The sequence below is a fragment of the Diplotaxodon limnothrissa genome, linkage group LG9 (assembly GCF_057381915.1).
Source record: "Diplotaxodon limnothrissa isolate DT_005_m linkage group LG9, D_limnothrissa_male_GT1.1, whole genome shotgun sequence".
NCBI classification, from domain to species: Eukaryota; Metazoa; Chordata; class Actinopteri; order Cichliformes; family Cichlidae; genus Diplotaxodon; species Diplotaxodon limnothrissa.
Window position 1 is genome coordinate 8,656,643 of NC_140604.1, and position 51,184 is coordinate 8,707,826.

General features: G+C 41.4%; 1 protein-coding gene across 2 annotated transcripts; it reads left to right on the forward strand.

Annotated features, from left to right (window-relative positions):
* Positions 1-19,668: 19,668 nt before the first annotated feature.
* mkxa (mohawk homeobox a) lies at positions 19,669-45,357 on the forward strand. 2 transcript variants are annotated; one of them, XM_085361928.1, is made up of 7 exons: positions 19,669-19,745; positions 20,909-21,180; positions 23,320-23,479; positions 26,153-26,306; positions 30,064-30,447; positions 44,962-44,995; positions 45,099-45,357. In XM_085361928.1, exons 2-7 carry the CDS (start codon positions 21,005-21,007, stop codon positions 45,316-45,318), a joined length of 1,128 nt encoding a protein of 375 aa, XP_085218054.1. In that variant the 5' UTR covers positions 19,669-19,745; positions 20,909-21,004; the 3' UTR covers positions 45,319-45,357. The 2 variants fall into 2 exon arrangements, with proteins under 2 accessions (XP_085218054.1, XP_085218052.1); XM_085361926.1 differs by lacking the exon at positions 19,669-19,745 and having other exon boundaries at positions 20,977-21,180; positions 45,111-45,357.
* Positions 45,358-51,184: the final 5,827 nt, after the last annotated feature.

The following is a 51,184-nucleotide window of genomic DNA, read 5'->3' on the forward strand; positions in this document are numbered from 1 at the left end:
TATATATATATATATATATATATATTTGCTTTTGCTTGATTTGCTGTTACAGTGTATGTGGTTCCACACTAGCCATAAGTGGTTTGCTGGACTCAGCAGTGGGTGTTCTGAACACGTTATGTCCAATTTGCAAAAGTCATTAAGCTGGATGCCTTTTGTAGTTAAAGCAGCGACAAAAACTGGACAAGCCCTCTTTTTTTCTGCTCTCAGTGTGCGTGTGTGTCTATATTTGACATTCTAGTGTGAGAAAATGGGTGTATGTATGTGCAAATTCAAGAAATGCCACCCTTTTTAATCTGTCTCTATGTTTGCCCTTATTAATGTACCAGTTAAGAGTTGCAACACTACTCCATAATGTATTTTTGGACTTTTAAAGAGCTTAATTACCAAAGGCCACATAACTGCACCAGCATTACATTTGTTCTTAATCTCAGACATGGAAACACAACACAGGCAGCCTCATTGTTCAGTGTGACCACGGTCTTAACCAGTCTGGACGGGGAAGGCTGATACTTACCTGAGTGACCCCGAGGAAACATTACAGTGAGGGAGCTTGTCAATCTCCAGCACTAAGTGTGCACGGCAATGCTGTGGTTCATGATATACAGACAGCTGCTAGCAAGAATGTGTTAAAATAATATTTCTAATAGTTCTGACTGAGCTGGAGAGGGTTTATCGATTTATTGGTGCAGGGCTCTGTTTTTAATTTACAGCCCTGTGTAAAATTCTGGTCTGCCTCTTGTATTATTGCAACTGTATTTCAAAGAGTTTTTCTGTGCATTTGAGAAGCTCTAAAAACATGTGCAGTGTATAGTTTCAAATAAGCAAAAGTTTCTTCTGCTATGGCCCAGTTCCTAAGATTCATGAGGGAAATTAGGCACTGAAAAGAATGTATTTCACACTGGAAAACACATTAGTGACCCGTCCTTGTCTGTTGGTGAGTCTGTCTTAACCACACAAAAAATGTTCTCTAATTTATTTACTTTGCTCTCCAAATATTAAAGATTGTAAGTAAATGAGTTTAAATGTTAGCTTTTTTATTTTTGGTGAATGTGCTGGATCAGATCAGATCTTGTTTAAGAAAAGTATTTCAGGTGCTCTCACAATTAACATAAGACGCAAGTTAGACTGAGATGAGTTTATTTGACGACCCCTCTTGGTGTCTTGCAGTTTCATATGGACGTGCTTTATTTTGTGTTGTATGCAGAATCAGTGTGCTTTCACCCTGTGCTTTACATCGCTTCCATGGGACTGGGGATTGTTTGCTGAAACCATAAATCCTTGTAGACAGCTTCAGCCAGCTATTTGTACTAAAGAGGCTCTTTCATAAGAAAAGCTTTGTGAAGTAAATTGATGAAAATTACAAAATGCGACTGGTAATTATTGGTAATTTTCAACTGAAAGCATTCCAAAGCGCAGCCTTTGCCAGGTCCTGGTATGTAGTATTTTAAGGCTTTTACTAATCTAAATGAGAAAAACGTTTGCACTTTTGTTGCCATGAGTGCACTTCTTACCCGGCAGAGTGAAATCATGTTGCTCAGTGGTTGTGGAAGTGTGCAGCTTGGGTGTTTGGGGGGGGGGGTTTCAAATAAATCCAAGTCGCACATCACAGGTTTACTTCTGCAGTTTCTTCTGGGTTTGTGTCAAACATGCTTCTCGTGGGTGCAGTGAGCAGATGAGACGGGCACTCTGTTGCTCAACATGTTTTCGGCATCCACGGAACCTAATGTCGCCTTAAGCCGTCACGCTTCTTGTTGTGTTCTTCAGATTAAGAATTCGAAATATCTGCCCTGAAAGTTAAAAATTTGAATGGTTCCCTGCTTTTCCTCTTCCTCTTTAGAGACACAGAAAAAGCAGTTCAACAGTCTCTGGCTCACTGGAGACTACAGGGAATGTTATTTACCTTGACTTCCCTTACCCGCTTCCCCTCGGCAAAACATTGCTGCCTGTTTGTGCTTTTTGCTTCTTCAGTGGAGTCTGCAACACTGAAATGGAGGAATGGCCTGTTGGGGGATGCTGGTGAAGCTGTAAGGTCTGCTAGACCTGGCACAGGAGAATTTGAACCTCAGATCCCACAGCCAGGCACCATCCAGCAGAGCACGCTTAACACCATGACACCTCCATTGGTGACAGAATGTGCATACACGTGCAACAATATGTGCAGCCCTCCCAGACTGCATGCCTGCTCCTCCCACACCTCACCTCAGGAGGGGGAGAATGGTCCACATGTCCCTTCTTGGAAGTCAGGACTCACTGGAGCTCTCTGAAGTGCAAAAAGCTCGCGGTTCAGTTTTTAAATGTGGAACGAGTGTTCATGTTGCCACAGTCAGGGAGTAGCTAACAAGTGGAGTATTATATTCCTCGAGATCCCAGCTGGGAGAGAGAGCAAGCAAGAACAAAGGGCAGTAAAGAGAGATATGATGTCTTATCCTAGCTGTGCACTTCAGGAGACTTTATTTGGTGAAATCTGAGTAACGTGAGGTTGGCAAAAACGCTGCCTCTGGCACCTCTCAGGCATCCTCTCTTCTCACAGGACAGACTTGTTTAGTGAGCGTCATGTGGATGTATGTTTGCTTTTAGAGGTCTTTTGGATGCTATTTAAAAATCACATAAAACTGGAGGGCAAATGTTTTGCACACACTCCTCGACACTGATGAGACTGCTCTTTGACTTTTTCCACAAAATAATGTGGTTATAAGTAGAAGAAGAACAGCAGTTTCTCAGATTTTAACTGGACATGTGCTGTAAGTTCACAGCCTTTTCGTGCTCATACCCATAGGCTGGCTCACTTTATCTTTCGTGTTTTCCTTTCACGGTTTGTCTTTGCCCTGAAAATCCTGGAAATGCCTTGTCTCTGCTTCTTTGCAAACCACACTGATGTGTAGAGCGGTCTTAAATTTGCATGTAAAACATAGAAAGGTCGGAAGGTGTTTCTAATGCATGCTTTGACCTGGGAGAAAAACTGGTTTTAAGTTGAACTTCCATCTGGAATTAAACGTGCTGTAAAAATGAAGCTTTGCTTGCTCAATTGAATTTTGAATAAGAGGCAGACAATGAGCAGGTGGAGATTAGCCAGAAGTAGAGTAAGACTGACTGCTTCTTGGATCATGTCCTTTGGACAGTGACAGTCTAGATATTGTCCCCTGTGCTGCTCCCGGTCAACATGGATGTGACATTGCAGCAGCGAAATGAGGGGAACAAACACACCACTTAAGCCTGCTGCTACACAGTTTGTTAAAGTCATTTTTTTTCAAAGTCCACCAGAGAGCACAGCTTTTATATGTGGACCTTAAAAGTGCATCAGACTTCTAAGCAATGTATTCATTGGGGCTTCATTATGTTCAGGAGCTGGCAGTGTTTAAGTGCTTAGCCGAGGGATGTAATGTTGCCATTGGTTCGTTATCTATATAAACAAGCCTATGTGGAAGAACTGGAAGTGTGTCACTGGAAACCTCAGTGGTACACCATTGTAATTTTACCACACAGCACACATTGTACAAATTTAGATTCATCCATTGAATCCATCCATTTACTTTTATTTTGATTCAGCCCCACAGCTGCCCACAAACATAATGTAGTGATTTGACTGCAGATACAAGAAAAAAAACATGCCACTCTGTGGTACTCCATATATCCAGTTTGTTCCTTTTTGCTTAGCTCCACATAATAATACCTCTTTGAACATACGAAAACATTTTAAATGTTCAATTTTATATTAGCAAAAAATAAACTTCCAAACTTAGAGATTTCTGGAGAGCTCAAAACTTTGTTCTGCAATAAGACCTAACGAGATCCATTATACAAGCCACTAATAGTCGGATATAATCTGACCTTTGGAGCGGCGGAAAGGCTGTCGAGTGTTGTGGTTCATGCTCAGGTTTTTAATGTCGAGCCTACCCTGCACGACTTTCATGTGAACAAACTTGCAGAAGCATGTGCGCATGCAGCTGTAACCCCTTTGCTGAGCCACGGTTTGGAAGTGGGATATACACGCATGCACACTGAATGCACACAGGGGGACACGTGCCAGTGCAGTTGGAGACAGTCGTTGCACAGCCACCGCTCTGCAGGCCCCTCTGGTCAGTGGGGGTGTGCAGTGATTCCTGCTGACACGGAAACATTAGGAGGAAGTTATTTATATAGGCACTGGATGTTTTAGTGCAGGGGTGTCAAACTCAAATACACAGTGGGCCAAAATTCAAAACTGGAACAATGTTGCAGGCTAACATTAATATTTATTGAAAAAAAATCTTTCTCCAGATATAAGAATCAATCTTTTCTTATTGACTCAAACAAGTTTTGCTGAAAAACTGAATATGGAACAAGCAAGGCTTAATACTAAACGATATATATATAGATATTAGCTGTATAATACCAGTAGGCCAGCTCTAGTAGTAATTTGGTATGGCTTCGCGGGCCAAATGTAATTACACTGCGGGCCAAATGTGGCCCACGGGCCAGAGTTTGACACCTATGTTTTAGTGGGGTTTTTTTCAAAGATGCAAAGATGTTTTTCCAAAGGTGTATAAGTTCACTAAATAGGTGTAGTAGTCCAGTGGAATTTTTTCCAAAGATGTAATAGTCACCTGGATATGGTTGACTTAATGCTTTTCTACTGTTTCGATTCACTTTGGAGAAACTCTGCTTAGGAAATGGGATTTTATGGGTATCACACATTAAGATGTGGTGGGGAAAATGGGAGACATCACTTTGACTTGATTTAACAGCAGATGCTGTCAGTTTATTGCCTTCTAATCATTACACAAGCAGCAACTTCCAAAATGTCAACCCATCCATCCCCATCTCTCACTCATCCAAAAGTCCGCCTTCTCAATTCAAACTGGCCTTTCACAAATGTTAGGAATCACTGTGTTCATCCCTAACACAGTTCATCCCTAAGGATAGACTTTAAAGTTCTGATGCTGGCCTATAAAGCTCTGAATGGTTTAGGACCAAAATACATCAATGACCTCCTGACCCAGTATGAACCTTCCAGATCCCTCAGGTCATCTGGATCCGGTCTTTTATCAGTTCCCAGAGTCAGAACCAGACACGGAGAAGCTGCATTCAGCTTTTATGCTCCTTATATCTGGAACAAACTCCCAGAAAGCCTCAGATCAGCTGAAACACTCAGTTTATTTAAATCCAGGTTGAAGACTCACCTGTTCTCAGCTGCATTTGAATAAAGCACCAAATCCACACTTTAAGCTTAAATTTCAAAACTTACATTTAACTACTGATTTTATCTACTGTTCTGATTTTATCTGTTTTGATTTTATATACTGTTGTTTGTTGTTTGTTTGTTAATTAGTTAGTTAGTTTATTTGCTTGTTTTAATCAATTTTAAATCATGCTTTTTATTTGTTCTTGTTTCTAATGTCTCTGTAAAGCACTTTGAATCACCTTGTTGTTGAATTGTGCTATACAAATAAACTTGCCTTGCCTTGCCTAACTCCCCTATAGTGGTTCTCAAACATTGTAAAATGAGTGCTAAACACACCTCTGTGGAGCACCGCATAAACAAAATGTTTAGTTTAGGCCACTCAGGTCAAACCTCTGTGGCAAACATCTTGTCTTGCAGGTAAAGTGGACGCCCGCCTCAAATGGAGATCTTTTATAGGACGTGAGTTGGTAAGAGTAGGAGTTTGAATTTCTAGAAATGGTCAACCAATCAAACTAATTAAGTGATGTGTGGAGTTACTTGTAAATTCTGTATGTGTGAATATGATAGGTTTCCTTTATATTTCATTACTGACAAATAATTGATAATGGTGGGATTATGTGTGAAAGTTAATCTTCGTTGTTTTTCCTTCCCTCTGGAAGGATTATGTGATAGGCCAGCAATTAAAGCAGGCAAACACTTCCACAACCATCATGAGCAACATGATTGGTTCTGATGACGAGGACTGTGTGCACAACGTCTGACTACTGTGCATGGCCAGCAGGAATTATTCACTTATAGACACTGATCACAGCAGCAGGGTTATTAAATTCAGCTTGAATTGTTTAATTGCCATAAAAGAAAATATCTGCAAAAGCCCAAAATACAGTTTGACAGTAGTCAAATTAGCATTTGTGAAATATTGGTAAACATGACAAATAGCGTGATCTTTTTAGCTATTTTAGCTTTGTTTTTGATCATTAGAGGAAGAAATCCTTTGGGCTGCTACTGTTTCATAATATTTTCACTTCACACACATTAAAGCTGCTTTGTTGGCACGTTGTGTTATGGTTTAACACTAAGTAAATGTTCTGTTGTTCTGTTATAATACAGAACTGACGTGCTCATTATGTTCAGTCTCTACTAATGATACTTTAATGATCCACATCTACTGCTTCTGAAAGCTGCTTAAGGCAGTATGCAGTTTCATCCACAGCACATTCAAATGGCACATCCCCTATTTTTGCAAGTGTTCAGATTATTTTACAGCCAGTATTGTAACAAGAGAATATATTTTAAAAAAGCAAGTTTGCCTTTCATTAAGTACGAATGTCTACTGTTACTTCACATCTTCCCTGCTATAACGTTTGTACTAATACTGTTTATGTTCATGGAAATCTTTTGTCTTGTGGTTCACTGAAACTGTTGACTAAAGTGCTTAAGATACATTGTTACAAATATCAATACCGTAAGTCTTTTTAAATATGTTCTTCTGAGAAGGGTTTCAAATAAAATGCTTTACCTCGATCGATCAGGGTGTATTTGTTTGCTTTCTTGTTTCCATTGTCGCAGGGAGCTTTGATCCTGAACTTCTACCTTACATCATTCACCTCATCTGGAGCTCGAGCAACCATTTTTGGAAGCCCTCCTCGCTCTCTGACCATCTCCACAAAAATAAATCTGACTTTCTCACATTAGTTCTTTCTCCAAATTCATACGTATGTAAGAGTAAAACTCTTTGGAGTTACCTTCTCTCCACTAAGTTACTAAAAGAGACCTCGAGGTCAAAACAACATCTGCTTGCTTCTGAACACATCGTCTGTGAAGGTTCTCAGTCATCCAGGTCATCGTAGTCAAAGGAGCTTGAACTGAAGAAGCTTCTCGGATGAGAGGTGAAACATCTTCAAGCAACTTAAAGAAGTCCAGACGCTTTTCTTTGCAAGCTCCTTTGACTTCTGAACACATCCAACCACCAAAACCTGCAACAAAGCACTGAAACAGAATAACTCACTGTTGGTCGTATGGCGTCAATGTGGAATACAGGACATCTTGAGAAATGTTCTGGATAAGTACCCTAAAACAGTCTGAACACATAAATTCAAGTGCTGTTAGCACAAGTGGATAAGAAATGTTTATAACAGTTAGGAACACAATAGAGTGTTTTTTCTCCACGTCAGCAACCAGCAGAGTACCAGAATTTAAATCATAATTTTCCACTGTTTACTTACAGTATTTTCAGATTTTGTAGGGCTTTTATTATAAATAGTAAAATACATTTTATAAACAAGCTCATTATTTTTCTCAGTAAAAACTAGAATGTTGTAGATTTTTGGCTAGTTAGGATCATCTCTTTACCAAAGCAGTTGCATTGGCCTGAAATCAGCAGCAGCTATAAAACAATCTAATGAAGGATTTTTGTGAAAAACACTGAGCTTTTTCCCAAAAGTAGTATTTGTTTGTTTTGTCTGCCTTCGTTGCTGAGTTTATTTTAAAGGTTATTTCCATAATAATAATCCAGTACTCGCCCCCCCCCCCCTACACAATGCAGTAGTAGTAGATCCTTCCTTCGTCTGATCCTCCTGTTTTCTGTTCCTGTTTCTTATAAACAGCCCATGTCAGGCTCAACAGTCTTGCAGTAAAAGACTGCTGGCTTCTACTGCCTCTCGCTGCCTCTCACTTGTTTCTCAGTTTCTTCTGCTCCCGCTGTCCTGGTCCCAGTTAGCTTAAATGCAAAGCACTCAACCACAAAGGGCTGCCAAAAGTTCTCACGGGGCTTCCATCATTAATATCAGCCACGTGCAAAAATTAAAAATTAGCAAAAGGCTGAAAATGTGTGGTTGAAAATTGTCATTGCCATTTAAAGATTAAGCACTCCCAGCTGTTTGTGGGGGTCACTGGAAGAGCACAGATGAAGGAGGAGTGGATGAGTGAGTTTATTACGCTGAAGAAGCGACTTCCTCCCAAAAACACAAAAAGTAGGAGCTGGAGGCAGCCACTGTCTCTAAAACAGTCAGAGCAAATAAATTCTAAGTGATTAATGGATCTTTAATTCCATGTAGTGAGATTTGTGGCTTCAGCAACATGAGCAAATGTCAAAACTCATTCTTAAGAAATGTTTAAGCGAATATCATTTAATTTTTTAAGCAAACAAAGAGGAAAATCTGTTTTCTTCTTTTGCAGCAACTTAGTGGCAACTCTGCTCACATGGATGTTTTATTTCATTAAGTTTCCATCAGCTCTCTTTCTTTTAGAAAAACAAGTTGTATAAATCTACTATTAACCAGTGATTCCACAGGATACCTCACAGACATATGTCAGACATCAGGGATTGTCTGAATTCAATCTCTCTACTGTAGCAATACGGTCAACCTCACAACCCAACTACAGAAGTTACAGACACTTTCTTTTTTGTGAAAGTTTTCCTGAATTCTCTGAAGATTTGCAAATAGCTCGGCAGAATGGTGGTGTGGTGGTTGGACCAGTTGCCTCCTGGCAATAAGGTCCTGAGTTCGACTCAACCATCTTCCCTGTTTTTGTGTGGAGTTTTCATGTTCTCCGTGGCATGTCTTTGGGGACTCCCACAGTCCAGAAACATACAGTTAATTAGCAATCCTAAGTTGCCTGTCTCTCTGTGTTAGCCCTGCAACATACTGGCAACCTGTCCAGGGTGTACCCTGCCACTCATCCTGTAGCAGCTAGAATAGGCTTCCCCTGATGTCCTTGAACTGGATAGGCCAAAGAAGATGGATGGTTGGCTGGTTTGTGAATGAAGGCCTTGATGTTAAACCTTGTGGAGCACAGTAGTTTCAGGAGCCTGGCCCTCAGCCTCATCGGTCATAAAGCCACAGCAGAATGTATTAGTTGAGCCACAAAGCCTGTGGGAAAGAAACTGCCACTTTCTTTGGCTTGCTGTCCAAAACAGCGACATTATTCAAGGGAAATGAGAGGTTACGCCTCCACACCTCAGCAGGGACAGCAATTATGTCCGACTCTGGCCTTTCTGGTCACCATTCAAGATCTCATGATTCTCATCGCTTCACCGAATGGATGGAAATAGAGGAGGGATATCTGTTATGTTGTTGCTTCTGTTTTGAGGGTGCATGTGGGCCCTGTTGTCTGCCACACCCATATATCCCAACTGTTGTGTCTCACCATTGACCTAACCTTCACCCTGTCTCCACACACTCCAACAGATGTTTCCCATAGGTGGGAGTGATGGATGGATGTCTACTTTATTCAACATTACATGAGTCTTATGGGTGGAAATATCCTCTCTGTAGCTATGAATTTTCTCTGTCCTTATTTTGGGTGGACAGGGCAGTAAATATATAACGCTTAATTTTTAGGTCTTTGCAGTCCTTTGAGTGTTTGCCTTGTATTGTGATACGAGCTTAATTGTTTTAAAACGCAACCGCTCTTTTGAAGTTTTTTTTAGATCCCACATCTCCCCAGGCGTTCTGCTGCAATATTTCATAAAAGAAACTAATGACCAGTAAAAATTCCTTCCAAATATTAGAAGTGGCTTTCTGTCCCCTCCAGTGTCTAAAGTGTATTTTTAATATAAAAATCACAAACTGTTGCACAGCAGCGGCAGAAGTAGTGTGGTTTGCTTGCCGATGCTGCCATCAAAAACATGCATGTGCACAACAACCTCTTAGAGCTCCATCCAACAGACGGCTGTGCTCTCTGGTAGCCAAGGACTGGGGGGGTGAACACGGCTTCTGTTCTCAATCACTAAATTAGCTTTTATATTACTGCTGCTCGCTCACACCATCAGGCCCGTTGAAGCGAGTCTTGCGTGTGGTGTTAGCTCGCTGTTTGCTCACTGCCTGCTCCCTGCACCCATTTCCTTCTCACAGTTCGTTGCATGCTGTCCTCTCATGCACTTGCATTTCTCAGCGTTTTTTGAAGATGCTTTTAAAAGAGCTCTCATGCGCTCATAACGTATCAAGCTGGCACGACAACAAATAAACAGAGTAGTGAGTAGGTAAATACTATAATATCTGTGTTGTAAGTACAATGTTTTCATAAAGGTCTCAAAAAAATGCTTTTTAGGTTAATAACTGTAACTGCAGTTCATTGTAAGCATCAAGCATTTTTTACAGGAAGCTTAAAGTCTCAGCCACATGTAACTGCAAAACCTGGAAAAAAGTGAGTCACTAGTGAGTAATTGATTTTTTTTTTTTTACTTTCAAAAATTTAATTTTATGCAAATATCCTATAAATTTGAAAAAGCAAATATTTTCTTTCTCTACTCCATAAATGAGCACACTAATCACCCCTCTCAAAGAGCATCTGAAAACCACACTTTGAGCAATTGCCTGAGGGTTTGCGGGTGCTCAAACTCAGGTTTGCTCAAATGAGTAAACCTGAGTTGCTTGCAAAGTAAGGCTTGAACTAAAAATGTCTTATTTTACTTTTACCCCAGCTTTTGTGGATAGTAGGTGAAATATAACAGGCAAAAGCTCTATAATAACAAATGGAAAATGCATTGCTAATGTGTTCAAACATGGTTTAAAATCGAATTTGTATTTTTGGTATGTGATTTGAATGTGAACACAAATAAATAAAGACTCATTAAACACATTCACCTCTGTCTGATGATCTTCGAGCAGGTGATTTGGTCCCTGGTTGGTTCCTTTCATGATGAGAATGACAGTTTCATTCTCCTCAGATAAGACGGGCTACACTGCAAACAAGACAAGCTAAAGCTACAAATTTAGCGTGTACATATTCACTCAGGAAAGTCGCAAAAACCTGAAGCAAGAAATTTGGAGGCATGACTGACAATATATTATTATTTTGACCATCTTACTGATATTCTAGCTCCTCACTGAAAGTGTGGTTTGTCTTTATTTTATAGCTAGCTTAGTTTTACTGGGAGTGATTTAGCTAGTATCAGGTGTGAATATGGTACAGTTTGTATTATTATCTTCTTCAAAGGTTCATTTCTGGCTGACTTGTAACTTTTGTACAGGTGGTCTCACTTTGTCCTCAAGTACTCTTCAGAATGATGTGGAATTCATAGTTAAATCAATGACTCTGAGCCCCCCAGTTCCTAAGGCAAAAAAAGAAACCCCAAACTTACAGATTTCTTCCAGACGTCACAGGTAGTCTCCTGAAAAGCCACATTTAGACTGTGCCTAACATGTCCTCGGTTACTGTTTCCAAACAACTCTTTCATTTGTCTGTCTAGAGCACATTTGACTCTGTGTCCTTTGACAAAGCAGTTCCCCTTCAGTGTTCCTCGTGGACAGCAAAGGCTTTTTCCTGGCACACCCTCCACATATCACATGCATGCTTTTTGTGACTGACGAAGTATGCATTTTGACACCCACAGTTTGAAGAGTTACCTTCAGATCTTCTTATAAAATTTGTAGGTTCTTGGAGACTTTTTTTGTGTCAAACAGCCTGCTGTAGTGTGGATTTTCCTGGCATGGCCAGTCCTAAACCAGCTGACAGTTGTTTAAAATCTACACCACTTGTAGATAATTTTCCTTATAGTAGAATGATTTATTTTTTCAAATAATTTGGAGATCTTTTTAAATCCCCTAGCAGACTCATAGGCATCCAAAACCCCTTTTCTGAAGGCCTCTTTAGATCTTGGCATGATGACACCAAACACTTTAGTAGCAAAGAGAACAGCAGGCCCTGGATGTCAGAGGTTTAAATAGGACAAGTTTGGGAGTCTGGAACGACTGATGATCATATTATGGATTTGAAAGTGTGATAATTATAGAGGTGTGCTTAGTTTTTCCATGTGACTGATCTGTTTGTTTGCGGCCAAGCCTTTAGAGATCAGGATCCTTATGTTATACTGTAGTAAACGGAACATTTTTTTTTTCTTGCTAAAACCCCTGACTTTTTTCTCCCGTAAATATGAGAGGAAGAACAGACTGGATGACGCTTCGTGCAGCAATCACCCTGAACTGTTACGGCACTTAACATCTAAGCATTTCTAATGAAACGCTCTTTACTCACCGGATCTGTCTGTTGTAGTCAGTGTAAAGGTAGATGAAGGGGAGGGGGGACCTGGACCAGGATATGCCTGTCAGCCACATTAACAGATCATAGCTCTTTTCCTTACCTGTCCTTGAAATCGAGGAAATTGTGAAATCTTAGAGACCAGTGCTCTGATTTGATGAAAGTTTAAATGTAGGATTCTAGTACACTGATTGGCCTCATAGGGTAACTGCAACATGCAACCCCCTTCTTTTTTTGAAATATGACGTGATAACGCTCAGCGCACTTTTCAGCTTTGTATTTGCCTCACCTAAAGCCTCTCTTCTTGTGTTAACACTAAACTGGAAAGGAGAGGATCCTGATAGCCAACAGGCAGTTATATTTATTTGCAGACAAAGGATAGTAAAGATACTCAAAAATGCCAAGTTCCCCACACGGCAGACAGTGATGAATTGGCGTGTGCTCCCAGCTGCACAGCTGTGAACCATAAGCCCAGCCAGGTTTCCCCTCACTGGATCGCGAACCAACCTGAGAGCTCCGTATGGCACCCCACCAAAAATTATATTATCCCAGAGTTTTCATCAGGCTCTTTTCATCAAACTATCACAACTCTGGACCTGAGGGGAAGACATGTAACTGAGGGGAATAGCACCAAATCAACAAATCATCAGCAAGGCATTATAGAACATCCTATTTAAATCTGTAACAGATTGCGCACCTTAAGACATGAAGACAAAGTACAAAACCATAGTAGACACCGGTGGCTTAAATTTCTTCACTGAATTAACAGTAATATTTGTAAAAGTGGTCAATTAGGCCTATACTCAAAGGTGCATTCTTCTTATTTGGCGTGTTGGCCACAACATCTCATTGATGTGGCCTCCTCTTCTATTTGACCTCTAAACTCAAACGTGTTTGTTCAACTTTAATTCTGACACTAATAAATGCCCTTTCTTTTTGCCTTATGCATAAATAACCCCTGTCCCAGTCTACCTCTTGCTGTCAGTTTGCCCAAGCACTCCCAAATACTTCAGAGCTTTGCAACTGTCTGCTCAAGGAGAAAAATATCTGGAGACTCGAGAACCAAAGATAGCAGCAGCAGAATTATAGAGGTGATGACACACGAATAAGTGAAAAGTTTCACTGAAGTTTTAACAGCACTGGCATTATAAATGAACAAGTCAAACACGTATGCTTCTTTGTTATTCCAGCATGACTGAGGACTTTTGGCAAGGCTTAAGTGTGCAAAAAAGCATGATTTGTTAATTCAGCTTGTATCGACAGTGCATGAAAATCAGAGGGTTCGGTTTGCAACAAAAGCTTGACAGATGAATCCATCACCACCATTCATGCTGGATAGTGAAGTGGTATCTCCTCCCTGTAGAGTACTATGTGCCAATTTAGTAGCCAGTCGTGTATTCTTGGAACGCCATATTTAGAGATGCAACACAGGACAGGAGGGTTAAACAGTACTGGGTGTTCCAAGTTGCAATTATTCCCCACTGTGATTTTAGGGATCAATCCCAGTGACTGCTAATGGAACTTGATTGCTTTCACTGGACATGTACAGACAGCACACGCTTCAGCTCACTGATTAGTGTCCCAAATGTCTGAAACCCCTCTTTGAAAACAGCAATTGGGTCATTTTATACAACCTGCAAATTTTCTTCTCAGTCACACTTTCCACCATAGCTGGAAAACTTTTGAGCAAATATGTTTCTGGCTTTACAAGTAGTTATACTATGTAATTGCAACATGGTTTACATGGGGCAATTAGGCCCAAGCATGGAGTGAAAACATCATCTTAAATGAGGGGCAGATGATGGGTGCAGAGGCTGCAGCTTTAAAAAATAATTTGGATTGAAATGGCGTAAGGTAATTTGGATTGAAATGGCGTAAGGTGTTGACACTGATTTTAAGTAATGGCCACTTTTCATAGCCAGATCCTTTAATGTGCACTGAATGATGAAGTAGCTCAAGGCAAAACCGGGTGTTCCCTGTTGGATCCATGACATGTAATGAATGTCTGCTTTTTAATTTTACAATCCCTGCCTCAGAGAGGCACACTAAAAAGGAAGTCTTTAGGCCATGGCATATAGAGCTACATATCAATTTTTCTGCAGCTTCTTTACTACAGCATTTTGTTAATTAAACATAAAACACATTTGAGTCCCTCTGGAACTTTAGGGATTAGAGCTGAAGTGGAAGTTTAAGGAGAAAACAAATGTTATGAGCGAAAGTGTATGAAACTTTAACTACAAACGCCCCTCTGGCAAGCCAGACCAAACCCACATACAAATGAACTCAGTCGATGTCATATAAAACAATACAAGAGAGACTGTCATTGGTATATAAAACATACAGACACTGGATGCAAGAACAGAGTTTCCCACAATTACACTGACGTACAACATTTAAATAAATGAGTCTTGGATGGAGTGTAGGGTAAACTAATGGTTACTTTCTGGTATTGTATGAAAATGCTCCAGATGTTGTTTTACTAAGCATAAGGGATCTGATATATACTGACATGAATCTATGAACCAGTATGGATATACTGGAGTTGGTATTTTATGAGAGAACATCAGGGGTTTAGTTTTATACAAACACAAACATCAGTATGGAAAGTTGTCAGACATTTCTTGTAGTTGGTCATCAAGACCATGCACAGGAATTTTGACCCAGTCCTCTTTACAGAAACTCTCTAAATCTCTAAGTCCACTCCATGGCCTAAATGCACTTCCTCTTTAGCCTTTGTTGTCTTGGTGGTACTTTTTGGATGATTTAGATGGGTTGTGGATGGGTCTTCCAGGAAAACAATGTTCTGGCTGAGGAAAGGAGGTTCTCATCCCAGATTTTATGGTATATGGGTCCATCTGTTAGCCCCTCAATGCAGTTAAGTCATTCTCTACCCTTAGCAAAAAGCATAATGTTTCCACCTCTGTGCCTTGCTGTGGCAATGGTGTTCTTTGGGTCATACTTAGCATTACAAATGGCAAATGGCCTGCATTTGTATAGCGCTTTTCTAGTCCATAGGACCCCAAAGCGCTTTACACTACATTCAGTCATTCACCCATTCACACACACATTCACACACTGGCGATAGCAAGCTACATTGTAGCCACAGCTGCCCTGGGGCGCACTGACAGAGGCGAGGCTGCCGGACACAGGCGCCACCGGGCCCTCTGACCACCACCAGTAGGCAAACATGGGGTTAGTATCTTGCCCAAGGATATTTGGCATGCAGGATGCAGCCTGGGATCGAACCACCGACCTTCTGATTAGTGGCTGACCTGCTCTGCCACCTGAGCTACAGCCACCCCTACCCTTTCTCCAAACAAGTAGATGCTGCTCAACTTTGGTTTCATCTGCTTTCTCTTCTTGGGATGATTCACCACCTTACTCATGATCATCCTCACCACATATGGCAAGATCTTGTATGGAGCTCCAGAAGAAGTATGATTGATGATCATTTCTTGTTTCTTCTATTTCCAAATAATCAAACCAAAACTTGTCACCCTCTCATCAAGCTTCTTCCTGATAGTCTTGTTGCTCTAGTCTACAATCTTGTCCCTGATGTCCTTGGACAACTCTTTGGTCTTACCCATGGCAGTGGAGAGGTTAGAATTGAAGAAATTGATTCTGCAGACACACATGCTTTATACATGTAATGATTTGAGATCAGTCAATTAAATAACATTCGAGTACAATCTCTGGAAGCCAGAATTCTGGCTGGGTTGTAGGAGATCTAATACTTATTTCACTCAATGACTTGACTTTTTGGTTGATATTCTGTCACTCTCTCCATTACCACGAGAATACCATAAATATTAGTGACTGTTAATTTTTTTTGTGATAACGCAAACTTACAAATTCAGCAAAGCATACTTACTTAACCACTAACCACTCAAGCAGATCAATGCAAAAAATAAAGCAAAACATAAGGAACACGTGAAAGAGCCCAAGGTGTTGACCACTTCCAGCACCCTGTCCTGTGTCCTTGTCCTCCATCAAACAATGAGAGCCTATTCACAATATAGAGCTGATGGGTTGTAGTATATGTGTTTATTTCCTTTTTCAGCAGCCCTTTAATCCTTAATATGCATGGGTCGAAGTCCAGAAAGACTGCAATACAAGCTGTTGTGACACTATGACATCATCTCTGGGGCTTGTCTGAGCTCCATGGGAGACAAAATATTATTCAACTGTTTTTACAGGCTGAGTTGTAATTACCCCTTGTGGGTCGACTAGACCAAACTGATGGACAAAATTGAGGGGGGACCCTCTAAAATCAGACAGTGAAAGTATGGTGAATTCTTTTCTTTCTTAATTTTTCATCCAAAGCAGTAATGTGTTCCAGAAATGTCTAAACTGTGAGTGGAGTAAGACTGAGTCAGGTGTCACATTCAGCATTACAAGACTTCATGAAAAATAGATTATACTGCAAAGCTTTTCAGCTGTAACCCATATCTATAGACTAGAAATATATAATCACTGGTGCCAGGTTTCAAAAAAATCGTTTATAGTTTAACTGCAACACCCAAACACATGACGAAGAATAGACAACAAAGAAAACAGATGCCGGTGTAGTTTAGGAACTCCAGCCAGAGATGAAACAGAACTGTGTACGGGGATCGCCTGCAGAGTCCCTGCCACCAATCCTTATAGAGTGGGACATGATGATTAATGTTGTGCTCCTACCTGTTGAATCGTTTTGCACGCCCACACTTGGATGACAAGCAGACAAGCTCATAAAGAGAGGTTCAGGGAGAAAAAGCAGAGGCTTTGGAGAGGGTAGATTAAGAACAAAGAGATGCCATTTACAAGCCTCAAAACTTCCCCAGTCAAGTCTGTGCTGAGCCACAAGTTTAGATAGCACTGGCAAGGTCATGGGAGGTAACATGAGTTCACATCAGGTGAGAAGTCAAACATACATATTGTGTATAATCCAAGCAAATAAACTATTCTTAATTAAAACCATTACATGACTGGGCCATTCATGGTATGTTTGCACAAGCTGTTAGTAAAAGTTAACTTCCCCCATTAAATGAAAATAAGCACAAATAAACAATAATTACACAGGGCTCGAACCCTTCATATGGCTCTTGCTGCTTAGTCACGTCCTTCGAATAACTACCTTGGATAAACCCCAAAGGAACACACAGCTGAGAACCTCAGAATCTGTGACTCATGAGCCCATAATGTGACAGGTTTATAATGAAAGTCAATGAGAGGGTGCATCAGGAGTAATCAGCAGTGGCATGGCTATATACAGTCAGATTTTTTTTCTCTTTCTTCTTTTCAGTGTTACCAAAAATAGTTTAGGATTGTGTTTTTGTGCTGAATCTGATGGAATAACTCTCATTACAAGGAAAACATACGACCTTGAAGATGGTCTGATACACTGATAGGCAGCTGTATAAAAAAGTGCACTAAGTGGTTGCTAGAAGGGGACAAAATCTCTTGACACAGGACCATTTAGGACCCAAGTGTGATCGTGCAGGGATAAAGCATGATACACTCTTTACAAGCATCCACAACAGGTTTATTGCACTGTAAAGTGCCTGTAGCAGACAGTGGGTTTGACTCAGTCTACATCTTGCAGGAGCTAAAGAAAAGAAACCATAATGACTGACCTTGTTGCAGTATTTGGAGTTTTCTGCTGTTAGCAAAATCCCACATTTTGCAAATCCTTTGCACAGCTAGGACACTACATGTATGTGACACAGGTGCTACATTGTTTTTTACAAAGCAGCACATGACTGAAATTTGCTCATTTGGATTTAGTAGGGGAGACCGGGGATAGTTGTAACATTTTTGACATTTCTGTCTGTAAATTGAAGCTCTTTTAAGGTAGTGGATTCAAAATGTAATGCAAAGTATTTACATGTCTCTGCTATTAAATAGTGCAGCTATTTTCTCTGCAGCACAATTACCCATTGCATGGTATGGTCTCAAACACAAAGAGTGAAATGTTACAATTAACCCCATAGTCTGGGTTAGTTGTAACATATCCCGGGGTGAAATGTAACACAATGAAATAAGGGTACTAACAAAATATTAACATGTAATCTTTGTTTATTCAACACATGAATGCACTTAGAGCCATTTATGTAGCTACGTGTGTGTGTGTGTGTGACAGAATGCAGAAATCTAGCTTTTGAACATATTCCAACCCCCCAAAAAAGACAAATTCTGGAATTTTCTGCAACTGAATATTTCATTAATTTTGGTTGGTCTTCCTTGAGTTTGGCCTCATTGGCTCAGTGGCCATTATAACCTACAACTCTTGCACCAATTTTGAACATAACAATGAAGCTGAAAAAATGTAGTTGTTCACCAGCATCGCAATTCCATTACTTTTTATCATGGCTTACCTTGGTGTGGTTTGCAAAGTGCTTCAGAAAGATGAGGAAATCTGTTTCTTGCACCCATCCTGATTTATTTCCACTACCAGTACTTCCTACTGGTCCATCTCTGACACAGTGGTCTGCATAATGTATGTGTGGGAACACAAACAGTGGAGGAATTGTGTTGCCAATGGCATTAACCACATATACAAATGCGACCAGTGAACCTCTCTCTGCTGATGTCGTTGCCCCAACTTGTTTAATATAAGTTAAAGTAATAGTGTGGTAAGTTGCAACATCTGCATTATTGTTACAACTAACCCAGACTGTTGCTGTTACAACTGACCCAGACTCCTATAGCCATGAACTAGCTAACATTACAGCCAACGGCTAAAACATTAGCACTAAAGACCTACACAGAATATATCCCCATAGACATACAAATAACATAATTTAAGTTTGATGAGTTTAACTGCAAAGCAGATAATGCTATTAGAAATTGAAATAAAGTAGAAAAACTTACTTTTTGGCATACAAATTACTTTTTTTCGTGTTAAATTGTCTGTGTTTGACAAAATGTGCTGATTTTTCACATGTGATAGCAGAGCTGAACTGGGCATGCACAAGATGAGTCACATCATTTGAAACTTAGCCCTGATTGGAGAAATTGGAAGTGTTACAACTGACCCACGTTACAACTATCCCCGGTCTCCCCTAGTGCTTTTTCGCGCTGCTTTCACAGTTTTTGCGCTTATTTTCTGGAAAAGACTGAAGAGAATCTGTACTCAGGTCTACTAATTTATCATTCTAATTACTCCGGCTTCATTAATGACTATTTATAATATTGCTTTGCAGTATTATGTTCCAAACAGAAGGACTAAATACCAGCCAAAGGGGGTTTTCACAAGCTGACAACTCAGAGTAACATTTCAGACTCCACCGTGGATTCGTGATTTAGACAGCCTACTTTTTGCAGCGTGATGCCTCCCCTCCCTCTCCTCCCCTCTGCTGGCCCCGGCCCCAGAACAGGCGTAAGCCATCAACAGTATGTTCGCAGTCTCAGGCTGTGTACTAGGAAACATGAGCAGGGTGAAATATTCAGAGTCCCGGGCAGCGCGGCGCAGGCCACTCGATAAAGCCGAGGAGGAGACGGCGGTCCGTGCGGTTTGAGCTCAGGATCTCAGGAGGGGAACATGTGAGCAGGGAATGGGTGACTGGAAACAGGATTATTGCTCTACACAGCAGAGAGACGCAGGAGGGACCCGGGACAGGTAACTGCACTCACAGTGATTTACTGCAGCAGGAATGGAGCCGCGTTACTGAGACTCAGGACAGGGATGATGTAGAGGACAAACACGTATACAACTTTGAATGAACTGGACCGAGTTTGCATGGCTCTTTATTCTCACTTGTAACCCCATATAGAAAGCTAAATACAATAAACGTGACACAGGTTGTAACTTAAATATTACTAGTAATACTACTAGTAGTAGTAATATCGCTTTGTGTTTTATTTCAGTGCTGTTGCTGCGCGGAATTTGCGCCAGGTTAATGATGAAAGCTCAAAGGTGCTTCTCTTGTCAGGACACATTCAGTATTCGACTAGAAGTTACAAATTGAGGGTGAAAGGAGGAAAAAATAAAAATGTCACATTTTTGTGAAGGCTGTAGGTTTGTTTGTATTAGATTTAAAAAGGGAGGAGGAGTGGAAGCACCAAACAAAATAAACCATTCACGAGTTCTTGACGCGCGACCACAGAGCAGAGGACGATACTTGGAGGTGAATTCCACTTGAACACATTTTACAAACTCAAATTTAGTGTTTACCGTTCAAATCTTGCAGTACCACTCCCCTGCTGTCTCCTGCAAATAAAGTGGAAGTGCATTAAATTGAAGAGAGTGGAATTTTGTCACGTAGAAAAATCAGATAAAGAGTTAGTAAGTTTATTGCAGCGCTGCATTAACGAGTCACATAACATTTATTTACTTGTCTCATAACTGATCTGCTGTCTGCACGCATTATTCACAGTTTTATTTATGTCAATTTCCTCACGCATACCTTTGCACATCAATGGATATTTGTGCATAATGAGTCTGCACAAGTGCTTCTGTTGTTTTGTTTGTAAAGCAGTTGATGCATCAAAGCTTCGCTGTTAGGTACGATCTGCTTTAATCAGATTGATCAGCTTTTTAAATGAAGTGTAAATAAATGAGCGAGCACATTTAATAAGGTTTGGAATTTCAATTTGTCAGAGAAATTTTTAAAGTGTGTTTTAAAGTACTGGCATTATTAAGTGGTTTTTTGTTTTTTTTGTTTTTTTGTGATCCTTGTGGCCAAAGGTCAAGTTGTAATAGTTTCCCTGGCGAATTTACTTGTCATCCTCCGAGGTATTTCTGAGCACGCTTTGTGTAAAATATGTACACTTGTTCCACAGAAGAGACACTGGGACACTGTGACAACTCCGTGGATTTCCTTCCCTCCTTCTGATATTTTACGCGTCAGAGAAAAACGGTGGATTGTCTGACCAAAGATGAACACCATCGTCTTTAACAAGTTGAGCAGCCAGGTTCTGTTTGAGGAGAAAGCGAAGGAGGTGGAAATGAGCAGCAGAAATTATCTAGAAGTGATCGACGGACAGCATCCAGACCTCCTCTCCAGCAACCAGACCATCAGAGACAACCAGGCGATCAGACACCGGCGGAGCGGGTATGTGGAGCGTTCTGTTATGGTTAACGCTGCTGGTCAGCATGTGCGGAGTTGGATTAACTGGAGTTCCCCTCCGGGGTGTTACTAATGAGGAGTGCCTCTATTTCACGGTTATTTCTCCCAGCACGAGCTAACAGAACGAGAGAGAGGGAACAACAATGCTGGTTTTGTTATCAGAGCGCTGTGGTTATCGCTCCAGTTTGTGCGCAGAATTAAAGACAGCAGACCAAACACCCAAGCCAGACTTTTGGGTTCAGATCCTGTTAAAATAAATATTTAATCCATGTGTGTGCACGAGCCTCACTGAGTTGTAATACAGATGCATTTATTAACATTTGGATTTGATAAAGTACCAGCAGCAGTGCGTAATTGCGCATTTATGCACAAACATTTGAAACTTACGCCGGCCTCAATAAGCCACAATTTTGGTCGTTTATAGGTCCCAACATTATGCTCTAGATCTCCGCACTGAAAGAAAAAATAATAATAATTAGTAATAATAATAATTAAAAAGTCTAGCTTTTTTTCATGTGGATTTAATGCACCAGGATTCTAGGGCTCAGGGAATTTATATTTCCCAATCTGGCCTTTATTTTGGTGCTGATGTTCACAGCTAATCTTAGAGTTAATAAGTAGGTCAGCCTTGTTCAGTAGCGGAGGTCTCCATCTGTTTTCAATAAATAAATTCACCCTTGAGCTCTCTGTGTGGTCTAGTCAATCATGTAAGCGGCCATTGATTTTTTTAAACTATATATTTTCTACAATAGGAAGCAGGTGTAGGTGAAGATATGTCCTGATATGTCCATGTTTTTTAGTTTATATCACAGCAACCTGGGGCAAAGCAGGTATGTTAAGGAGCCTTGTGAAGAAGAAACCCTCAGTAATATTAAAAGAATTCTGTGTGAACTTATGTGAGTTGTAGGTGTTTTTTCAGGGGATGGATAAGGCTAACAAAGTACATTAAATTTTTAAACAGAGTGCGTGTGTGAGAGAGTGTGCTTAAAGCCAAAGTTCAGAACATGGAATGAAATATCCTTTAAGATGTTCATAGCGATCTGCATTACAAGGAAAATATTTGTAGAACATGAACCTCGGGTAGACTTTGAGGTTAGACTAAAGTATGTTACATCTACAGTGAGAGCAGCTTTTTGGTGAGATAAAAGGAGAAATGCAGCACAGCACCATACTGACATCTACAGGTTCATAAGACCTGGAGCTACAGGTGAGACTGAGTCCTTTACAGCTCAGGAAAAGCAGACTCAAAGAAAGACTTTCTAATATATATTTAAGAGCTCATAGAAAATTCATATATTGTCATTTTTCATCTTGTGTAATTTCACTGTAGTGATCTTTTATGAGTTGCTGTTGTAGCTGTACTCACCACTGAGTTGCTGAATTGGGATTTGAGAAAATATATTTGCGATCTTCCAGGCCACAGAGTATATTCCCTACTTTGATTTTCTGTAAGTGAAAACCAGAAGTATAATTTCAGCTTTTTGTCCGTCCCTTGTGTGATGGTTTGGCTCAAGCCGTGGCCTCTGTTACATTGTTCTTGATCCACTTTTGCTGGGTGTGAAAATCTTTGTGCCTGAGTAGAATGTTTTTGTTTGTTTCATGTGTTGGCGGCTTGTGGGACACGCAATGAAAAATAAACTGCAAGTGGCTATTCTCTTTCTCCCCCTCACTGACTCAGTCTCTCGTTCTTTTTCTCCATCTCTACATCCCTTTAACATCTCTCGGCTTAATTGCAGTGCTTTTGGTGAGAAAATTGCACACTCTGTAGAGTTTTCACTTTATGTGTCATGACTAACAAAGTCAGGCAACTTGCCGCTCCACTTAGGACTCAACTTGCTGCTCGCATAACACCGTTTGTTCATTTCAGTATACAGCACGATCCTGATTCTGTTTCATTGCTTTAAATTCAGATTTTTATCACATTTTTAAAAGCAAAACAATTTGTTTACTTTTTAGTCTTTATTCAAATAAGACAAGCATTGTGTTAACTCATAAACGCACTGTGGGCACATCTCCTATCTTACTCATAGAAGGAAGATGTGTTAAAAATTAGGCATTTAAAGAAAAGATAAAAGATTCTACAAACTCAAATACCAGATACATACTCTACCCGTTTCTTCACAGGGGTCGTCCCAGTGGTGGTAAAGTCCGACACAAACGTCAGGCCCTGCAGGACATGGCGCGGCCGCTCAAGCAGTGGCTCTACAAGCACAGGGACAATCCCTACCCCACCAAGACAGAGAAAATCCTCCTGGCACTCGGCTCCCAAATGACGCTGGTTCAGGTGAGACCACTTTCTGGTAATCCTTCAGACTTCCAGGTCAGGTGACAAAGAAATTGACGGTGAATACAGAGCATTAGAGTTATGTTTAACAGTTAAGGTTGATGTCTGTTGTTGAGAGCATTGAAAAGCTGTATTTTCATTTGCACTTGAAGTAAGTGGAACATGCGTTTCATCTTGAGTACTGTGCACCTATGCAGCAGCACTGAATATTGTTGTTTCTTCACACTATTGTAAAAACACTTTGCCGATGACTGCTTTAGATTTACATTATTTTATAGGTCAGTTGTGAAAAACATAGACGCATTTATATATTTTCATTCCTTTATTTCTCAAGAAAGCCTCACATTTTTCTTTAGCTTCAAACCAACAAAGATTATACAGTAGTTACATTGTAATTATCAGTTCAGTTTTTCACAAACTTCACTTAGTTGCAAATAGAATTTTATGTCATGTAACTTTTTTGACTTTACAAGAAAGGCAATTAATTGAAATTAATTTGAAGCATTACTCTGGGGTTTTTTTTAATAAGAATTCTGGAAAAATGGTGAAATCAGTCTTTTTTATTATTATTATTTCTGCGTAACACGGATGTATTTTTATGCTGCATTTTCTTTTGACAACACTTCATTGGGACTTCACGCGGGACCTCGAAGTGATCCCAACCCAGAGTTTGGGATCCTCTGATCTGCAGTAATGCAGTTAGAAATGCAGATTTCATATACGCTTTAAGCTTTATTGCACCCTCTGCTGATGATGCCAGAGTACAGTGGACGGCTTGACTTTAGCGACTGACCGCTGAGAGGAAAACCCAGTGGAGAATATGAGTGTGTTTGGTGTCTGGCACGTGCAGCTGTGTATGTACAGTATCATCTGGCTGACAAGGTCACTGATACAGCCTCAGAAAGTCTGCGGCGGCTTTTTTGGGCTGCCGGCCACGGTGCTTAATCTGGTTCTCATTTTGGGGGCCTGATGGAGCTGTTTGTTTTGGTGAGGGCGAGTAGAGTGCAGAGGAATGCTTTGTGTTGGACACAGGGGTGCTGTGCCGCTCACACACACTACCACACAACCTCACACACACGCATGCATGCGTTTAAGCTGACACTCAAATACCAGCAGCAGCGTCAAAGGTCAGTGGAATATTTCATGATGGTGAGTGTAGGTATGCAAGTTATAATTGCATTTTCCAGCATGAAGGAGGTATAAAAGTTTTATTAATTCATTTTTAATTGATTTTCTGTTAAGTGTGCGTTGCTGAGTCAATGTATCAGCAAATCAAATAGCTGACTGACATCAAACTGCCACAAATGCACTGCTTCTAAAATCTCAAATCAACCTGGAGACAATTTTTCTCTTATTTGTTGAACTTTTGAAAGGATATAATCTTTAATAAATGGGCATTTGGGACATAAGCCACAATTTTAAAAAGTGCTGAGACCATCTGATGATTGTATTTTCTCATTTTGTAGACTAAACTAATTTATATAGAGCCATTAAAAAGTGTTATATGATAGCACCAGCTAACTGTTGACTCACATTTCTTTGCCTGTCCATTGATTGAGGATGAGAGCTACCCCTTTCTTCCACTGTTTAGTCCAGAAATGTAGAATGCATCACTTCCTGTGCATTTTCCCTGGAAACACCCACCTGGCACCAGGTGTTTAAAACAACTAAATCTGTCATGTTTTAGCAAAACAGCCTGTTCTTTCCATGTAAATATTGTGAATCAAGTGTGCTGAAAATCCAGTCCCATCTCTCCATCACCACTGAAATCCCTCGCCGTCCCTGCATGCCGTCTCCTCTACGGTACACACGCGGCTGACAAGCCACGGCTGAGAGAGCTTGGTTTGGCGATTGGGTCCAGCCTTTTTAGGCGTCACCATCTCTGTCTCTTTTCCCTGAGCCATTCTTTCCCCGGCTCTCATAAGCAAGCTGTCTCGTGTCTCACCTCGCAAATTCACAAGATGCCGCCGTCCTCCTGGTGTGCCACGGTGCTGGGCTCGCGACAGAGGGATGTGGGATGGTCTTAGTTAACAAGAAACATGATACTGAAAGAGAGGATCGGAAAAATAAGTACTCTAGCATAAGGCCTCTGTCTCAGCCCCTTCATAAACTGCTTGAAATCTATTGAGCATGAAAAGTTTTTCTTGTATAATATCTAATAGTCTCCATTTCCAGTGAAAGGAAGAGCGCTGGATCAAGTGTCTCTTTTGAAGACACTCATCTTGAAGACAGTGTTGGAAAAAATGTCTTATTGGTGGGAGGCCGTGCGAGTCCAAAATAAGCATGGGCAATGTACGCCTCAGCTAGAAACGTTAGTTAATGAAATGTTGCGTTCGCTGGCCATCCGGCGTTTGAATGGTATTAAATGTTTCTGCATGTTACTGATACAGAAAGGATGCATGCTGCGGTGTCTCTCTGGAGCGTCTGGGTTGTTTCTTAAGTCTCGGCCTCAAAGAGCTCCTCTGCAACCCGACTCTATATCTGTCTTTTGCTTCGGTCTTGCTTGGTTTTTCTGAATGAGACTGATGGCAGGCAGAGAGCAGACGTTTTCTTAGGGGATAGACTTTGTTTTGCTGGATATGGAAGAATTTGGAATCCAAACAATAACATATGTTTCTATTTGCTGTCCGTTCCCACTTCCCTCTTATTTGTCTTACTCACTCTCTCTCTTAGGTGTCCAACTGGTTCGCCAATGCCAGGAGGCGACTGAAGAACACAGTGAGGCAGCCAGACCTGAGCTGGGCGCTCAGGATCAAGCTGTACAACAAATATGTTCAGGGGAATGCAGAGAGACTGAGCGTTAGCAGCGATGACAGCTGCTCAGAAGGTACGGTTTCTGAATCGTCAGCCATCCCATTTGAGCAACGCTGAACCAGGTTTACTGGGATGGGGGAGTGGTCGTCCTTTGACTAATTTCACCTCAAAGGAAGGATTATTAGCCAGCAATGTCAACACTCAATTTCCCCAATCCAATCCAACTTTATTTATAAAGCACTTTAAATAGCCAGCACAGGACCAAAGTGCTGTATAGTAAGTAAGTTAAGAACAATAGAATAAAACAAAAATAAAACACATAATACATAAAAATTAAATTAAAACAGACCTATATATATATATATTAAAAAAAAACGGCATAAAACAACATAGAATCAACTAATAAAAATAAACTAAAAACCAACATGAAGAGACGGGTTTTCAGAGGTGATTTAAAAACAAGCAGAGAAGAGTCTAATCTCTAAAGGCAGAGCGTTCCACACTTTTGGAGCTACTACAGCAAAAACACGATCTCCTCTAAGTTTACACTCAGTCCTAGGTGCATTCAGAAACAGCTGATCAGCTGACCTGAGAGAGCGGGTGGGTGTATAAAGGCTGTAACAGCTCAGAGAGATAAGATGGGGCTAGACCATGGAGGGCTTTGAAAGCAAATAAAAGAATTTTAAAATGAATCCTCAAAGGAATGGGCAGCCAGTGAAGTGAAGCTAAAATAGTGCTCACACTTTTGAGTGCGACGAGCTGCAGCATTTTGCACCCTCTGTAGATGAGTCATTGATGAAGCACTGACCCCTATATAAAGAGCATTACAGTAATCCAGCCGGGTGTAAACAAAGGCATGGATAACTAACAACCCTTTACTTACTAGCATGTTTAATTTTGATCTACAATATGATTAATTAGTTTTATTCACACAGTTATAATTAAAAGGGTGCCCTGTTTAACTTCGTTCACATGAACTGTAAAAACATATTTATATTGTCTTCTCTCCCAGGAAGCTGGCATAGATACAGTGCACGTGCTGTATATTAGTCACTTGTGACTCATTCGTATTTATGGAAGTTTTCCATCACATATAACTTTACATAGAACACATATAAGATCATTGTGTCCCATCAAATTTGTGTTGTTCCGACTGAGAGATGACATATCTATCAATCTATCTATAGATAGATAGATATTTTTTAATGTTTTTTTCTTTCTTTCAGTGAAACAGAAACAAGATTTTTCGGTGTCCATAGTATCAAAAATTTGTTTTTACTTTATATCTTTAAAAAAAGAACTGCCCGAAATAATCATTAGAAGCATGCACTAATCAGACTTGTACCATGTGCACCCATGCACAGCACACAGAGCAGATTAATTCTTTTTCCATTCACCAAAGCATATTATCCATTTTCATTGGCACCAGTTAATCTAACAGAATTTTAATAATGATGATATTTGAAAGGCCACTCCTTCTCTGTGTGTATGAGCAGCGTTGTTCTGATTTGGTGTTTGACCCTTTGCCTGCTCTTTCGCTCTTATTCTGCAGCTCTCTGTCTCTCGCTGAGAGCATATCCTTGAATGCTGAATGTTAGAATAATTCAATAATGTGCATTAAAGAACAGTGGAAAACGTATGCTGCTCAGTCAGTTTGATGGAAGATCACTTCTGAGATATCACATAATAATGGCTCTCTTATATAAACTGGTCACATGCTGCGAACCTGATGCACTCTGTACCGACTGACCTGCGAACTTACATCATAGTTGTTGTACCCCCAAAATTTTAAATGTAGTGTCACGGAGTGAACCGGCGCCAAAGGCCAGTCCACCTCCTTCTGAGTTCCTCCTAAAGTGGCCCGACGCTCTGCAGAAACAGTGTTCTGGGCTGGATATAAATGGTGATCCAGCTGAGAGACGCCGAGGCCGATGGGCTGCGACACGCTGTCATTAGGACACCCTGCTGAGCCAACCTCTGCCTCCTAGTCTGCAATTGCAAATGAGCGGCTCCCTGTCAGCGTAGTGTATTTACTGCAAACACATGTTGATCCTCAGAGGGGAGAGACTGCCTTTTTGTACTCCATGACAGCACAGAAAACATGGGTAGGAAACATAAAAAAAAATACAACTTATATCCCCGAGCAGTGAAAGAATAGAGAGAAAGGACGAGCGCTGTGGTGTCAGTGATCTCTAATTAGATTTTTGAGGAGCAGAAGCCGTGTGCGGCTCACAGAAGAATGTGTGCATGGTGTTTGCATTGTGTCTGCCACAGGCCACTGTACCACCGGAGGCTCTGTATATCTCCCTGACTCTTCTCCCTGTCATATTATGGTTATGAAGCTATCCGCAGCCTGCTTCCACTTCTGACCCACGCGCTAAAAGGCCCTCTATTATGTTTTTAAGCCTATGCTTTTGTTCCAGAGTCTATTTATGGGGCCAGATCTAACCCCACTGACCCGGAGTGCATTCCTCTTACTGTCTGAAATGGTCCAGCTTGTTTTGGAGTTGAAGTGCAGAGAAAATGTTGTTTTCTGTTTTGTGAACTGGAGTGTCATGGAGGTGCGAAAAGGGGCCTGTTTTCTTTAAAATACTGCAAGGATTTGATGTGAAAAGATTTATTTTATTGTCTGAGTGACAACAGGAAAAATGCTGATTCTCTGATGGCGCATAGGAAGGAGAGCAAATACTCTCCATCCATGTGTTTCTGATATGTGGGAGCTATAATTTTAATTTGGCTCCGGCTGAATCAAATGTCCAACCTGTCCAAATTACAAAATTATGGTCTTGGCAGAGACGGTATCTAGAGCGAACTTCTCCCTAATTTCCCTTCTGCCAGAGGATATCTGGTTCTTCTGTGCAGTGTTTTATCTTCCTACCCCCCCACCTTTTCATCAGGTTTGGACCTGTGCTTTAATTCAGTGTCTCCAGTTGCAAAGCAGCACCCTGGAAATTATTTATTTCTGCAGGGGAACTTAGGGGCAGCTTGCTTTTGATGGAGAGGAAATTGACTACCATCCGTTATGATTCAGTAATGCTTCTTAAGTCTCGGCTGTGCTTCCCGCTCTTGAAGGAGAGCCAACGGGAGGGCAGGAGTGCCAGGTTCAAATCTCCCTGCCTCGTATTTGGATTCAAGTTCAGCTCAAAATAACCAGCACCCGAGTCAGATGGGACGCGCAGAACTTGGAAAATTATTTTAACTCTAGAAATACAATATTTGCTGAAGAAAATGTGCATGATTGTTATATACACTTGTGCTAACTGGAGCTCCAGCCGCAATTCCTGTTTAAACTCCCCTTAATGCATTGACTGAGTTCCATGTGCAGTAGTAGAGATCGGAATCTTTAAAACATTTTATGCATTTTGGGCATTTAGCACTGATTAAGTACAGTGTTTAGCTTGTGAACTACATATGTGGTAACTGTGGGTTTATGTGCAGTCAGTGACTGCGACAGTATTGTTTGCACACAATGACAGAAACCTGAAAGCAAATGAAACACAACAAATACAAATCCATATCATCCAATATAACATTTCCATTAAGGAACAGTGTCCAACTTCTATAGCTCATGTTTAGAAAATTTAAAAAAAAATCTTAATTTTTTGAAATCTCTTAATAAATATATAAACGTGTAACATGAACTTGAAAAGGTTCGTGTGATTCACAGTTCTAATCTTACCCCCTCCTCCTTAATTCAAGTCTTTTGATCGGCTGATCCTCTCAAACGCAAATTCTGAACAGCAGTTGAGTGCGGCGTCTGCTGACAGCTGTGAAAGTGTAAGAATATATTTCTGCAGTCCATCTAAATGAGTATTCTTATCCTGGCACAGATGGGGACAACCCTCAGAGGACACAGAGTAGCCCCGAGGAGCTCAACAAGCCCATGTACCAGAGTGTGATCAAGAAGGAGGGCTCCTCCATGGTGGGGATGGCCATGGGCATGGGCATGGGCATGAGCATGGGTATGGGCGCGGGGCTGCGTTCGGCCGCCGAAGCCGCCTCACTGGCAGAGGACTACGTGTCTCCACCCAAGTACAAGAGCAGCCTGCTGCACCGTTACCTGAATGACTCGCTGCGCCACGTCATGGTGGCCAACGCCGTCATGGACGCTCGAAAGAGAAACCACTCCGGCTCTTTCAGCTCCAACGAGTATGACGATGAGCTGCTCTCGCCGTCCTCCTCTGAGGCTGAGGCGAACTTTGTTTATCGGGCTGGTAAGAAGCCACATTTCTTGCATTCTTTCCCTTTAAGAGTCTCCTTCACACACGCCATCCTTCACTTTTGTTCTTTTTCTGTCCCCTCCATCTGCACATTTTGTTTTAATTCCTGCAGCTGGTCCATCTTTTTTTCCCAGCTGTCTGTCTCTCTGCTTGCCTCCCTGCTTGTGTCGATAGTATATGACGCTTTATCTGGGTTGCCAGAGCACACCCTTTAACTGTCTTTTCACATGACGTTTGACTTGCTCAATGAGATTCTTGTGACCACTGAGACCTAGTTAGCAGAGCTTGAGTGTTAAGAAGAGTTTGATTAAATTATAGCAATATCCAGCGTGTGTCCAGCACCCTAACACAAACTCGTATACACATTTGTGAACCCATGTGCATAAATGTGTCTTTCACCCACCCACAGGCAGCTCTTCTGACCTAAATGCCAGACACAACAGGGCCATGTGCATCATGCTTACATTCACACTACTGTTTGGGATGCCTTTGATTGTGACACAAAGTCCTGCTGACAGAGCAGGGCAAACAGCCTCTGTGTGTGTCTTTAAGCATAAACTTGTTTTTTTAACTAAAAAAGGATTTTTTTTTCATCTCTGACGTACAAAAATCTGCAGTTTCCACCAAAACCAACATCATCCTAAAAGGTCAGCTCTATTTTACATCACTTCCACTGCTGCTAATGTCTTTACAGTCAGTAGAGTTGGAGGGATCATTTTCCTCCCTCTAGAAGAAGACACTTGCTTCCGTTCATTTTCTACAGAATGAAAACACTTTCATATCAAAACAGAGGATAGATTTTGTTTTTCTATGCCTATTTTAGTATTTTGATATTTTCCACTCTGCTGCTGTGTTTTAGTAGAAATGTCATGGAATGGAATTCCCCACAAGGAAATGATCCTTAAAAAATGTTTCCTAACTTTTACATGTTTTTATCTAGGGCATTGCTTTTTTTCATTTCAAGCTAGAGTTAACTTTATCAGTTTTATCTTTTTAACAAATTAATAGAAATAAAAGCAGCATGGTAAAATATTACATAGGGACTTAGTGGAGTCACTAATCTTTTATGAGGACCTTAAAAGAAGTGTGTGTATTATTGTTTTGAATTAAAATAAAAATTCCAAGTTTTCATTGTCGGTTCTTAGAAATGAGTTCCTTTAAGTCTCGGTCTTCTGACTTGAAGAGAGTCGAATCAATTAACTGTTCTCTGAAGTTATTAAATTCTGTTTCTAAAAAAGCCCTATTAGCATGTTTTGTTGTTTTAGGAAAGCATACCCGTAGTTGTTTTTGCACATTACATTACAGTAATGAGTCACCCTGAAATAATTACCCCAGTTGACTGCAGTTAGCTTGTTTTTAAGTCTGCCGGGGGAAAGCTGTGCTTTTTAACCCGAATAAGATAAAATGTCTCATAGCGATATCATTGACGCCGATGTTCTTCTAACCGTGAAGTCACTGTCAGCCCGAAGCAAATCACAAAAGCTTTGTAGCCTACAGAGGCTTTCACGGCGCTTCAGCTCACAGCTCGTCTGTGGCGAGAACAATCAGAGGTCTTCCTCAGCTGAGAACACTGGGCCATTTGTTCAAGCAGACTTCATAACCAATAGTAACGTTTTCACTTTCTGCAGAGCATGGACAGGACCTGGAGGGCCTGGATCTGAAGGTGTAGGTGGTGGAGTAATGGAGAAGTGAGAGCATGTGTGTGTGTGTGTGTGTGTGTGTGTGTGTGTGTGTGTGTGTGTGTGTGTGTGTGTGTGTGTGAGTGAGAGGGGGGGGACAAACGTGGACAAATGTGTTTCCTATTATCTGAGCATGAAGGAGCGTGTGGGGGTTGGTTTGTATGAAACGCAACAACGACTGCAACGGGTACAATTGCCTTTATCAAAAAAAAGAAGAACTTCAAACCCCTTGACCTGAACGAACATCAGGCTTTTTTCACAGTGAAGCACCTGTTGAGACTTACAGATGGAGAAAGAAAGAAAGAGACGGATAGACCAAGTGAGACTTATAACTCCTTTCTACCAGATTTTAATAAGAGAACTCCCCTCCCCCCAAAAAAGGATTAATTCATCTGGCTGACCTGCTGTTTTTAATAGAGGCTAACTATTTTATCTCTATAGCTGATATAACTTCTTGGCTTTGAGGTGTCCCTCTTGGATTTCTTGGGCTTTGGCACCATTACAGAAGTGTTACTTTCTTACATGCAAGAGAAGCTTTCAAATCCGCACATGGAAAGTTCTCAGAGGCGGCGTTGACTCATGGGATCGAACACCTGCCGGGGGCTCTCCGATCTGATCGACCTGCTCAAAGAAACGAAACAAAAGAAAAAAGTTGAGAAGATGAAATTTTAATACCGCATCTGATTCCCCCGACAGAGCAGAGAGAGAAATCACTTTAAGCTCGGGCTTGCGTCACTTCCTCTGCAACTTTTGAATATTTTTTTTCCTCCTGTGGGCTCCGCTTCCCAGATACTTGTGCAGTGAACACATTCCTCTTTTGCAAATAGTTTTATTGTGTTTTTATAATAAGAGAAAAATGTTTCCCCGAGTACCTGATTTCACATAAATCTGTGCTTACATCAGAAACGCAGAGAAAAAAGAAGACAGAATAAATCAACTTTAAGCTCTCTGAATGTTCCCCTGCTTTCTTTCTGACAGTGACAAAACGTCTGACATTTTCACTCAGCAGGGAGAAACAGAATTTAAACGTAGAAAAACAACAGCTTAAACACAAAACGATGTCTCTCGGTGCATTCTTTTGCCGAATTCCAGCTTGTGAACAACCACTTGCGATTGGTCAAAGCAAAAGTGGCGTGCCTGGCAACCATTGTGCCATTGGCTAAAAGTCCGTTAATAGGCCAGTTGGTTGTTGTGGCCTGAGCCCCTGTGACTACAGAGGGCAGTCAGACGTGGTAGGAGATGGTGAGTGTAGATTTACCCCAGTGGAAAACTAAACTTCTGCCAGCTTGAAAGGACTCACATACAATTCACAGGCCTCATACAAGCATAGGCACACACACATCCAGTACAAACACACACATGCACACTGCAGTCCAAAGCCTGTGGGGAATTTCATTGAACACAAGGAGCAATAGAATTCCATCACACACGCCAGGGGTTTCATGCCAAATTACCCTTTAATGGGATATTAAATGGCAGGAATCTGGCCGAGTGTTTTTCTTGTTGCTCGGTACCAGATTTCGCCCCGTCTGATATCATATAGATCATTATACGCCAAATAACTCCCAACGTTTCTGCGGGTGGAGACTGAGAGATCTTGGTCAGACGTTTTACATGAGATTGACAGTAGTGCATTTTCTCAGGTTCTACCCTTTATGGACGTTGGTTACAGCTGAGTACAGTAGCCTGATGGTGAATGTAGAGTTCTTGCCAGTGCATCTATTGATGTGGGAAAGCCCCAATAACTGCAACCTAGTCAGCGGCCAACAGCAAGTTCCCAGTAATGAGATTTTTATTTGCCTCTTTAAAGTCATGCCTCTATTAGGTTGAGATACTGTTAATAGCTGTTATCACCATCCTAAAACAGAATAAAAATGGCAGCATGTAGGTGTTAGCATGCTAACATTTGCTCATACACAGATTTTGTGAAGACACTGCATTTCGATGATTTTAGAAACGTTTTGATGTCATTTCTGCGCTAAATGCAAAGTGAGAGGACCACAAAATCATTCATTTTGTAGTTGCCATAATTGTACCCATGAAGTATCGTGAAACTCCCCCAAAAGTTGTTGAGATATTGCAGCCTGGACCAAAGTACTTGTGCAACCGCACAAAATTAGAGAAAAAAGCCTTTTAGAAATCATCAGTTTTTTCTTTCTTTTCAGCTGAGGCCGATTGGTCAAAAGCACTGAACTAAGTTAAAAAGTCAACCGTAGAACACTTTCCCCTTTTGCTGCCAGTGAATTCCTGGAACCTGTCCCATACGTTTTCACCAAAAAAAAGAAAGTGGCACAGTAAAGTTGTTGGGCTTAAAGTTGCAACCAGTGATAACATGTATGGGAGAGGTTACTACAATAAACTCAACAATGATTCTCAGAGAATTCTGTTGGCCATAAAAAATACCCAGACCAAGGCTACGTCATGTTTGGTACTCAAACCTGTCCACATGTGGTCTGCTTATCAACAGGTGCCAAGGTAGAAATGATTCTTCACTCTTGCTCAAGATGACGTGATAATTTTGAGTAAAATACAACTGAAATCTATAAAATCAAAGGTTTATTTACTCAAAGAATTAATATTTAAGAAAAATGCACTCAGTACAAACTGAATGTATACAAGTCATTTGAACAGGTTCCTTTAGATTTAACATCTTGTGTTGTAATTATGTAACAAAATTACACTGAAAATTTACATGCAATCAACTTTTTTGGACGAATAAAGTTTTTTTAAGGGTACTGCCATTTGAACTGGCTTGGCATGAGCCCCGGCAATATGCTTGCGAGAAAGAGGTAAAAGTTATTCTTCCTGAGGGGAACGTGAATATCTAGCAGCTAAAAGTGAAATATTTGTGTCGAAACCTGCCAAAATCGTGTAATTATTTATTTTTGTCACTTCCACTTGATACTTCCACTATTTATTGCATTTCCCATCAATAAGTCTATGAATTAGAGGATTTCTGCCACCGAGAGAAACAAACTGGCCCATTATTTATCACATTCAACTGACTTAAATCTAAAACTGGTGGTTTTTAACACGTAGGATTCTTAGAAACCTGTTCAATGAAAACAGCAGTGCTTGACAGGAGCCGCTGAGGTCCTAAGGGCCTTTCAAATTAGGCTGGAGCAAGTGCCAGACAGTTATTGAATCCTGGAGAGTTTCGTAGCACTTAAGGAGCTGTCGACTTGTCCAGGTGAATGGAAGAAGTCGTCTCATTGTGGAAAAAAACACCCAGAGTGTTTGGATTCCTTGTCGTGAGGTGGAAGGGTAGAGAGATGTGATGGTCACTGCCGATAAAAAGAGATTTCTATCATGATTGTTTTCATATTTTCGACTAACAAGATATACTTAACTGGATTTCCCTTACTCTCTCTTGTTTCCACTCCAAAGAAAAAAACCCGACTGGGATGATTTTTGTAGCAGTGTTGTTCAGGGATGCCGGCTCTAATGTCTTTCTTGCTTGGGCGGCAGGGTAATTTACTGTAAGCCACAGAGTAACAGGAAAGACAGCGCTCGATACAGGGACACTTGATGACAATGAGCCACTCCTGGCGAGTGATGGATGAAGACTCGTTGTCTCAGGAATTCAAAGATGTGGATAGACTGGCTACAATTTGCTCTTTCCACAATTTCATAGGAAAGAAGAAAGGGAAGACAGAAAGAGGAGGAGGTTGGAGATGTTGTTCCAAGGCGGCAGCTTTTGCCAAGACTGACTGGGTTCAGGTTGGGCTTTAGAAATCAATTTGGACAGCATGAGAGGGAGGAGAGGGAGGCGCTTGGTCCATCCAGATCAAGAGTTGAGTTTCCCCAGAAGTGGCCCGTTGGGAGAGAAAAGACAGCGTGGTGGCAGTGACTAAGACACACAGAGAGTGTGGTTGGAAGAAGTGAGTGTGTGCATGTGTGTGCATTCTTGTTTTTTTTCTCAAAAAGATAGGAAGATGAGGGGAAAAACTGGGGACATCTGGTTGGCCCTTACTTTGTGATGGGGTTGTTTCGCACAGGACTGGGACTTGGGGATTGGGTGAGACTACTAACAATTAAACTGAGGTGTAGGAAAAGTTCATCCAAATTACAAAAGTGATCTATATATTTTTGTACTTACCCCTTGCGGTGTCTGGTCATGCAGATTGTTAATAACCATAACAAACGCCTCTGAAAAGTCTTCCAACTCATTTGGGAGATGGTTGGAATTTTATTTGTCCTCCTCAGAGCATTGAAAAATTTCTTCAAAAAAAAAAAAAAAGCAGCAGTGATTATTTCCAAAGAAGCTGTGTCCCCTGGTGCAAAGAACTCACCGCCAACTGAATTTTCTGGTAGAAAGGAGCTCCAGTAACAACTGTTGAAACCGTTTAAACCCTTTTTTAATTTAAAGACATAACAATGATGTAAAGTATGCATATTCAGACTAACTTTGGATTGAGTGAAATTATGTAAGCTTGATCTCACTTACAAGAAAAAGCAGGTTTCTTGATAGTGAAGATGATTTAAATTTTTGATGTGATAATATAGTTTGTTTCAGTGTTGCCACACAGCAGAGCCTTTGGGAATCACTGCAGTAGACAGTGGATTGAAGCCTGTATGAATAAGCATTATGAAATCAGTGTTGTTTTATGCAAAGCTATAGCTATACATCAGTGATATCTGTGTGCTCGTGAATGTTCAGGAAATTTACTATAAGCTATTAAAGTTTTATTGCCCTAATAAGAGTAATATTTGCTGCCTCCACCAAGGAGCTTGTGTGATTGGTTTTGGCTTGTCTGTTTGTTTGCAAATACTTATGTTAACATAAAAGTTACGGACAGGTTTGCAGAAATGGGATGAGGCCCAACATCGAGCTGGATCTGAATAGAGGAATTTTTGGAAGGATTACTTTTTTCATTGTGAAGATGTCATCTTCACAGACGTGTATCAAATTCAAACAAGAAAAAAAACATTCAAAACATTGCTTGAATTTACCAAGAAAATATCACAAATTAATATGGATGTCCTTCTAGATCCAGGGCCTCAGTTTATGCGTGGTACAAAATGAATTTTGAGCTTTGTTGGAAGTATGCAGGCTTGGACTGCTCTTGTTTGTATTACGTAATGATTTTCCAGCATTTTTTCCGATGAATTCGAAAGGTTTCAAGATAAAAATGCATTCGTAATGTTCAGTATAATTTGTTCTTTGAAAGCAGCTATTATCTTTCTTTATATGTTCTGTTTTTACAGTGGTGGACGGTCATATTAAACTTGGCAAACTCCAAGTAAACCCCATAAACCAATAGCTGACTTTGATAGGTCTTTGATTTGTATGACTTTCAGCCTCAATACAGTTATTTTAGGCATACAGCTCTAACTGTGAGCTAAGAGGCTCCACCCACCTTTCCACCACCCACCCTCTGTTTAAAACTTCTGTTTGGAACTCATGCCCAATCAGAGGAAAGCTGGCTTAAAGGGAGAAGAAGCTAAAATGGCTCATTTCAGACAATGGAACAAAATAAAAGCAGCACCAAGCCTTCCAATAAGGATTATTTTTGAACTGTGACTCATGTAGAGCTACTCTAGCAGAGTTCATTAATAATAAAAAAAATACTGAGCTAGAAATGGGTGTAATAGGTCCACTTTAACATAGTATATTAAGGTATATAAGTGTCCTACCGCTGCAGCTGTGTTTTTTTTTTCCGTCTTGTCACGCACAGCAGAAAATAGAACTAAGAAAGGACGAGATTAGACACACATAATACGACACATAAGTGTCCTTCAGGGTGTGGCTGGTCCAACGGTGGGAACAACTAGGAGTTGGCAAAAGTTAGGCATAATCCTGGCATTAAGCTGTGGGACAGCTTCAGGCAAATGGAAAGGTGGATAAAAAAGACAGAGAGGAAGAAAAAAAACCCTCATGGTGAACCTCTCTGACTGGAAGATGGGATATTGGCTTCTGACCACTAAACAGAGGCTGGATGAGAGGCAACCAGAGAGGACAGCAGCAGACTGAGACAGTGCTCATCCTGTGGAGAAGTGTTAACAGACAAACACCAGCACAGACACTGTTTATACGCAACTGCCTAACATAGAACTTGAAGAGGGCAGAATAATAAGCCCTCACAAGCTGATAGTTTTTAAATCATCAGTACACCAAGGCTTCTAGGGACGGACACACACACACAAACACACACACACACACATAATCATTTCATCGGATTCAGAAAGCACAGCTGCCTGCCTAGTCAGAGAAACCGAGCCACGCTGCCCTGTTCCGTATAAAACACAAATTGTTTCCATTTTAAAAACCCAGCCGTGTCGAGAACAATCGTTTGCCATCGCGTTCCCACGGGATGGAGGAGAGAGGAGAGAGTTTAACGAGCGAGCCGAGGTGTGACCCAGCAAGGACGCGGAACACACATACGCAGAAATCCCCCAAGAGTGTGAGAGAGCCCTGCAACTACCACTGCAGACAATTGCAACATAATAATGCAGTGTGTGCAGCACAAACATATCATTTGGCCAGATCCCCCTGAAAAAAAGGTTATTTTTGCACACATGTAAACACTTAAAAATCTGAATAATGTTTACTTGTGGTTTTCGCTTTTCCTTTCCCCCCCCCCCCCTGTCCTAATTTGTGTGTTTTCTGCACCACAAGCAGTTGCCGTTCATCCCCGAGGATGTCGCTGAGAAAGCTGTGATGAAAGGGTCTGCCTGAGGAGACTGGGCCCCGCTTTTTTAAATCTCTTTTGTACCTGCCGCGTCAAAGCAGTGATAAGAGGCTCATCTGTTCATCATCAGCGATGTGTCCCAGTCGAACGTGATCCTGTTTTTAATCTTTCTGCGGCCACCCATGCTCACGTCTCATTCCACTTCCTAATTCCCCTTGGTTCCTCTTTTGGATGCTGTGGCAGTCCACCCACAGCCACACAGACAAGACACTTGCACACATTGCCATAACATCGTATTTACTTCTTCTTCGTCGAGACGCGCTCCTTATTTTGGCTGATTTACGGGGGCCCTGATTACTCTCTGTTTACTGGCACTCGTAAACACAATGACAACCTGGCAGCGTTTAAACATTTCAAGCACTGTTATTATTTCTCCATCTAGCAAGAAGACACAAGGCAATCCTCAATGCTAGGATCTTGGTTATCTGCCCCCAACCGCAGCCACAGCACCAGTGTGTCATCTGCCGGGCAGACATGGAAAAGGAAAAAAAAAGAAGAAAAAAGAAAGCACAGAAAAAGCAGGAGATGAACGTAGTTTTTGGGCAGCAGCTCAGTATCTGTCTGGCCATGTCAGCGCATGTATGTTGGATTTAATAGTTTAAGAGCTAATTATTCAATATTTTTGTAAGCGATGAAAGTGTTGTCAGGGCGAATGGAGAAGGCATTAAATTCACGCCATGTATGATGTCTTTGGCTAGCTGAGTGGAATTGACAGTTTGCTTCGTTGGAGCCTCAGACTTTGTTCAAACGCGGCAGAGACGGGGAAAGGAATGGCTGGGAGGGGTGATATAAAAGTAGGGTTGGCAGCGCACGAGGCAAGCTGAGTGCCAAGGCATCCCTAACTTCATTTACAGACTCTTCTTGACATTATAAAAAAGCACAGAGCATCAGAGAAATATAATAAAAAGAGAAATCTTAGGCTCGCACGTCGGGCTTAAAGTGGCAGAAAGAAAGAAGCTCAAAAAGGCGTCGCAGCACCTGAGGGTTTTTGGCATTTCCTTTAGCCAAGTCTTCTTGACTTGGCTAAAAGTAATTAATGCATCTTCTGATATTGATTTGACTTCACATCAGGTGAGCTCATCACAGTTCTATCCTGTAGGTCGAGCGCAGCGTTGTGATTCACCTGTGGTGATGGTAACTTCTGACTCATCCTCGGGTTTGGGCGGGCTTCAAAGAGGCTGCTTAATGACATGATGGTCCATTCCTATCCTGTGGTTGCACAGGTCAGCGGTGACCAGATTGTCCAGTCTGCAGCACCACTCTGGTTCTCATCAGGTCCTGTTAGGGGAAATCAGCTTAGCTCATTTCCTACTTTAACAGTCGAGTTTGGATTCTGTCTCTGCGTCCAGATTCACCGGCCTTCGTCCAGTGGTGGAATATTTTCTCATTCAGAGCAAAGTAAACATATTTTCCCTTCTACCCAGTGACTTTCTACACTGCCTTTATTAGTATAGCCTAATACATTTAATAATAAATAATTAACAGATCTCTCAGTTTAGCCAATTTTGAGAAGAACTTTTTAAGATTCACAGAATTTATTCATGATTTATTTCAAAACTGGCAGCCCAGACAATTGTTAGTTTAGCTTTCCATCCATACTGGTAGTCTTACATATCCAGACAAAGCACATCATTTCTGCATCATCTTTAAATGTATCTAAAGTGAACACATGTTCAGGTTTCAAATGGATTAGGCTTCTCTAAGGACTCCCTACACACAGTTGATACAATGCTCCTATGATGTACAGATTAAGCAAAAGAAGATCCAGTGTGTTACACTGGACAGGGTGATCCGAAGGGCCAGCTCTGTTCTAGGATGCCCTCTGGACCCAGTGGAGGTGGTGAGTGACAGGAGAATGGCGGCTAAGCTGTCATCCCTGTTGGACAACGTCTCCCACCCCATGCAGCAGACTGTGACAGCACTGAGCAGCTCCTTCAGTGGGAGACTGCGGCACCCACGGTGTGGGACGGAGAGATTTCGCAGGTCTTTCCTCCCCACTGCTGTCAGACTCCACAACAAAGACTTTAACTGAACAAACACACACATCCACACATGTGCAATAACACTAAGTGCAATAATCTTTTCTGGCATCGTTGTATTTTTACTCAGTTGTATATAGCATTCGTATTCTATTTTTATCTTATTGTATATTTTTATTCTATTTTATTCTACTGTATATAGTATATTATTTTATTCTATTCTGTACAGCTGTGTACTGTATTTATTCTTATTGTATTCTAATTTTTGCGTCATAACTTTTGCACTGTCCACTTCCTGCTGTGACAAAACAAATTTCCCACGTGTGGGACTAATAAAGGTTATCTTATCTTATCTTAATACTTAAGCTGTAGACATGCTGGTAGAGCCAAGCTAGCTGTTTCTCCTCGCTTCTAACATTCCAAGCAAAAAGTGCTGATAGCTCTAATGCAGTCACCTCAAACTGAAGACCAAAGCCCCACCAACCTGCATGCACCTCAGCCCTTCTCTTTGCAGGGAGAAGCCTGTTAGAAGAAAGATTTAAAGGGAGTGTTGCCTTAAAGGGAGAAAACTTGTTTCAGTCAACAGGGCTGCACCAATGCATGATATAAGATGAATAAGGATTATACACCTCTGTGAATCATGCAGACCTACTCTAGCAGAGCCAGAGAATAAAAATATGGAGATTGAAATTAGCATAAAAGACCTATAAGTGTTAGAATTGTTAAACCCTCTTGCTTTAAAATTGAGCCATCTTTTCTGTTTCTAGGTAATCATTTGTTTTCAATTTCTATTCCATTCTTATTTTTAGACTCTTTATACTATCCATGGTGACGAGAAATTATTCTGGATAATACTAAGGCTAAAAGCCTGCAATATCATAAAATGCCCTTGCGTGTGTGTGTGTGTGTGTGTGTGTGTGTGTGTGTGCTTATTTGTCTGTCGGATTCAGCCCAGCCCACGGTTTGTGCAACTCAGCTTTCCTTGTTTATTGTTGCGAGTTGCTAACAACAGCTCCAGATGGTAATGATGATAGTCAGCCACTCTCCTCTGCAGCCATCTTAACAGGTGGAACCTCATAACCTCAATAATTTGTCAGCCCCTGCTTGTTTCCCTCGTTTTCACCAAGTTTTGTTAAAGCTACTTTTTCTTTTTTTTTCTCCTATGTTCTTTTCCCCCTTCCCCTCCATCGTCCCGCTGTGATGTTAAGTGAGCTAGTATTTTTGGACTTCCAGCACAATGCCAGAAACCATCAGACTTCTTAGCTTTCCCCTTTGGCGGTCCGTGCAACCCCACTGTCAGTGAAGCCCAAAGGCAACAGCAAAGTTGACTGAGTATTCAGTAGCAAAGTAGTTGAGTTTAAAAAAGAAAAAAAAAGTGAAAATAATAAAAAAAAATCTTCAGTGATTTATTGGCCATTTATTGAGTCTTTGGCGCTGCTCTTGTTTTTAAAAATCCCAGTTTTAGATGTTTTAGGCAAAGGGCTTTGGAAACAGAGTTTTTCTGCAAGCAGTGGTGCATTTTCAAAATCTGGGGTCCAAGGGGTTGAGAGCTGGTGTCTAGTCCCCAATGAGGGCCTTGGAGTGCAGGGTGGCAAAGGTCATCCTTGCATCCACCTGCTAGAAAGCTCAGAAAACACAGTTTTATGTGTGTGTTCTGAAAGGAATCATCTGGACAGTGGCTGCCTCACACACCCTGGAAACACTTAAAGCTGTGGATGGAAAGTCTCAAACGCTGCACTTCAGATCCCACAAACACACACACACTTTTCTTCTGCCTGTTGTTTGTCTTTGATGTTGCTGCTATCAGTTGCTGTCACCAACCGATCTTTACACCAGGCACCACAGCCGTAAACACTGAGCTAATGTATCTCGAAGGCAGGGGGACAGGGGGGCAGGGGGCATAAACAGCGCATGAAAACTGTGTAATTTGGCCTCTAATTACAGCACTGTGATTACGGAGTGTTGTGCACATTTTTAATCAGGACCAATCTGTTTTGGAGCCCTGGCAACAATCAGGAAAGAAAGATGGAGATAGGGTGCAGGGAGGATGGCTTCACAGTTTTCAAGTATTCAGTTGACACTGGCAATTTAGGCAATTAATTTGAAGAATGGCTGAAGAAATATAGAGGGATTAAAAACTGGAGACTAAGAAGAGATGGATAATATCAGGGGCTTTAAAAAAACCTGCTCTTGACATAGCACAGAGTCACTCTTTATTAAAACAGATGGGAAACATTGCATTTGTTTTGGCTGGTTCCTGACGAGTACCTCAATCAGGGGGTATTACAGCAAATCAAAAGGTGAACAGTCGACCTGGGGGACATCAGTAAAGGAAAAGGGGACTCGCTGATGAAGTGAGATAAAGGCAGAGCAAAAGACGGGACAGCAGGGAGTTGTGGTCGGATGGGAATGAGAGGATTTTTTTTGGAACACTTACACGCTGAAGCCCCAAATCTCATCCTGTGGTTTGTAGTACTGGGTTATCACGTCCTCATCGCTCTCACACACGTGCACACACACATTCCTGCTCTTCTTCTGTCTAAGAATGATTGGCTTCTTCTGTCTGTCTCTTTCTCTCTCCCTCTCTCTGTGGATTACACCTATTACGGAATGAGCGGGAAAAGCGCAGCCTGTTATAATCAGGCTCGCATTAGCTCTGGGGCCTCTTGAACCCCGACACTGTCATGAAAGAGGAACAGAGCGCGGCGTTGGGAGTAATTAGGCGCTTCAAGCCTGAACGCTGTATCCAGATATTTGGAAAATCTACGGAGGGTTAGAGGTGACACAACAGAACGGTTAAATGTTGCATGTGCTTTCCCCGTCGCTGAACGAGCTTTGGCTCCTTTGCTCTCAGTGGGTCTCTGTTGGCTATGTCGAAGCCTGAACACAGTGTCCTCGCTCAACCTCTTCCAGTCCCTTCTTACCACGATAGCAAATGAAATTCCAGCGAGAATGAAGGGTGCAGATTTTTATTAGCAAAGGAGAACGTTAATGCACGCCCGCCAACTGCTGCCTTGTGGTGACGGTGGCTGGTGGAAGGGTCTCGTTAAAACACTAGCTCAGGTTTAGACACTTGCTTTATGGGGAAATGCGACATTGGCGGGGTATAAAAGACTGGGTGACCCTGTGCTGTTGGTGAGAACATTCAGGAAATCAGATTGACAGCCGAGCAGGAGACAACCCAGGTATGACGAACTCTGTTATCTTTGGACGAAATGAAAATTTGGGGAGAGTTTGCCCTCCTTTGAACATTCTTGAGTCATCCAGTCATCTATATCTGGTCAAGACCGAACTTCTTAAAAGCTCATGGGGCCTCAGACGCGTGTTTAGTTAACTTAAAGAGAGCGCCCGGGGGCGACGCGACTAGAAAAATCCAGATGCTCTGCTTTTTTCTTTTTGGTTAATGCCTCATGAAACGCCAAGCCTGTGTCCTCATACTCACTGTTGGGCAGATCTCACCTAAGGCTGGAACCAAGACAGCAGGACAGGTTCAGCTCAAACACCCAAATGAACTCCTCTTTCACTCACACACACGCATTCAGGCAACAAGAGCACGCTGAAATAAACACACTGGTTGCCCCGAAGAGAAGTTGGGTTTCATTGTTTAATGACTCTGCTATTCCCTCTGCTAATGTTTCACATATGAGATAAAGATTGCTCCCATTTGAAGAGAGGAAAAAAGAAAGGGAGAGCAGGCATCCATCTTTCTCTCACTGACTCACTTGCTGCCTTTTCATTCCCCCTTTAAATCTGCGCTCAGTCATTTTTGATCTGATTTCCTCAGACAACTCAATTACGTTGGCCCGGGCCCATTTGTTTTCCAACAAAATATTAGAGAATGGAGCTTGTGAGTCATAAGAAACATCTTTCAACTCGATCCTATTAGTCACCTTGTTTCTTGACGGCTTATTGCAAAAAAACCCCAAAAACAACAAAAAAAACGTCCTTTTTGTCCAGCATCTGAGCGAAGAGAGAAAACAGAGCAACACATGTTTTCACAAAGCAGGGTGTACGCATAAGAGCGCACAGCATAGACCTCACACACTACTGCACACACACTGCGAGAGTGTATGTTCAGCGACATTCCAATAAATCCTCATTGACCCCGATGAACTCAGCAAAATTAACCTTTTTTTCTCTCTCTCTCCTTGCTTTCAGAAACCACAGAGCATGGATCAAGTAAATGTGACAGGTGAGCAGCCTTTCTCTTAACGCTGCAGACCAGATCGAGTCATTTGCATTTGCGAGCTGATCGTAACGCTCTCTGTTTTTGTCCTTTCGTGTTGCATGGTCAGCTCGCTCATCAGCAGCAGCGGTGGCCCCAGAGCCACACAGAAAGAAAAGGCGAAAGGCAAAGACGAGACATACTGGAAGGAGATCAACGCCGCCATGGCCTTGACCAACCTGGCACAGGGGAAGGACAGTGCCTCCGGGACCACCAGCTGCATTATCCAGAAGTCCTCTCATATAGCAGAGATCAAGACTGTCAAAGTGCCGCTGGTGCAGAAATATTAGCCTGGACGTCGTCCTCCCGTCCCCTCTATGCAAACCAGCAAACATTCCTGTTTCAGCAAACTCACCAGAGTCCAAATAAACTCCCCCCTCCCCACCCCAAAATGAAAAGAACTGTTGTTTAGGGAGGGTGGCCGTGGGGTGGGGGTATTTGAAGTCAGGAAGTGTGAGGCAGAAAAAGAACTTTCATTCTTTTTGGTTGTTATTGATGTCTGAAAAAAAAGGTTCATAAGAGGCCTTGGCTATCTTCTCTTTTGCGAGTACTAGTTTTAGCAGCAGTATTTCCTTAAAAAAAAAAAAGAAAAAAACTTTTGTAATGTTAACTTATTTTTTTTCATGTTTTATTTTTTATTTCTTCTTTTTTTAACGCTACAAATTGAGTCTTTTTGCCAAAGTGCCTTTGTTGTTTAGACAAATAACTCACTGACTGTGGTCGATGTGGAGCACAGATACTGACGTGCCTCTGGAACACTTTTTTAGGGTCCCAGTCATGATTCAGGATTCAGGATTCAATTTGTGAATGAAAATTCCCAGCAACAGCATGTGCCTTAAGGGCTGAGTGAGCTCAGCAATCCGAGGCGCCGACGAACTCGAGTGGCACACACTTGTACGGGTGCGCACTGGGCTTGGGAAAATGCCCGGTGTGAATCCTCTGAAGGCATTGTTCTTGTTTTGACTGGAGTCTTCATTTTGACTGTAAACTGAACTCTGTCCCAGTCCCAGCCACGTCGATGGCGGGCCAACAGCAACTGCTGGCTACGCAGATAAGCAGCCAGCTCGCTCCTCCTTGTCCACATCTCGGCCTTGGATTTCATTAACCAGCGAAGGATTCCTTTCTTATCGTGGCTTTTTACTTGCTCAAATGTGCACATGACACTCAGCTGGACCCAAATGAAGACGCGGTGACAAAGATATACGCATTAGAGGCGTGCTTTAAGGCTCAGTGGAGGAATGCCATGACCTAAAAGGGATGTTTTTGCTTTGCATTATCAGTGTTTTATGCGGACACTGTTGCCTTTTCACGTCTGCGCTCAGAACAAGATGGTCTAGTATGAGAAAAAAAAGCCACCGCCACGAGCACCCCCAGCCTTTTGATCCTCAGCCCTCTCAGCTGTTTAGCATTACATTCTAATTGCTGTTTACAAGGAGCCAGAGGACAGGCTTAAAAGTTTGACTTTCTTCCCCTTTGCTCCGTTTTTTTTACCCCTGACTTCAAAAATACATTTCAGTATTATCTTTTCGTCGGCCAAGCAAGTATTTGTTATTGTCCGTCTGTGTGTGTGTGTCTGTTTTGTTCTTGATCAAAACTCAGTTTCTCTTAAGCATCAAGCGCTTCTTCTGTCATCCAATGGAAAGAATCTAGAATGTACTAATGTACGGTGCATATGTTAGAAATGTTTGGGGGGACCGATGCCAACTTCACAAACAGGGGGAATGAAATTGAAGTCAATGGGAGAAGTTGAAGTTGGCTCTCTGTGCTGACTTTTTAATTTTATGTATATCTTCAAGGTACTGTTTATATGTGTCAAAATGTACACTCCTTCAGAAATTGTGCAGTTTTCCTTCTTTTTTTTGACAAACCCAGACTGTGCATCTGGTCAAGGACTTTGAGAGGGAGTGAAGCTGCACAAAGTAACTTTTTGACCTTTTTATGTGTCTTGAATGTGCAAACTGTTTAAAAAAAAAGCTGCACTTACAGTTTTCAGTGGAGGTGTTTTTACATAAAAATGAATGGAAGTAAAGAGAAATGAAGGACAACTCTATGTTATTCCTGTTAGTGTGACTATGGAAGTATTATGGAATGAATCGCACTAGCCACTCCCCAGGCACTATTTGCTTATGCAGGTGGGGGGGCTCCCACATGTGTTTTTTATACACCTGATCCAGGCAGGGTGGCTGCGGGGTACCATCGGACCCGCTCCTTGTGTTTCTAATCGCACTTCTGAACCTCTGGGCCGCTCGTGACCCTCACACCTCACACAATACCCGCTTTCTGGGAAGAGGCAGAGCAAAAGGACGGAGGCTTCAGAGACAACAAAGATGCCTTTGTTGTTCCTACCTGCCCCCCCCCCCCCCTCCCCCAAAGAAAACCCTACAAGTATAAACAAAGCCACGAGTTTTGGTACTGTATATGTCTTTCTCCAGCACAAACCATGCTTTCACAACCATGCTGACGAATGGAAAGCAAACGTATATTAAAGCTTATAAATTATTATTTCAGACTTTGTCGAAACAAAGAAAGTGGTGACCATAGTTTGGTTCTTTTATTGTTAAGTTATATAAATTGAAATGTTATGTTTATTTGTTTGTTTGTTTTGATAGAGACTGGATTTTCAATCCAATGACCAAACACATATCTCATCTTGTCCGATTTGCTCTCATGTAAAATATCTTTTATAAAAACAGTTGTTACTTGATGAAAGCAATGAATAAACCTCTAAATGAAATCGATGGGGTTTGGGGTTTGTTTTTGTTTGTTTTTTTCCATGTTACTGGTTCACTAACGAACTTAATACCAAGCAACAACTTCCACGGGTGAAAATTAAGCCAATGTGGAAGTTCCTGTAACCTTCCTCATTTGGCCAATTGAGGCCCTCTGTTTCGCAGACAGGTATCTGTTTGTGCTGATAGGGCGATTAACTGTGATAAATAGAAGAGGAATCACAAATCTGCTGTTGTCTGCATACACAACAAAAGTTGCACCAAATGGAATTTCACATTAGCTTGCAGGTCAAGCCAGAAGCTCATAGGTTTGAAAAGAAAACAAGAGTACAACCTTTTAAGTTGAGCCTCCTATTGCAAAGAGATGCATGTTGTGCAAGCTGACTCTGACTGATTGCAACCCGTTGGCAATCTGTCCACATTTTGAAATTAGTTGGCAATGATTTGCAAACCTTCAACAATCTGTCTGACAGTGATTGCAGTCAGACTGTTGTTGTTTGGAGACAGGTCACTGTAACTACTTGCAATCAGCTGCTGAAAGTAAAAACAAGTAAGAAGAAAAAAAACAAGAAACCAACAATTTTTCCTAGTGGTAAGTAGGCTGCCATTCTATTTTCACTCTAGTGTGACTGAGCTGTGATATTACTTACAACTACGTGCATCTGGCCTTGTTAACCAAGCTTCCTAGTGTTAACTGATAACTTAGCACTCCACCCTCTGATCCTTTAACACACCCCAAAAAACAAAAAGGCAATTCTCAAATCAAGGCTTTAAAACAGGGTATTACAAGCTACAGGTGGTTAAGGTGGGTACATGCATATACAATTAAAGCTTAAATGTTAAAAAATTGCTAACATGTTAAACTGTTAGCAATATCAGCAATCACCGGAAGTGACGCTTTCATCGTAGATGTAAAGAACATTGGTGAGAAATGTGCGATCAAATGTAGGGTTTCTACATGTAAAAAAAAGAAGAAACACAAAAACGTATATAGCCTGTGTGGAACTGAGGAGATTTGTAATAAATCTATTTGGGTTTACAACAATAAGCGAAACCTCTAATAGTACGTTCAGTTACTTTATTCAGTTATAGTCCAGATTTAAACACAAACTGAAGAAATTTTACATGGTAAGAGTATTTAGAGAGAATGAAAGTGCCGCAAATTACACACAGGAGTGTTATTTTTTATCATTTCAAACGTTTTGATGAGTGAAGAACATGCAAACACAAATTCTGTAAACAGTCACTTTGGGCAACTTTAGCCTTCTTTTGTATATGTAAGGAGGCCAAAGTTTTAATTCCATCTACGGGCCACGGCTCGACACTAAATGTAATATAGGAGATGTTTGTTTATGACACAAAAGGCGTGGTGGTTTTTAAGAGCTAAACAAACTAATCATGACAAACCATTGGGAGAGCTGAATGTACACAGCAGTTAGCTGCGTCAACCGCATACCACACATTAGTGGTTTGGGCCCCAGCGTTTGCTATCTCATGTGTATTTTTGCTACCTTAACGAGAATGTTTGACTTTATTTGTTCAACTTGGGATCACATCAAAATCTGTCTCTTTGCAGTTGAAGAGAGCAGAAGGAGATAAATGGCTTTGAATATAGGTTTCATAAAGTTTTGGTTTTCTATATCCTCTGTCATGATGTGGATACCTACTATAGTCTGCGACTATAATTTGAACATTTGCGGTACGGTGGATTCTGCATGATAAAGCCAACAGACAAAGCAACAAGCTTTTATACAGTGATGTGGCACCTCAGGAAGTCCAGGGGAAAGACTGAATTTATGCCTCACACTTCCGAGGTGTGTCCTTTTCCTTGGGGCTCAGTCCTTCCTGTATATTAATGGCTCTACCATGCCACTGCGTTTCCCAAACCTGAGCTCTGCCACGGAGCTGAGGCCAAGACCTCTCTCTTGGCAGGAGAGGTAACAAGCTAGAGGAAACAAGGCTGCAAGGGTTTTGTAAGATGGTGACAGAGCTTTTACCAAACTGAAGGGAGTGAACACCACAATCTGGCTAGTGTTGCAAGAGGCATCCTGTGGTTTCATTACGAATCAGAACCAATCAGGATGTCCCTTCGGTTTTCCTGTTACACAGCTGTCTCTGGACCTGCGAGATGGCTCTCGCTGACACTTCCTGAAAGAATCCTTTCAGCTTTTTTGACCTCTCATCCCTCACTGCACTTAGCTGGCCAAACCCCAGATTCCCTGAGCAACATTTTCCATTGAAAACCTAAGTGATATTCCACTCTGCCTATAGCTTTCCCAGTCACCTTTTTATCTGTGGCTTCTCTGCATTTGCTGGTGAAGGACTTGACAGGAGGCATGGAAGTGCACGGTTATCTCAGCGCATGAGACAGACTTCTCTGGACTTCACCTTCGCCATTTTGCTGCAAACTAAACTCTCGCTGACACCAGGTAAAACCACACAGAGGGAAATCTAAGAAAGCAGACGTTCTGAAAACCATTTCCCCATTCGATGAAGAAACACGACTCCAGTGGCATGCTGAAGTAATTAGTTACCTTGCTGCGAAGGATGCTTCGAGGAGCCTCTGTTCATTCAAACCAGGACTTTGTCTTTTGGATGCAAATACAAGGGAACCGCTGGGCCTAATTGTTAGATTCCTGAAAGAATTGACTGATTAAAAAATTCATCCGGCCTTGCAATCATTTCAGGTTTGGGACTGTTTTGGATCAACTGGAACTTCATGGGTGTTTGAGAAGGCGAGACATTAAGGCCACCGCTTAGATCACGGACACTGTGTGAACAGAACTAATCACATGGGAGGGAAAAAGGGTCAGCGAAGCCTTATTATTACAAATTAGACCCTATAAATTATTATGTTTTCCCAATGGGCACATCTGTACTGTAGATCAGTTTCACTTTAAGTTTGCATTAGTCTGGGAGCTTTGAGTAGACATGCAAGAATGAGCTGAACTGCACTGCACAGTGAGCGCATAGATAACAAACTAAAAGGATTACTTTCATTATTTCAGATTTTTGTTTTACCTGTAGATATTTCATTTTCACAGTGAAGACAACATTTTTTTCACCCAAGAAGGAATCCGACTCCTGCCTTTCACGCTTCATTTGTCTTGTCTTACGTTCTCTTTCATTATGTATCATTTCCTCAAATCACTCACATTCCGCCTTTCTCTTCTTGATTCCACTATTATATTAAAGCCACATTTCTCTGCACTTCTTCTGCGTTGCGCTTTATTGTGGTGTGGTTTCTGACTCCCTCTCCTTGTTGAGCTAACCTAAGGCAGTTGAAAAATATTTCCTGTCTTCGTTTCTCATAATAAACGTCTTCGCAAACCACCGAGAACAAGACGGAGAGAGCCGTGCTTACACGGAACCGCAAGTAAACACTGGTTTTGGCCAAACGAGGACACGCTGGGTGTTATTACAGGTG

Excerpts from the sequence above, each read along its gene's own strand:
- mkxa (XM_085361928.1), top strand. The coding sequence starts at position 21,005 with ATGAACACCATCGTCTTTAACAAGTTGAGCAGCCAGGTTCTGTTTGAG. Across the intron at positions 23,480-26,152 it reads CCCAAATGACGCTGGTTCAG|GTGTCCAACTGGTTCGCCAA; the intron begins GTGAGACCACTT and ends TCTCTCTCTTAG. Across the intron at positions 44,996-45,098 it reads GGATCAAGTAAATGTGACAG|CTCGCTCATCAGCAGCAGCG; the intron begins GTGAGCAGCCTT and ends TTGCATGGTCAG.